The 72089-nt window shown below is 37.5% G+C and overlaps 2 protein-coding genes, 1 long non-coding RNA gene and 1 pseudogene across 4 annotated transcripts; 2 read left to right on the top strand and 2 right to left on the bottom strand.

The window, feature by feature from the left end:
• Positions 1 to 414: 414 nt before the first annotated feature.
• LOC135744898 (uncharacterized) lies at positions 415 to 2426 on the bottom strand. 2 transcript variants are annotated; one of them, XR_012336460.1, is made up of 3 exons: positions 1072 to 2426; positions 789 to 1026; positions 415 to 743 (listed from the first exon to the last, which is right to left on the bottom strand). It is a non-coding gene; the product is annotated as an uncharacterized lncRNA (long non-coding RNA). The 2 variants fall into 2 exon arrangements; XR_012336461.1 differs by having other exon boundaries at positions 415 to 884; positions 930 to 1026.
• Positions 2427 to 20289: 17863 nt separating this feature from the next.
• LOC135774873 (uncharacterized) lies at positions 20290 to 23991 on the top strand (annotated as a pseudogene).
• Positions 23992 to 25878: 1887 nt separating this feature from the next.
• tbcd (tubulin folding cofactor D) lies at positions 25879 to 67020 on the top strand. The gene is made up of 39 exons (XM_065242490.2): positions 25879 to 26393; positions 26505 to 26555; positions 26674 to 26771; positions 26848 to 26949; positions 27808 to 27954; positions 29644 to 29699; positions 30611 to 30743; positions 31972 to 32017; positions 32099 to 32231; positions 32415 to 32557; positions 34221 to 34281; positions 34438 to 34512; positions 34596 to 34690; positions 39373 to 39529; positions 49922 to 49979; positions 50210 to 50239; positions 50331 to 50416; positions 50972 to 51052; positions 53098 to 53171; positions 53257 to 53374; positions 53479 to 53539; positions 53623 to 53645; positions 53732 to 53763; positions 53989 to 54051; positions 54160 to 54236; positions 54339 to 54420; positions 54516 to 54634; positions 56208 to 56299; positions 56472 to 56612; positions 56995 to 57078; positions 57163 to 57321; positions 59684 to 59822; positions 64991 to 65112; positions 65515 to 65592; positions 65781 to 65870; positions 65990 to 66077; positions 66173 to 66285; positions 66365 to 66449; positions 66857 to 67020. The coding sequence occupies exons 1-39, from the start codon at positions 26234 to 26236 to the stop codon at positions 66869 to 66871; spliced, it is 3567 nt and encodes a 1188-aa protein (XP_065098562.2). The 5' UTR covers positions 25879 to 26233; the 3' UTR covers positions 66872 to 67020.
• On the bottom strand, positions 35272 to 39294 carry znf750 (zinc finger protein 750). Its single transcript, XM_065263113.2, has 3 exons — positions 38609 to 39294; positions 36301 to 37579; positions 35272 to 36177 (listed from the first exon to the last, which is right to left on the bottom strand). The coding sequence occupies exons 2-3, from the start codon at positions 37533 to 37535 to the stop codon at positions 35580 to 35582; spliced, it is 1833 nt and encodes a 610-aa protein (XP_065119185.1). The 5' UTR covers positions 37536 to 37579; positions 38609 to 39294; the 3' UTR covers positions 35272 to 35579.
• Positions 67021 to 72089: the final 5069 nt, after the last annotated feature.

The raw sequence follows: 72089 nt of genomic DNA, 5'->3' as shown, positions 1-72089 counted from the left end.
TCTAGGGAATTCAACACAAACTGGAGCCGCTGGGCGGCGCTAAGGCCCTGTTAGTCGGCCAAGTATTCCAACTGGGCCTTCCATTCAGCCAGTCGTACCTCCGACTCTGCTCCTCCATATTTCTGGATCCATGGGCTTCCCATGATGATGGACGTGGCACGGGGTGGGGCTGCAGGCCCCGCGTTGTCAGTCATTGGGTGACCTTGGTTACTCAACTCGAGGTGGGGCCCTGCCGACTACGCCAAAATCTGTCACCCCCAGGGGCTGGCTATGTTTGACTAGAAGCCACGCCCCTTCTCAACTCCCACCTCGAGGAGGTCCCCAAAGCCAACCCAATGACCAGACAAACACGGGAACAGATAAGTAAAATTTAAAACAAGCTTTATTTGATTTAAATATTTAAAAGAACTGGGGAAATGGGGAAGGGGAAATTAAAACTAATGGGCTTCTTCTCCTCCCTCCAGGGAGACTGCAGCCACGGGCAGAAAGGGCAAGGGCAACAGGGGTGCAACCCACTGTAAGCCGGGGGAAAGGGGAAACGTCAGGCTCCGGCCTGGACCCTGCTAACCGTGGCGCCCTCCTTCTTCCTTCCTGGAGGCAGAACAAATTCAGGGTGACTGGTAAGGAGATTTTCCGCTGTCTGCGTACCTTTCCTCTGTTCGGCAGGGGGTCCTCGCCCCGCGTGCCTTCACGTTCCCCGTCGTACGTTCACCCTCGTTCTCCTTGCTTCCCACAGGTGGTCACTGCGACACCAAAGCAATGTCAACTTGGACTTGAGTATTCCTCACCGGCTCTGCTGTTTACAGCTCTCTGGGTAGGTATCACGTTACACAGTCTGTCTCCAATTATTCACTCTCGTTCTCCTTTCTCTCCACAGGCGGCCACTAGGACACAAAGACACTGTTACTTGGACTTCGAGTGTTTCTCACCGGCTCTGCTGTTTACAGCTCTCTGGGTAGGTATCACGGTACACAGTCTGTTCTCCAATTATTCACTCTCGTTCTCCTTTCTCTCCACAGGCGGCCACTAGGACACAAAGACACTGTTACTTGGACTTCGAGTATTTCTCACCGGCTCTGCTGTTTACAGCTCTCTGGGTAGGTATCACGTTACACAGTCTGTTCTCCAATTATTCACTCTCGTTCTCCTTTCTCTCCACAGGTGGCCACTAGGACACAAAGACACTGTTACTTGGACTTCGAGTATTTCTCACCGGCTCTGCTGTTTACAGCTCTCTGGGTAGGTATCACGTTACACAGTCTGTTCCCCAATTATTCACTCTCGTTCTCCTTTCTCTCCACAGGTGGCCACTAGGACACAAAGACACTGTTACTTGGACTTCGAGTATTGCTCACTGGCTCCGCTGTTTACAGCTCTCTGATAAGTATGGTTTCCTCCGTAGGTCAGCAGAGGGGCGAAGGTCACACACCACCTCCCCGGGTCGAGCGCTGCCCTATCTCCACTGCCCGTAGGGCGATCGAGTCCTGGACAGGGGCGCCCCTTTGTAGAGACCGCGGGGGCGGCGGACCCTTTCGCCTCAGATTCTGCGACAAGGACAGAACAGGTAAGTTTGCACCACGAATATTTCCAATATTGTACTCACAGTCACTGACAGCTCGTGATCTGCGTCCCTTCACACTCCAAAACAGCACACTGCGTATGGTAGCGGTAAATTCTGAGGTCGTTAGCCTCTCCGTCCTCTGCCCAGTAGAAGAAATGGATGATGCGGGGCTTCGTCTGACAAGACACACAGCAACCCACAGCAAATACACAGCACCACTCCAACGTGAAAAGCTTATTAATTGCAAAGTCTCACTCACCACACTATAAGTGTACACAACAAAGGAAACGCCCGGTGTCCTCCACTTCACTTGGGCTGAGATAAGGGCGATGGAAATACGACCAGAATAGAGTTTCGTTGCTGTGGCTGCTTGGATTTACGCTTCTAACGGCTCGCCCACCACGCTATTTTAGGGGTAGGGCCGCCCTCCTTCTCCTGGAGGTTTCCAACGATTACACAGGTTAATTTCTGCAAGTTACTCCACACCAAAAAGGTATACTCACAGCGGATAGCCTTTGTTTACGTTGTACAACAAGGGCAATTTTCTTCCTGCTTTACTCCTTCAAAAGTGCTGGTTAGACCAAAGTTCCTTTTTACCCATAGGATTTTCCTTTCACTCCAGCAGGTCCACCGCAGACTACAACGAGAGAGGGAGAGAGAGAGAAATACAGACAGCCACCACGTCTAGCAATGAGCACAGCTCCGTTCCTCAGCACACACTACGACCCTCAACTGTGATTTAACTGTGCTTTTTATACTCCTCCATGTACTCCAGTTGTCCAATTGCCCGGCGATCTCTTTAACTATGCACAGCTGTGCTCAATCGGCTGATTACAGCCTTCGCGAAGCTGCCGGATGTCCGGTGTTTCTGTTCTCCGGTCTGGACGGAAACATCCGGGCGGAACCAAACTTCCTCAACTTTTGGTTCCGCCCTGAAAAGATCGTCACCTTGTGACACATGCACGGCATAAACATTCTCAGTTTAATAAATGTTTTTGGGTGCCAGTCGTGGCATTAAGCCACACCCCGTCCCACTACCATTCCTTTCTAAACGGCATGGGGAACTTACTAATCTTGAAAGGTACCGTTCGGTTCAAAATAGGGTTGTGGGTTTGATCGCCCTTACCTGCCTCGTGCCTCGTACCTACGTGCCTGCGCATGGCTGCCATTTGGCGGGATCCACCAAATCTCCCTTCCGAAGCCTGTCAGTTTTACAGCACCCGTGCCGATTGCTCGCATGGCTATGGGTTAAGCTGCCTCCACCCTGCACGCCATGGTCATCCTGCACTAGACCAAGGCGTTTAAACATCTGCACGAGGGTAGGTCAGACTCAGAGATGTTGCAGGAAATTCGCACTGTCATTGACCCTACCATTTGGTGATGAACATGACCGCGTGCCCTCGGAGTCCAGCGATGTCCCCTCCTGCTTTGGAGACAGCAAAGACTTGGGTATCTGCGGGCCACACACATCCCGGGCGACCTCAGTTGAGCAGCCGTCATGCTCTCACGACAAGTTACAAATCACAGAGAGTGGAGACTCAACCCCAACGTTGTCAGGGGAATTTGGGAGTTGTTTGGTGAAGCCCAGGTAGACCTGTTTGCTTCACCGGACAAGATAGTACGGCATAGATATCTTAGCTCACACGTCATCTCAGAAAGTACAGCTTTCCCCAAGTAAGCCCCATAGCTCAGGTTCTGACAAGACACGGCATCAGGTTCCTGATTGCACCTCTGTGGCCCAATCAGACCTGGTACTCAGAGCTGTCTCAGGGGCAGGGCACAATCTGGCACCCAAGGCCGGAACTGTAGAATATCTATGTGAACGGGACAAAGGTATCTTCTGCCAACTGTGGCTGAAACCATTGCTCAGGCTGTAGCCCTCTTTACCAGGCGGCTCTAAGCTTTTAAGTGGCATCTTTTGTTGTCCTGGTGTTCGAGAAAACACCTCTGTGGACCCAGGATTAGATTAGACAAACAACTCTTTCTCTGTCTACCCTCAAGGTGTATGTGGTGGCTATTGCAGCCCATCACCTTCATGTTGAGGGTAGATCGTTGGACATATCTTCTCTTTTCTCAGTTGCTTTAAACATATTAATGTCTAATATTACACAACACTGTATTCAGCACAAACTAGGCTAATGTAAGTATAATATAAGGCATTTATATAGGTAAATGATGTTTATGCGTGGTTACCAAAAAATAAAAAATGTATGAATTTAAAACCAAATGAATTTCCAAAGTCTTTATCCAAGCAATGCTAAGAAACTGAAACTTTTGAGCGATACACAACAGAGCTTTGCTATGAGCTGTTACATAAACTTCATGTGGCTCATGTTACCATATAACTTTAAAGGGGCCATGACATGAAAATCTGACTTTTTCCATGTTTAAGTGCTATGATTGGGTCCCTAGTGATGCTATCAACCTAGAAAATTTGAAAAAGATCAACCCAGTAACTTAGTTTTAGTAAACCATTCTCTACAAGCACATGAAAAAATAGGTCGTTGAAATTTGGCTGTCCTTATGATGTCATAAGGAGCTCTTATTATAATAATCCAACCCCTTAATCCAACCACAGCACTGCCATTTAGTGCAGAGAGAAAATAATTCACAGAACAATTCAGTTTCAATTTCAACAAACCACCATCATTGTGATCAGTGTTTGCACTTGATCTGCACATGTGCATTTTAGAGGACACACCCAAAACGGCACATTTTTGCACACACCCACAAAGTGGCAATTTTAACATGCTATAATAAATTATTTATATGGTATTTTGAGCTAAAACTTCACACATGTGCTCTGGGGACACCAAAGATGTATTTGACATCTTAAAAAAGTCCTGTGACATGGGCCCTTTAAGTCCAAAAAGTGTGAATATGTCTTTACCCTTCATGGTTTTGTACTGATGAGAGTGATGTAGAACCTGTAAGAAAGTTATAAACAGCTGTTAGCATATATTGTCCACAGAACTACCACATAAGCTTGCATACATAACTGATGGGTAAATATCACTGTTAGCACTAAATACAGATAAACTATCATGTACATAAACTAAATTCAGAACATCTCGGATAAACATTTGCAGTGATTAGTTTTACAAAAAAAATGTTTCCAGATGACTGTTTTTTTCAGATGCCCATCGATCGTCTAGCTTCTGTGTATAACACGTTTCTGTAAAAGCATATGAACTTTAAAAACACATCGCATATGGCGATGATGTGCTCATAAAAAATGGTGTCGCGTGTAAAGCGCAATGTATGGAATTGCGTTGCATGTAAACAATATATGGAATCATATTACAGCACACACTTAAAAGATCCTGCGGTGCAGCCTTACTGAAAGTTGCCATGAAGGATACGAAAGTGAATTACTGTGTCTAACAATGTACGGCATGTAACAGTTATCCGCCATTACGTGACTTCACGCGTCCAAGTTTGTAAACAATGTGCAAGTTTTTCAATCGAAGCGTGCAGTCTGCTGAGGTCGCTTATAGGCTGAAGTGCACAAAGCCATAAGCATATTATATGATAGCAAATATGAATGAGGGTAATTGACTTACTTCAGGAATATTATCCTCATCCAGTCGGTCTTTCATTGTTCTTCTTAGGTAACGTTAAAGAAGACTGCTACTTTACTCTTCCTCATTGTCCAGAACTAACTGAAGATCTTCCTCATTTGTGGGTATAATGTTTATCATCCAAACACGCAATAAAATCTTTAAATCTAATAAAAATGTATGCTTTGTTTGGTTGTGTTGATGACATTTAAAGTGGTCGCCTTCATTTCTAAATGAACAGCGGGATTCATTTCTGAATGCGCACCCTGTTTATTTTCTTTATTTGAAAAAAAAAAAACAATATTGTAAATGTACACAAATTAAAGAAGACTCTCCACAGTTTGAAATGATGTCCAACATATGTATGATTATGTTATGATGGAGTATTTTAAGTTGTTTCCTTGGCGCTGTGTTTTTGGCAGTGGGGAACCTTCAGGGCCTTCTACGCCTTCAGAGAAGGCCTAAAAAAATTAATAAAAAGATTTTTTATAATAATAATACAAATAAATAAAATAGTATTCAATAAAAATATGTTTTTACATTTTAACATTTCTATTTAATTCAATTTAATACAATACATGTAATATATTTTCTCTCATCTGTTCTAACGTTAAGCTTACTGTCAGGTTCATGTCATGAAAACATCTAATCCAATCAGAATCGTCTGTCTCTATTAAGGCCCGGTTATCTGGCTCATTCATTGGTTAGGACTTCATGAATCCCAGGGAAGGCCAAGCTATGTGTTTTGGTGTGGAGAGTGACGGGCGAATCGACCAATCACGTTTTGATTTCAAGGGGGCGGGTAAAAAACAAAACATTGTAAGCCTTCATGAAGTCCTAAGCATGCAACAAACTGGATGCGAGCAGCCGTTGAACACCAAAGACAAAGATCATAGACCGTTAATATTAATACAGTCTAGTGCCCCGAATCTCTGCGGTGAGAGTGGTTGAGGTAAATGGCGGAAAACGTGATTGACGTTGTGGTTAGCTTGATAGGGCTGAGGTAAAAACGAAATAACTTAAGCGCGTACTCGTGAAGAGCACAGCCGGGAGAAGCGCGTGCAAAGGAGACTGTGCATATGACGCGAACACGAGTAAAATAAAGGGTTTAATTATACTTTTACTTCCTGACAGTTTCACTTGTTACGTGAGGATAGTAATGACTGACAGACAACGCCGAATTACATACAATATAATTTCCTAACTAAATCTGAGAGAATGCGAAAACATTCAAATATTTTTTCCCCGCTATACTCGATGGGCAGGGCGGAGATACATTTTGGTAGCCCTCGGGGCTCGGGCTAGAGATTTTGCGAGCCCTGGATATCTTATAACAACAGTTATAAGCCACAAGGAGGTGCACTGAGAACGCAGGGTGCTATATTTCCCCTTATGAAAAAGGCTAACAAGGTATCCTACAGCTAAATATATATTTTCAAAAAATAAATTAAAGAACATAATTTAAGCTTGTTAAATGCAAATTTACAGAGCCCCTGACTGTCATTACAGAGCAGCAGAGTCTGTATTTGTGTTTATCAGTTAGATTAAAGTAATTTTAAACTTTAAAACTGCATTTAAAGGCAGACAATGCCCATTCTGTAATTTAACTTTGCGTGCTCAGAATTTTTACACGTTCACTGTATGATTTAACGAAATACGAATAGCCTAGTATTATGGATGGAGAGGCATTTGCACTTCATTGCATATTTTGAAGGCCCAGCTGAAGTACCCACGGTTCGCCACTGGTTTTTGGATCCCAGGTAGTTAAGAAGGTGGGGGACCAGCGGGCGCTCGCCATCTCTTCTGAGTGCCTGGAGCCTCATTTATCAACAGTGCATAGAAAATGTTCTATATTTTGACCTACGAATAAAATTTAGTATGTGCATAAGTACAAAAAAATCGGGATTTATCAAACGTGCGCACGGGGTTCGTACGCACATCAGTAAGTAATCCTTGATGATAAATCCCACTTCTTCTTAAGCACCATGCTCGTGCACGTTCATGGTCATTTGCATTCCGAAATGCCTCCAATGAACCATATGGTGACAACAGCTCCCGTTATAAGTCACGTGGTTGTGCTTTTTCCCTCATCGCAATAATGGCAAAGAGAGCGAAAAAGAGGAACTTTACAGACACAGAAATCAAGTTACTGATGGATGAGGTTAAATCCTAATAACACATACTATTTGGTTCACTTAGTGCGGGAGAAATGACTAACAAAAGAAAACAAATCCGCATGGGAACATGTTACCAGTGAGTTTAGTTCCGTTGGGTATGAGAACACTTAGAAATAAAAAAGTGGTATGACATTAAATTATCAGCCAAAAAAAAAAAACGCGTCACAGCACACCGACGTGAACTTTCCTTGGACGGCCGCATAATAACCAGCATCATCGGCACAATCTTTGAAAACGCGCTCCCGGCGGAATGTAAAATTTGTCAAGTCTTCCAATAATGCAAGATAAGCCATTTCACTGTGTCAATATAGGGTTAGACACTTTTTTCATTAATTAACTTCAACACTATTTGCAGTTATTTTATTAACAGTAATAATTTTTAACACCTGGGGGTGGATAATAAATAGACAAAGTGTTCTTTTAACGCTGGGGATGGACGGTCCTGTGTATTATCGCTATTCTACCACTAGATGCTCTGCGTACGCATGCCCCGAGGTGTGCGTATGTTTACACACATTTCTACATATAAGTGCAATGTGATAAATTCCACACTTTGCGTAAAACTGTTCCTAGGCACACTTTACGCACACTTCTGTGCGTACGCACGCTTGATAAATGAGGCCCCTGGAGTAACCAACATATCCTTACCAACGTTCCCTTCTCAGATGAGTGGGTTGGTACCTCTTCCATCATTGGCTTTCCGAGGGAAACTTGGCAAAGCAGTTTTCCTTGGTCAGAGTTTTCATCTGTACTATGCCATGTTTTGTGACGAATGTCCAGTCTTTTTCTCCACTCTCCCAGTTTGGACAGTGTTTCCCCAGCTGTATGCCCGCTACAGTGTTTTTTCTTCCAACTGTGTGACTTAAACACATTTTTTGACATGTTTTTCTCCCCAGATGATCTCCATACAATCTTTCCCAGTGGGTGAGGTATGGTCTCCGTAGTTTAATATTTTCTGGCACTTCCCAGTATGCTTGTGTTACTGGTAAGGGGTTTTTCGTTCTCCTAGGATGAGGACCCACTTACATATTACTGGATAGTCGTGATGTCATTTAGCAGTCAGCATGGCACATATTACCTGCCTGTGACTGCTTTATACACGTCAAGACAGGAAGCAGTGATGTGGCGTTTCTTAAGAAAGCGACTGATCCCATAGACTGTCATTATAAAATACCCAGATGGATATCTTTGCAGCACAGTTTCATAGTAACTTCATTTGTGTCTTGCTTTCTGTGTCTGTTTCCATAGTAGTTCATCCGTTCAAAGAGTTTCTTCTTGTTATCTTGTTTATTTAAACCCTAGTGTTCCCCTTGTACTTTATCTAGTATGCAATCTAATGAATGCAAAGGTGGTTCCTTGTTCCTTATTGAATTCCAAAATAGAATTGAAAATGTCCGTCTCAGATGTTGTCTGTGAACCAAGGACGAGACCAGCGTTCAGTCTTTTCCTTGGCACTTCCACTTACATTTCTAACAATCTTCTGAGTACCCCTGTTTTCATGTGTAAACAGAAACAAGGTGATCTCAGCGTAGAGGCAGCTCCCATGTAATGTTAAAGGCATACAGTATAATAGATGTGTGTGTTTGCTCAATTTGAAAAATTGACAGTTTAAAAGCTGTTGAAACCCTCATTTTAGTGACGAGTTGATGATATTGAGGACCGGTTCAGACACTGCAGTGAAAACCCTTTTAGTAGTTTTGTGGGGACAGAATCTTATATACACAATGACCATTTGGGTTGCACTTTACAAATGTGTAATAACTGGGTAATGTTATGGTGATATTAATTTTATACCACATAGTAGAATTACTGTTCATTATCCAGATAATAACAATGTAAATTGCGTTGATTTAAAGGTATTATTAAATGGTAATATTGCAGTAAATATGTACTTATTGAAATGATAAATGTTCAGGATGTACTTATTGTGAAGTAAAATTTCTGTAATTACACCAGCCTGATGGTGTTAAGAAGCAGTAAAATGTTGGTAAGTACATTGTTACTTTTGAATGTTATGGTATAACTAGTGATCAAAGATTTTTTTTAACCGATACAGATCAAAATTTTTAACTGCTTATGTGCCCGATAACCGATATGCTAAACTGATTTTTATTTACTGTTATACTTCTGTTTTTGACACAAGTATTACAATACTTAACTGAACAAACCCTTATAATAATAAATCGGAAAACTGATTGTCTAATAATAACACAGTAATCAAAGATACTAAATAAATCATTATAGTAATTAGATGGAAAAATGTTATGTGTTATAATCTCAAAGAAATGAAGTAATTTTACAGAAACTACATGGTATCAGGGCTGTAAAATACAGTAATGCCTGTTCCTACTTAAAGCTACACTGTGTAGTTTTTTGAGTTTATTCTTAGCAAAAACCCATGTGTTCTTTCAAAAATATGTGCTTATTCATGTGTAATTGCTTCCACCTACCAATCAAAGTTTTCTTGTAAATATAGAATCTGCTATTTAGAATACATACGGGTAAGCCTGTTAAAGACCTATCCCCAGGGACATTAACCTCTCGACGCGCACTAGCTCGCGGACGGAAAGACGTCAGTTTTTTTAATGCTGCTAACAATATATATATAGCCTACTGTGTACAAACAACAATAATAATAACACTACTATACATCGTTTAAAAGGTCTAAGGGTTTAGCATCAGTGTATGGTGTCCGTTTTGAGATTAAATTGCTCTAGTATCATAAATATAGTATTTTATTACAGAAGTCCAGATAACAACATGCATAATATAAACTGACTCCTTACCTTTGTGCTGGTATAAGGAACGCGAATCGAATCCAGTCTGTTTCAGATGTGTGAATAACCCATAAAAACTCTCCAACAAAGTACATCCAATGACCATTTTTGTCCACAAATGCGTATAATCCGTGAAATATGGATATATTTTCCATTGTTTACATCAGATTTCAGATGCACGTCTTGTAATAGATTATAATATACAATCTGAGGACTATTAACATCGTAACACTTGTATATGAGATCACACTCGCGTTCAAAACCAGCGCTCAAACTTGATTGTACAAGTAGGCGGGAGTATAATACATAATATCCAAACAGCGCTGTCAAATATCATGACGTCATCTGACTCGCGCGTTCCTCCAATGACTTCATGGAAAATATTGATAGACAGAACGTGTAGCCAATTAGAACACGAATTCAACGATCTTTGTGTGAAGCTTTATTTCCTGGTGTGGATACGGCATTTTATACGCTTATATAAGGATAAACAATTAAAAGAACGAACGTGTATGCATGTAAACAAAAGACTTTTATTTTGTGGCTGACTGGCACTTAGAAAAGGCACTAGTCTTACAAAAACTCTTGCAAGAACCTCATTTTTGGGTCTATTGACTTCAAACGTGAAATATAACTTCTTTAGACTTGTGGCTTTGGCCTCATTGCATTTCTAGGTTTCACACATATATTTATCATTAAGATTTTTTGTGTTAAAAAAGATGTTATGCAAAATTTTTTTTTACTACAATGTACTTCAGCCTCTCTAACTTTTTAAATTTTTATCTTAAAATAATTTTGAAACATGGAAAACGAAGCTCAAAGTGTCTTCTATCTAATGATACCACAGTTATGCTTATACTATAAATGGTTTAGTAAAAACAGCCCTTTTAGTGAAAGTAGGTATTTTCATGGTTTCGGGCCAGAATGGGGGTGCTTTTCAAGAGGTTAAAACTAGTCGGCAAAGAAGCAAAAAATAGATTTAAAACGACAACGCGGCAGGACAAACAACAAGACCAAAGTCAACATTGGAGTAGTTTTCCAAGATAGAACAAGCTCATGAGGCTCAAGAGATGCAGAAGTTGCCTGCTTTCTATCTTCTCTACAGGTAATTCAGCATATTCGTTTTAAATCTATACAGTCTATGCTGTTAACTCGAAGTTTTATAGTTGCTGAACTATATAGTGGCTAACTATAGCATGGTTGTGCATAACACTACTGGATACTTTTCCTCGCGTCGATGAAAAAGGAGTGTGTAAGCTAACGTTATATTTATGGTTGATTTTGTATGTGGTTTAAAGTGGACATATGAAATGAAAATCTGACTTTTTCCATGTTTAACATAAATCTTTGTGCTATGACGGATCACAGGTAAAGCACACTGTAAATTGTAGTTATTGTTCATTGCTTTTACTTTGTACTGGAAGCCATGTTAACCTTGACATGAAACGGCCACCGTAGGAGTTAAATCACGCTCTGAATGGGGGGGGGCTACAAAGTAATATTCAGTTGATTGTCATATAGAATTTCACCACTAGATGGGAGTAGATCCTACACAGTGTAGCTTTAATTTTTCAGCTGTGTTGATATACCCATAAAGTATCCTTTTAGTAATGCTCAGTGTTGTGTTTTTGTAAATGTCTTGAAATAAAATGGGTAGTTTTAAGAAAACTGGGCTACACAGTATCAGGGCTGTAAAAAGCTGAATTATTAATAAATAGTTATTACCATCTGCTATGTAAAATAGACTACCATAATTATGCTGAAATTGTTCAATTCAACAGACAAATACCTGGACTGCAGAACTTCTCTGACATTCCCCACTTTACTCACTATCCTATAGCGGACCAGGTACTCTTTTCCAGACTCCAATCCTGTCAGAGTAAAAAAGTTTTCATCAGTTGTGTTTTTGACAAGTCACTCTTTCTTCTCTTCTGGTTTTACCTCCTTGTACTCCACTCTGTACTGCATTTTTTCTGAAAACTTTGGTTACTTTGGGTGCGGGCAGTTTGCGCACTAAAGGCTGAAACTGTTTGTCTGTCAGTTTGCCTTGTTTATACAAATAGATGGAGGAGCCTGGACGGAAGGAATCAGAGATGGCAGAAATAATGAAGCACATTCTCTTATCATCTTTATTGGCCTCTGAGAAGCTGCTGAAGAGAGATAAGTTCCCTCTCATCTTTGCGATGGCATCTGGATTTTTTAACCACTTTTTGGCAAAATCCAAAGGTTTAAACTGCAGAGTTATTTTTCCATCAAGCTCCTCAAACTGCTTAGATTTAAGGAAGTCATTCAGGTTTGTAAGATATGGGTCTTCATACGTCAGAGATGTAAAGTTAAAACACACCACTACATCAATATCAAGATAAAGCAGGATGGTTATCATTTGAAGCTTCAGTTCTGATCCACTTCAGAGATTTGGTGCAGAAATTGGTGCAGGAATTATAGTAAACATGACTGCTAAGTCAAGCTCTGGACCGCTATCTCTGTTTAATAGCATTTTTAATAGCATTTTTGTATTGCTCTTTTCTGTGAATGAGTATGCTTGTCTACATTAATTTTAATTCAGAACTTTGATTGAGCAGTTTAAAAAAACAAACAAACTGAAAAGTAATGCACATTACGTGTAACACAATATCAGGGTTGGGGAGTAACGGAATACATGTAACGGCGTTATGCAATCAGGATACAAAAATCCAGCAATTGTAATTTGTTACAGTTATGTCAAAAAATGTAGTAATCAGATATACAGATACGCATCTATATGGAACGCCCAGGTGGACGAGCACGCACATGACGTCACATTTTGAATTTCGCGCCAATTCAAACCCGACTTCTCCACAGAGAAAAGAGCCTACATGCTGATAGAGACAACCTGTCAGGACTCTGCCTTGAAGTCTTGTTAAATTTGTATTTTGTCATGGTGGCAGAGTTCTGGCAGTCCCTGGCCTTGTGTGGAGGTTCATGCCTTGTTTTTGTGTTTGGCATGTACCTCCGGTGTCTTGTCATTTGTCCCCGCTCCCTCGTCCTCCTGCTTATTGTTAATTATCACTTATTCCCATCACCTGTTCCCGCTCGTTATCTTGTTTGCTTTCTTCTATTTAATGTCAGTGTATCTTTAGTTCTGTGCAGGTTCATTGTGTTCTGTTGCTGTGTTTCATGTTCCAGTTTAGTCTGGCTATCTAGTGCAAGTTAAGTGTTTAATGTGTTCATGTCGTGTACCCCCTCGTGGGTTTTGTTTTTGTGTAAAAATAAAGTGTTTTCTGTTTATCCCTGACATCGTTGCGTTTGGGTGCATCTGTCTAGCGACCCCTCACAGAATGAACCTGCCAACACTGAACCCAGCGACGGTGTCGGGGTCCGTCGCAGCGCCTCCAGTCACGGTGCTGCTGCCCATTGCTGTGCGTCCAGCCCCTTGCTGGTTGACAGAGGGGGAACGCACAGCACTCTTCAGTGCGCTCTTGAAAGCCGTCGCCAGGCCGGAGCCCGCGCAGTCCGCGCAGCCAGAGCCGGAGCCCGCGCAGTCCGCGCAGCCAGAGCCGGAGCCCGCGCAGTCCGCGCAGCCGGAGCCCGCGCAGTCCGCGCAGCCAGAGCCGGAGCCCGCGCAGTCCGCGCAGCCAGAGCCGGAGCCCGCGCAGTCCGCGCAGCCAGAGCCGGAGCCCGCGCAGTCCGCGCAGCCCGTGCCACCGACCCGTTCAGCGCGGTCGACCCAGCCGCGTCCTTGTCGCGCACCTCCCTGGACTGTCTTGTCCTGAGTTTTTTGTGGACTTTAGTGTGTTTGATTAGTTTTGTTTTTTATCCTGTTTTTGGCACCTTTTGTTATGTCTTATTCTGATATGTTCTTAGTCTAGTCTTGTATATTATCTGTCATGTGTTCTTGTCTTGTGTGTTCCCTTTTTGGACGCCTGGTGGCGTCCTTTGAGGGAGGGCTACTGTCAGGACTCTGCCTTGAAGTCTTGTTAAATTTGTATTTTGTCATGGTGGCAGAGTTCTGGCAGTCCCTGGCCTTGTGTGGAGGTTCATGCCTTGTTTTTGTGTTTGGGCATGTACCTCCGGTGTCTTGTCATTTGTCCCCGCTCCCTCGTCCTCCTGCTTATTGTTAATTATCACTTATTCCCATCACCTGTTCCCGCTCGTTATCTTGTTTGCTTTCTTCTATTTAATGTCAGTGTATCTTTAGTTCTGTGCAGGTTCATTGTGTTCTGTTGCTGTGTTTCATGTTCCAGTTTAGTCTGGCTATCTAGTGCAAGTTAAGTGTTTAATGTGTTCATGTCGTGTACCCCCTCGTGGGTTTTGTTTTTGTGTAAAAATAAAGTGTTTTCTGTTTATCCCTGACATCGTTGCGTTTGGGTGCATCTGTCTAGCAACCCCTCACACATCCGTGGAGGACACTCAAGGTGTCATTCTTTCTATTACATTATGGTTGCCTCATAAATATACAAATGAAAACTCTATCTTAAAGATTTTTTTAAGTAATAACTTACATTCAGCCCCTTTAAGCGTTGCTTGATTAATGACTCACAACAGGAGTCACGTGTGCCACCTGCTGGTGCACGCACAAATTATAGCAGCTCTCTACAACATTCTCCTCAGACACAGATCATTTCTCAATGTTCTGGTTCTTGTCTGTACTTAGGTGTTTCTCAATGTCAAGGAAGGATCCTCAGAAGCCAGAATTTCGAGGATGCTATGTCATCGACATCCGTCGAAGGACTGTTCCAATGTTGAGGATCTTCGGAATTTTAACCAAGGACTGAGTCCTTCGTTTGAAAAATATCCCATATACAAGAAAGGATGCATATGTGTATCCTTTGCGCTCTTCATCCCCACAATCCTATGCGCGCAGCGCCAAAAGCACAACTTTTTACTGATGTAATGACGCAATGACATGCACTTGCTAGTTCCATTTACGTGTTCTCTAAATGCTAAAGAGAAGCCTCGCCTATCTTGGAAGGAAGTGACTTGGAAAGACCAGTCCTGCCAAGGAAGTATCCTTGACATTGAGAAACACCTCTTGTGTTCTTGTGGACTTAAAACGTCATCAGTCGCGGCTCAAGTACTGTTCCAAATCAAAGTTTGCATCAAGCCAAGTTCATTTCGCGTCAACGGCAATGAAGCTTAAAACTTGCACAATACTGGAAATATTAATCTTCCTGTGTCATAAAATGTAGTTTTAAGAGCGGTTTAGTCGAGAATATAGATGAATAAACTTCAAATATGTGGTCAGTTGAGATAGCGCCTATATTAAACAGTCTAAGGCGACTAAAGCAGTTGGCAGAGAAACTGTAAAAATAAAAGTGTTATGTTTAGAAAAGAGCAACAAACATGACACAGCAGCCACTATTACGATCAGTTTTTCCTTTACTCTTTTTTCTCCCTTTTTACAGGCATCACATATCATATGCTTCTCTACATCGCCACCCTGCAGCAGGAGTAATGCATCAATAAGGTAAGTACAGAACACAACATCTTTTCCCTTTTTTTTTTTTTAAAGAATACATCCTAATAAGAACAACAACAACATGGATTAAGAATTACCATGTACTATGAATCAAGCATTATGCATTTAAACACCCACATAGTTAACTCAATAACTCTATATTCTCTACATATGTAACACATAGTCCTTTGTCCAAACAAAAGTGTCATGTTCAACCTCAGCAGGAGTAACATTGTCACTTAAGTTCGGCAGTTCAGCCAAGCGTGAGGCATTCCATACCCTACCATCATCAAGTAAGTAGGAATCTGCGCCTTTCTTTTGTACAACAGACTTTGGCCTTGTGAACTTTTGATCGCCTTTCTTCACCATCCATGGCTTCTTAACTCGAACAAGATCACCTGGTTGGAATCTGGAGATTTTAGCATGTCGTCTGTTATCCGTGTACTTCTTCACCTTGTCTTGTATTCTTTTCACACGTTCACGTACCATTCTGTTGTCGGTTTTCTTCATCTCAAAGTCCATAACTTGTAACTTAGTTCTCATCCATCTACCATGAAGCAATTCAGATGGCGTTACACCTGTTGTAGCATGAGGCGTACTCCGATAATCCATCAAGAATGCTTGAGTGAAAACTTTCCATGGTTTTCCTTGGATTGATGCAGTTTGTAAGCAATCCTTCAACACTCGGTTAAATCTTTCAACTTCTCCATTCGCGCGAGGGTAATAAACAGCAGATTTGCAGTGCCGTATGTTCCTTTCTGACAAGAATTGAGCAAACTCAGCGGAGATAAATTGCGGTCCGTTATCTGAAATCAAGTCTTTAGGATTTCCCTCTCGTGCAAACACTGTAGACAAGAACTGTATAACAGCAGATGTATCAACTTTGGAAGCAAAAGCAATTTCCGGCCATTTGCTAAAGTAATCCACGAGAGTTATTGCATACCTACAGTCTGGAGGTGCAGTGTCGAATGGACCGACAATATCAATGGAGACTTTATCCCAGGCAGCAGAAGGTAATTCAACTGGGTTAAGTGGTGCATCATGAGTAACAGCTGACTTGTCATTTTGGATGCAGGTATGACATGTACGTATGAAAGTTTCTGTTTGGCTATCCATCTTTGGCCACCAATATAGTTGTCTCAATCTTTGCTTTGTACGAACTATTCCTTGGTGCGATTCATGAGCAAGATCAATGAGTTTTTTCTGTAATGACTCGGGTACTACGAGACGGTGTGTTCCTCTGACAAGGCATCCATCAACAACTGAAAGCTCATGTCGAATAGAAAAGTACACTTGCATGTCTGAGTCAACATCCTTCTTGTGTTTTGGCCATCGCGTTTCCAGGTATGTACGTAGTTTAGTAAGTACAGGGCATTCATTGCAGGCAGACTGGAACTCATCTTTGGAGATTGCATTGTGTGAAAATGAAATCATAGCAACAGACTCAAGAGTTTCCGTGAAATCCTGCTCAGTATTTTCCAAAGGCAGTCTTGATAGGCAGTCAGCCACACTGTTCAGTGAACCCGGTCTGTATTGAACATCGTAGTCAAACTCCAGTAAGCGAGCAGACCATCTGGCAATGCGTAATCCAGCACGATTATTCCCTTTACTTGTCAAGAGCGTTGTAAGCGCTTGATGATCAGTGCGTAACAGGAATCTTCTTCCCCACAGCCACGTACGCCATTTCTCTGCAGCCCAAACACATGACAGTGCTTCTTTTTCGACAATGGAGTATTTTCTTTCAGCATCAGATAAGGAGCGTGAAGCGAAAGCGATACTTCTTTCTGTTCCTGTGTCATCTAGCTGGGTTAAGACAGCACCTACTCCATAGTCTGAAGCGTCACAGGAAAGTATTGTGCGGTGGTTGGGGTTGAATAAGGAAAGGGCAGGACTTTCCACGATTGCCTGTTTGACTCGATCAAAACTCTCTTGAGTTGCAGTAGTCCATTTGAATTCACAATCTTTACGAAGTAAAGCTCTCATTGGCTCAACCAGAGTAGCGTAAGCAGGAACAAACTTGCTGTACCAGGCACTGAGACCCAAAAATTATCTTAACGTAGCTGCATCAGTAGGAGGGGGTGCATTCGTAATTGCATTGGTATGGGCGTCATCTGGATGTAAGCCGTCAACTGAAAGTTTGTACCCAAGAAAGCTTAGTGTCGTCAAGTTGAACTTACACTTGTCTGCATTCAGTTGTAGACCAGCTTCATTAATCCTTTTCAGAACAGCTTTGAGGTTTGCATTATGGTTGGCTTCAGACACACCATGAACAATCACATCATCCAAGTAACATTGAACACCATCAAGTCCTTTCAAAATCATTGTCATCATTCGTTGAAAAGCAGACGGAGCTGAACAAAGTCCATATGGTACCCTACAGAAATGGTAAAGGCCTTCATGTGTGATAAAAGCAGTTAGTCCTCTGCTCTCCTCATGTAGTGGAACTTGGTAATATGCATTTTTGAGGTCAAGCGAGGAAAACATCACAGATCCATGTAGCTCAGCCAGTAAATCTTCGATCAGCGGTAACGGATGACTATCTTGTACGACAGCTTTGTTTGGTTCACGTAGGTCGACGCACATACGAATGGTGTTGTTCTTTCGTTTGGTAACCACAATGGGAGAAACCCACTCAGATGAATCAATTTTCTCAATTATGCCATTCTCTTCTAGCACTTTAAGTTCGTCTGATACTGCTGCTCGCACAGACAGAGGTAAATGTCTGAGTTTTTGCTGTACCGGCTTAACTTCAGGACGAATTTTCACTCTGTGTATGAAGTTTTTTGCGCACCCATATCCAACAACGGTAGGTATGGAAACAGAACTGGTAGCTGAAGTATGTGTAGTGTCTGATGGTTGCAGCAATGCACAGTGTGTAGCAGGTTCAATTAAACGTCCACCTTTAATTTCAATGTCCAGTGCTTTGCATAAGTCACGTCCAATGAGAGGTGTTCCAGATTGTACAATGTTAAACTCACCATCTGCCGTCTTTCCATAGTATGTCACCTTCAGTTTCACATATCCATACAAGGGTATGTTTTCCTTTGAATAGGTCAGCAGTTTCACTTTTGGTGCATACAGATTACATGAACTGAATTATTCTTTGAATATATACTCCGGCAGGATCGATGCTCCAGACCCCGTGTCTACCATCATCTTAACAGTGCAGGTCTGTATAGGAGATGTGGACGTAGCAATAGTAAAAGTACCGACTGGAGCTCCATCATCAGTATGGCAGTCATTCACGCAGAGTACTGTTACTTCAGGTAAGGATACTTCGTTTACTGACTTTGTTGCAGTCTTGCACACTTTTGAGAAATGTCCGACTTTCCCGCATGTTCTACATTTGTAGTCTTTAGCAGGGCAGGATTTATCATTGGCCAGGTGGTTAGCAGATCCACAACGGTAACAATGCTGATGTCCTTTCACACGTTTATCCTCTTTTGGTTTGAACCTTGGTTTATTGTTGTGCATCCGTGTCTTTTCATACTTTTGAATTACTGCTATTTGCTTTGAATCTCCTTCAGCAATTACTTTAGCGTCTGCAACTGCAGCTTCAATTTGTCTAGCAATAGTCAGCGTCTTTTCAAGGGTTAAATCCGGCTCTAATAGCAGTCTTTCGCGAATTCTGGGCATGCACGTTTTTTCCACAATCTGATCTCGAATCATTTCATGCTCAATATTTCCAAATGCACATGTTTTCACTAACTCACGGAGTGATGCGACGTAATGATCAGTGGACTCGCCCACGGCTTGAGCACGTTGTCTGAAGCGATATCTCTCGGAGACAACATTCAGCTTCGGAGAAAAGAATTGTTTCAGCGCTTGTAGGGACCCGTCGTAAGTATCAGCGGTAAGAGGCAGTGTATTGTAGATTCGTTGTCCTTCTGTTCCTAAACAATGTATTAGCAGCGCTCTTTTCCGCTCGGTCGAAAACTCTTCGCCACCGATAGCAAGCAAGTAATTAGCAAACAACTTTTCCCATGCATCAAAGGAAAGTTTCGGTTCACCTGGGCACTCCAGGAACGCTGTAGGAGGTTGTAGGGAAAGTAAAGCCATCCTAACATCCTCGTCGCCACTTGTTATGTTTAGAAAAGAGCAACAAACATGACACAGCAGCCACTATGACGATCAGTTTTTCCTTTACTCTTTTTTCTCCCTTTTTACAGGCATCACATATCATATGCTTCTCTACATCGCCACCCTGCGGCAGGAGTAATGCATCAATAAGGTAAGTACAGAACACAACAAAAAGCTAATGTTACATTTACAGGTTCTGCAGACACGAGGAGAGATACAACAGTACATCTTAAGACAGATATGTCGTTGACTTTTTGATCGACTATTGTGTACTAGAGGTGGTGACGTCACTGCCTGCGAGAAAACTGATAATTCTTCAAGTCCCATGTAAACGCAGTTGTCTGCATAGCCGGCTTACTGATTTGCGTGTAAACGCATGTAAACAGTTTTCTGTAATAAGCAGATTTTTGATAGTTATCCGCTTATTCTGTGCATGTAAACATACTCAGTGTAAACAGTTATGCAACGCTAACGTGATGCTAACATGTTGGTAACTGGGTGCTTACATGTTGTTTTGTAACGTTAAAGTCTTTGGGAGGCCACACGTTTTAACATAATATCTTATAAAACAACCAGCCAATCAGAAGAGTGGCTTATGAATATTACTTATTACAGGCCAAAAAGACCTGTTTTTAGCAGAGCTCCTGAAAGAGGAGCGGTAAAATATATAGATCTTGAGCAGAACCCCACCACATACATGGAGGCCCTGCAGGTGTACAAGCAGCTCCCCACCTTGCTGAAGAAGAATAACGAGAGTGGGGTTCCAATAAAAGTCTGGCTCTATCCTCTATCTCTGTTAGACACAACAGCAGCTCGGCTGGTGAGAGAAATCAGCACAAGTCTGGTGGCCTACATTGAAGCTGTAATGGAGAAGCTGGGAGAAGCAGAGAGGAGATGCAATGACCTGATCAGAAAAGCACAGATAAATGTTTTCAGTGACATTAACCCATTTAAGCCCACCGGCAACTATAGTTGCCACAGTGCATAGTTGTCATTTTCCTTTTTTTAAGAATTTCTTTGATGTTATCCATGTTTTATTTCTCAATGACATGCAAGCTAACAACCAAATAAAGGATTTAAAAAGAAAATAAAACTTATTTATCTCCTTCTTGTCACATGAGGCTGTCAACTTCTTACCTCTTCTTCCAAGAAACATGGGGAAGGCAAATCCTCCCAAAGAAAGTAATTTTCATTTTACTAACAAAAATTATTGGTTGACATTTATGTATCTACATAATCATGATGGTCTCTAGAGTCATCCAAACAAAACAAATCTTACAAGAGATCTATAGTTTTTTATATACTTAGTCAAAAGTCCAAGCGGCAACTATAGTTGCCGGTGGGCAAATGCCTTGTAAGTACATATATCATGGGGAAATGGTGTATACTGTGTCAATAGGTTAATAATCAAGGTTATTGGTCTTTTTTAGTGCTTTTTTCTTTCATAATATCATATCTAACCCTTTAACTAACATCTCTACTGTCCATTAGACCTTAATTTGATAGGGAATAAAATCCATTCATACAGGTCATTTAAAGAGGGAGACAGAGATCTCCTCTCCTTCCAAAAACTGGTTGCCCATTTTATTGATTGATTTTCATATTATTTTGATTAAAGGACAACTCCGGTGAAAAATGAATCTAGGGGTAATTAACACATGGTAACAGAGTAGATCGTTCTCTGGGATGCGTTTTCATGAGAATCGAATGTAAAGAGTTTTTTATCAATAAAAACAGATTAGCGTATAGCGCTATATATGGGGCAAAGAGTAAGTACAAGTAAATCGCTAGTTAATACCAATAACAAGGCTCAAAATAGCCTCACACTACCACAGTAGCATAATGAGGGTCCTTACATGCAAACCGTAGCATTGAGAACTTTGTAATTGTACAAACAGTTTAATAAGAAGCTATAAGACAGCACATTACGCGTATTCAGACAGCAGACATCTTGAAAAACAGACTCGACAAGTCGAGCCACGAACGATGTGCAAAGTGATATAAACTAAGTGATATGAACTGATTTGGAGCTGACATATGGTCCGTTGTTTCTGGAAGAAAGCACTGAATGCAACAGAGAAAATAAATAAATAAAAATAATAATAAAAAACCTGAACAAGTCACAGTTTATATCACTTAGCACGCGTTCGTAAATCTAAACTTAAGACATTCTTCTTTAGCAAAGCATTCACATAAAATGTCCAGTAATTGTACTTGTCCCGCAATAGTTATTTTGTCTAGAACATCCTCCTTAATCCTGACATTGATGTAGTGGTGTCTTTGAACTTTACATCTCTAAAGTATGAAGACCCATATCTCTCAAACCTGGAAAGATTCCTGAAATCTGATGCGTTTCACAAGTTAGATGGGAAACTACATTCTTGCGGTCTGTATCTATCACAAAGTGGCTTGAAGATCCAGATTCCATTGCAAAGATGAGAGAGAACTTATCTCTTTTCAGAAGCTTCTCAGAGGCCAATAAACATGATAAGAGAATGTGCTTCATTATTTCTGCCATCTATGATTCCTCCAGTCCAGGCTCATCCATCTACCTGTATAAACAAGGCAAACGGACTGACAAACAATTTCAGCCTTTAGTGTCCAAGCCACCCCTAATTCATAGTGAATGTCCAGGGAAACACAGTGTCCATTACTCTGCAGAAAATCCCATTAGGAGAAAGAGTGCAGTTCAGAGTAGAATACAAGGTGGTTAAACCAGAAGAGACGGAATAGTGGGTTGTCAAAAACACAACTGATGAAAACTTTACTCTGACTGGATTGGAGTCTGGAAAGCAGTACTTATTCCGTTACAGGACAGTGAGTAAAGTGGGAGTGAGTGAAGCCAGTAATACTGTCCATCTTTCTCTAGGTAAATATGATCTGTACATTTGTTGCAAATGTACTATTAAAAAAATTCTTCAAACATTATTTTTATTTGTGATACTGTCTGTTAAGTTGCATAATCTAATCGGGACATTTTATCCATCAAAGTTTATTTTAATCTTTGACATGACCTTACTTAAACAATATTAAATATTTTAGGGTATATATTTTACAGAATGTTATTTACATTAATTAGAGTGCACTAATGTAGAGAACATACTGCCAACACTGTTGCCATCTAGTTACTGTAAAAACAGAAGGCATGGTTCCCACGGGTCCTTGATATCCTTGAAAGTTTGTGAATCTGGGGGGAAAATTCAAGGCACTGGGAAGTTTTTGAAAATATACAAGCATAGATATAGGTCACAGAAAGTGCTTCAATCTATTTTATGCAAGAAGTTTTCTGGAAAAAATCCATATTATTCCCTGTGTAGTGTAGGATAATATCATAAAAATTCTAAACTTTTTAAGCACACATGCTAAACTGTTTGCTTTAAATGCTTATATCTTCTGTATGCCAATGTTGATTCATACCAGAATGCTTTTTTGCATAGTTTTTGACAAATGAAAACGTCTCTGGTTACATATGTAACTGTTGTTCGCTGCGAAGGGAACGAGACGCTGTGTCTCCCTTGCCATACTTCCTGCTTCCCTGTTGGCAATATTTCAGATACTTCCTTGTCACCCTGTCTTTGTTGTTAAGCCTCACCATTGGTTGAATTTGATGTATACACTCAGATGCACACACCCCAGGAGGGGTGCCCAAAGTGTCACTGCAGTGACGCAGCGCTTGTTCCCTCCAAAGGGAACTGCAACAATCTATCTTAAAAGGTAACTCACATTGCTGTCACTTGAAATGTGTTCCCACATTTATTCCTTGAATTTGAGGGTATTGGATCTGGAAAGTCCTTGAAAGGTCCTTGAATTTGAAGTTAACCAAGGTGTGGGAACCCTGAGAAAGCTATAACAACGGCGGTCAGGTTTATTACACTGCTCAGTCTCTATATGAGTGCAGTGACATTGAAACAGTGTTGATGAAGTTGTGTTAATAAGATAATAAACCTGACAGATGTTGTTGTACTGTAGCTTGATGTTTTTAAAGTAACTACCTGGCATCAGTGTTGGCAGTGTGTTACTGTAAAAAGCCTGGTAAATTAATCAGTAAATAAAAAATATATAAAACTTTAGCTGGGTTTTAACAGACTGGGTCACATGTTTGATCTTTTTTTATTTTCTCATTGTGTATTTTTGTTTGCTTTTTCAGATTCGCCTGTGATTGTTGGTGGGTCTGGGGGTGATCCATTCTCCTTTATTAATAGTTATGAAAACACTGTTCAGAAGATCAACATTTCTTATGGCAAGGTCTGTAAATTAAATTAAATTAAATTAAATTAAAACTAACATTTCATACATTTTCTGTGATCCTCAGGATAAGCCATTGTGCACAATGCAGTTGATGTTCCATGATGGAAAGATGATTGCCTTTGGTACAAAGAAAGGAAATATAGAAAAATAAATTATCTTTGAAGAAGATGATAAAATCCTCAATGCAACGGTGTGGCCAAATGCTGAGAACAACAGAGTCGCTGGTTTGGTATTTGAAGTTGCAAAACGTTATGGTCAAAATGCAACCTACTCAGTAATGTGTGAGCAGATAGGACAGCCTGTGAAACTTGATGTGAAGTCAGGAAGATTTTATGGCATTACAGGGAGAAGTGGAGAGCAAATTAATGCTCTGGGTTTCTACTTTATTTACATTTTCTAACTATAGTAACAGTATCCAGATTACAAAAATAGTTTATTCTGCAAAAGTGTATCCAGTAATTGTAATGAAAATGTAAGATTACAATGTTTATAGAAAAATCAATATATCAGCTTTGAAACAATTTGGGACAATAATACACAAATACCCTGTGGTGGTTCTTAAGAAAATTGCAAGCCACTGTTGGTGATGATAGTCTTAAATATTCACTTTTTGTCAAAAATGTAAGTTTTTAAAAGTGCTCACAAACACAATAGAGGGTAAACCCTGATGTCAGGAAAAATGCTGCTAAACAAACCCTGGGTCCCACATGTTCTCTCCATGGTCTCCCAGCCCAAACTGTGGGAGGAATAGAAATTCACACAATTTTAACACATTATTTCACATATAACAAAAAAATGAATAAAGACAAAACACTGCAAAAAGGAAAAAAAACTTTCTTATTATTTTTGTCTTATTTTCAGTAGAAATATAAAAAAAAGATGTATTTTCTTGATGAGCAAAATGACCTAAGAAAACAAGTTTAGTTTTTAGACAAAAAATATACAATTTAAGTGAATTTGTGCAAGCAAAAATATTTGCCAATGAGGTGACATTCTTTTTCTTGAATTAAATTGTTTGATAAAAAAGTTAACTTATTCTCAAGTTCAAGTTTTTTGTCCAAAAACTATTTTTAGGTCATTTTTTCTCATCAAGAAATGTATTCTTGATTCATGGATTTTTGAATATTTATACTGAAAACAAGACAAAGATGGTAAGTAAGAAAGACAGTTTTTGAAGTGAATATATTTACATTCTAGATATAAAAATAAACAAGTCTTTATCTTTACAGAATAAAACTACAGAAACAGCCTCGTGCAAAACATTCTGGGAAACAAAATCTGAAGGAAAAAACAGAAAAAGGTTGATGAGGATTTCTGGTTTCCAAAATGCTTTGCATGAGGCTGTTATTTTATATTTTTATTCTGTAAAGACAATGTTTAATGTTTATTTAACTTTGAACAAACGGTTGCCAGTAAATAACATAGATTTATATCGACAGTAAGTTACTGGCAAACAGCTGCATAACTACAGCTAATTTATACAGTGTATTATTAAGGCAACCTGAAAATGTGCACATACTGTATCACTCACCACCAAACCCATAAGATGGCTTGAATCTAAGAAATACACTGTAAAAAGTAAAAAAAAAAACTATCTATTATGATATGTAGCTTTTACCTAAAAACATACAAAATGTTTAACATTACTTAAAATGCATTGTAATTATTAAAAGTATGCATAAAGTAAATAGAAAAATTGGAGCTGTTTCAACAGCATTATACGTTAAGTGAACTGTTTTCTAAGTAAAGAATGATGAGTAAATGGAAATATTTGTGTAAATATCAAGTTAATTTAGTTATTTTTACTTAAAAGTTTCCCCATTTTCAAGAATTTCATTTTCAAGAATGTATCTTTGGGCATATCTATGATTCTGTCTGTGTATCTATGGTTTTGTCAAGTTGAAATTTTCACCCCAAAATTGCGGCCGCGCCACCTAGTGACTGTTTCAAGAAAAGCACCAGAGTTTCGCATTTGCAGTCTCGTTTCCTTTTTTATTATCATTTTGACCCTTATGGCTTTCCGTCAGACGTCATCAGCATTGCGCCGTTCAATGGACATCACAACACAACACTGAACTGCGTCATGTGCATTAGTTTATGAGCTTTTGTTTCTGCTGTAGTTATCCAGTTTTGAGGAACAGACACACAGTGAATTGTAGCGTTTATTTGACAGTAATGTGTAGAAGTCTAAAGAAAGTACTCGTATAATTCGGTGTAACCATATCTATGGGTGTAACAGCATCGTAAGGTTGAATTAGTCGTATCTTTTACTCGTGACGCTAAAAACAAACCTTTCAACGTACCGTTACCGCTTGTTAATCCATCTGTAAGATCCATATAATACCGCAGACATTACATTTATACGTCCCGTGTTTATAGATCAGATTTAAGAGATGGAAGGTGTTTGTAATGGCGAGGATTCAGATGTGATGGCTCAGACCTGTGTGCTGTCTGAGTTCGGTGAGAGCGCTGAAGTGCGAGCTCTCATCAGCAGTCTGCCTGACATTTATCACGACACGGTCACCAGAGAGATCACCGTCGAGAAATTCATTGGTATAAGTCTCTTATACACACACACCATACAACACACACATACAATTAACTTGTTATAGGAAATAGCTGTCTGTTTTTAAAGCACGCGTGCTTGTGTCGTAATTTGTGCAGTTATGATGGACCGCTACCAGGAGCAGCCACATCTTTTGGACCGTCACTTAGGTAAGAGGATTTTTAGTCATTAAAACTAGATGTCATGTATCATGTATGATGTGATGGACATCATGGATGATCTCTGTGATTGCACACTGATGACAGCATTGTATTTATTGTCGTGCAGAGTGGATGCTGAGCATGCTTTTGGAGATGATCCGCAGTGAGAAGTCGCCACCTCTTCTGGTCCATATCTGTTTCAAATTTATCTATGTCATCTCTAAGGCAAGACCACGCACAGTTCTCCAAGTGTCTTATATTTGAATTAAGAGTTTGTGACTGAATGCCGGTGCTCTTGTAGGTCAGAGGCTACAAGGTCTTCATGCAGTTTTTCCCTCATGAGGTGTCAGATGTTCAACCAGTGCTGGACCTCTTATGCAGACAGGACCCAAAGGACACTGAAGTGAGTTAGCTACACATGCTTACCATAACTGCTTATAGGCTTTTCAATGAACTTGATTCATTTGTAGTTCTTAAAATCATATCATACATTTGTACATTTTGGTTAAAGACATTATGGGCCAGTTTCCTGGACATGGTTTACAAACAAACCTTTCAAAAAACAATCCTGATGTGCATCTTGGCATTGATGCATGTTAAGATATGTCAGTGCAAGGTGTTTTTAAATTAAGGCAGCTAAAACATGCATTTTAATCTGGGACTATGGTAAGCCCTGTCTGGGAAACCACTCCTACATGTTATATATTTTGTTCAGATGTGTACATTAACATGTACAAGTGTTTTCAACAGTGTTTGAATCTAGAAAATTAGCAGTTTAACAAGCACACCCTCCCTGTTCATAGGGTTGTCTTTCAAATAGTGTCATGTTCGCATTATCCTTGGTTTCTGCTTTTATTGCAGTGGAAATCATAGATGTGTTTGACTTCATGCAGCAATGTGCAGACCGGTCATCGTGTGACATTAAAAGCAGTATTTTATCAAGTAGCTCTCATGAGGTGTCATACGGTGATTGATCTGGGCAGCTTCGATTGCTGAAGTAGAATCGTAGCATCTAGCATGCCATCAGATAAAAAATATTTAATTACATCATCCATGAACATGATTTGTGGATCCCGCCAGACTGATTTCCAGTCGGCTCCCATAATTCCACGCTTTTTCATTGTGTCATCAAACTGCAACTTTGTTTTGTATGGTGATGTCTAGCAGTGACATATTGTGGCTTAAATTTCAGAGATACATAACTCTGATCTTAAAGACGAAATGTTGTGTCATCTAATCAGTTATTGCATGTTTTTATTAGACCTGGGAAACCCGCTACATACTCCTCCTGTGGCTCTCCATGACATGCCTCATTCCCTTTGACCTGTCCCGTCTGGATGGCCACTTGTCGACTGACCCCGGGATCAACAGAGAGTCTGTCATGGATCGTATCATGTCTGTTGCTAAGGTAACACATAGACACAGACCACACATTAACTTTAGGGGTGCGTCTCAATCAACTCTCATGATCAGTAGTTAGGGTGCTGATCAGGCAGGCGTCCATTTTAAAGGGTGTCTGATTTACAAAATTCTTCCAGTGCACTGGAATGTTCATTCCCTAAGAATGTCCTGAGTGAAAGCATGCAAAAAAGATGCAAAAACATACAGGGCTACAAGTTGAATTTATTATTTAAAATCAAGACACCCTGAACAAGACACAGAGTACAAGAAAGACAACACAGCAATTATAAGCCTAGGTACTTGCACAAGCACAGACAGCAAGGATTTCTTTAGGACTGTATCTCATAATAGATTAAAAGAGGATTAAATAAAGGAAAAATGTTAATAAGAAAAGTTTTTGGTTAGACAGCAGTGTTGTTAAGTGCTTTTTCCTCATGGTCATGGTCCTGTCAATCATCATGCCATCTCACTGGGCACTGCAGCTTGTCTGTCTCTGATAATAGTGGGAATAGAAGATTAATTGTTAAATAATGTAAAATAAACTTCTAGTATAAAGCACATTCTCAAAATGTAACTTATGCAATGATGAAAAATATTGGGGAAATGAAAAAAACGCAACATAAAATTATGATGTATTATGATATTATCGCTGTTATAGGGTTGCAGATTTCCTGTTTGCTGCTTTTATTAAGTGACAGTGTTTCTCACTGAGGTGATACTGTCTCCTGAGATTAGCAAGTGTCAAAGTGAAAGTAGAGTATAAAAATGTATTATTTAAAGGCGGGGTGCATGATCTCTGAAAACAAATGTTGATATTTGAAATTACCTAAACAAACTCGCCCCTACCCCAATAGAGTCTGGACCTTCTTTTGATAGACCCGCCCCACACATACGCAACCGAGGCAATGATGTCAGTTAGTAGACACGCCCCTTACTGCTGATTGGCTACAAGTGTTTTTTGGTACTTGGCCCGACTCCCTTTTTCAAAGTGTTTTTCAAAAATCATGCACCCTGCCTTTAAGGTCAAATATACTTTGTCACCCAGCAAGTCATGCAATTTTACAATGTCAACACATGGTGGCAGCACTAGATTTTAGACAGTAGTGTTTTGTATTATTAACTTAGTAAAGTGATAAACTGTAGTAATTACTGTAGTACTTTAATATTTATAATGGATAGGTCTGTTTAATCTGTTTGTACAACACTTGGTTTGAGTTTTTATCTATATATTCATATTTGTTACATTACCATTAAAATGTCTGTTGAGTTTGTTTGATGCATGTTTCTATAACTAACTGCAATTTTTTTTTTTAATATTTGCTAATTTGACAGTCTTTTACTGCATTTAACTTAGAAATAAGATTTGAAGTGATATTCAATACACCTGAATTCTTTATTTGACTATTTGAAGTCACAAAAATCTGCAGTACATTGTATAAAAAAAGTATAAATCATACTTATAATTAATAACTTATAAACATAATAATTAATTCATTTAAAAAGATCACATACGAATGGTCATTTGTGGTGATTCTTGTCACTGTATTGATTATATTATTGACAAAACACCATGCTAATGCTAAATAGTATTAACACGAACAAAAATACAATAAGATTTGGTAACAAGACAAAGGCTGGTCACCTCACGCAGGTGAACTTTTGTTATGATTGTCTAAATTTTGAATGTTATTTGCAGTCATTTCTCAAAGTCAGTGACAAATCTCGAGATGCTGCAGCTGTACTCGTGGCAAAGTAAGTTGTTGTTTTTTTGTTGCTATTTGTGTTATATACTGGGTGATACATTGAATATTTGTATTATCAAATCAAGCAACATTGTGTGATTATGGGATGATTAATTGTTTTTAAAGTTTGCCTTTTAAGTTTCCTTAAACCGATCAAAAATAATTTTTTATAAAAATATAATTATTTAGTGTATCTATTTTGTTAGAGAGGACAAACATGGCATTATTTTCAGTATTTGATTTACAGTATTTTTCTTGCTATAAACATTTGAATATATTTTGCTGCAATGGCTATTTGGTTGACATGACAGAAGTTGTCCTTTTAAACCAAATTACAGTAAAATAAAAGCATAAATATTAACCTATATGCCACATTTAAATCTTTAAAGCAAAATCTGGTAAATTTTTAATATTCTGTTTACACCGTATTAGTCCTAAAACTAATAGTAGTGTTTGTAATGTCAGTTTCACTTTCTGAGCAGTAGAGGGCGCTGTGTTAACACTTGTAGGTTACTTTAAAGCAGGGGTGGGGAACCCTGGTCCTGGAGGGCCATTGTCCTGCAGAGTTTAGTTCCAACCCTAATTAAACACACCTGAAAAATTGAATTAAAGTCTTTAGGATTACTTGGAAATGAAATGCAGGTGTGTTTGATTAGGGTTGGACCCAGGGTTCCCCACTCCTGCTTTAAAGGGATAGTTCACCCAAATATAAAAAATTCTGTCATAATTTTCTCATTCTTGTGTTGTTACATGTATACATTTTTGAAGATATTCTAAGGAATGTTCATAGTCAAACAGTTTTTTTTTCTACTATGGAAGTGAATGGGGCTCACAAACTTGCTTGATTTTCTGTTTTGTTTTTGATTAAACAGTTTTCATTTTTGGGTGAACTATCCCTTTAAATCTGCATTGTTGCAATAGGTTTGTGACCCGTCCAGATGTGAAGCAGAAGCATTTGGGGAATTTTCTGGACCACTGTCTGACCACTATCTCACAGGCCAGTGAGCTGACCATGGAGGGAACCGTGGCTCTCGATGGAGCTTTACAGTCACTAGTAAGCGCCAAATCCTCTTTCATTTTCTGTCACGTTTCACAAAATAATTTGCCTCAGACTGTTGACACAAAACCCATAGTCAAATACAACATGCATGGTGTTGCATACTTTTATCACACAGCTTGGCCATTGTACGGAAGTTATGCTGCCTAAAAAAACAGGCGTGATACCATCAAAGTGTATTTGTATTGCCTCAGGAAGAGTTTGTTGTTGTGTTGGGTTTGATAGGTGTTTGTCTTTCTCTCTGTGATCCTTTTTGGTATACTTTTTAAATGCTTTTTTAGGGCTGCAACCACTCAATACTCATCAATAATTAAATAAGTTGTCAACCAAGTTGGTCTGTGACGTCATATGTTCCCACACCGCCGTCTTATAATTAAAGTCAGGCGCTCATACAACACGAGCTGCACATTTATCAGACGCCTTTTCTCACTGTGTGACCAGCTTGTTAAAAACTGCACAAACTTTTTTATTTAAAGCTTAAAATATCAAATAAATAAAGATTATATTAGTAAAACTAATATAGTGGCTTTAAAAGCACTTCTACACATAGTGCCTTATTTAGCTATAATGAGAGAATCTAATTGAGTAAACGTTTTTATCCAATTAGTCAATTAATCGAAAGAATAATTGTTAGTTGCAACCCTACTTTTTATTTATATAGTATATGCGTTTGTTTAAAATTGCATTTCGTGTTTTCTTTGTAATGATTGATTCATTAGCGCGTTGTTTCTGTCATAGTAAGTTTGTTCATTTGAACAAACATAAATAAATGTTTAGAAACTGTTCTAGTTGAACTACAGTTTATCTGTACTCATGCATGTAAAAACATATATTTGCATTTGTTGTAATTTAATAAAAACAACCCGAGATTGTATGAAACACTCTTGTTGTTTTTAAACTTTTGTAAAGCTCGTCTTTGTTCCCCGAGGCCCTTAAAACTGGCTCTGTGTGCTTGAAGTGCCTAAAGTGCTAAACCTGCCATAAAGGAGGCTAATTTGCATATTGTGTGTACACTTTATGTGCCACAAGGCAGTATGCAGGAACCTGTTAGGTGCACATTCAAACTTACTCATTACAAGAGGCTTCTGCTGACATTAACCGAAGCCAGCTTTTAGAAAAGACAGATTGCAAAGTGGTTAACGTTGATATTTTTTTATGGCGCATAGGTAAAGCAGTTTTGAGGAATCATATTATCATTCTAATCAAATCACCTTTTTATTATCAGGCCCAGCTCTTCAAGCATGGGAAACGTGATGACTTCCTGCAGTATGGTGTGTATAAGTCAAAGAAAAAATATTCACAGGTCTGAATGTCTCCAATTTTAACCTGTCCCCTAATTCTTCTCTCTGCAGCCCCCTCTGTGTTTCACTGCTTGAACACGAAGAAAATAGTTGAGAGTAACCAGGCCACATTACGCAAACTGGGAGTAAAAGTTATCCAGAGACTGGGCCTGACATTTCAAAAACCACGTTTAGCCAAATGGAGGTAATGTGCTCAACAATGAGACAGACTGCATTGTTTATACTTTTTGTATATTTGTCATAAAGAGATTGTCAAATGTCCTTTTCTTTTTTGAGGATGATTTGATGAAACCGGTTGAAATTGAAGAAAATCATAAATAAATTGTCATCCAAATTAAAAATTGTAAGCATTTACTTTGGCATTCAGATACCAGAGAGGATGTCGGTCACTTGCAGTGAACCTGGCCCAGTCTGCTGTAACAGAGAGTGTAGAGGCGACAAAACCTAATCTGGCATCTGTCAGTCATGATGAAGACGATGATGTACCTGAGGAGGTTGAGAATGTCATTGGTAAGAATCAAAGTACACATTTTATGTGCCTTTATTGTTTTCATAAGTAAGGGATAATCTATAGGCAGCCGTTTGTTATCGCAACTTCGCATCGAGGCCTGAACTGCAAAAAACAACTTTCTTACACTGCAAAAAATAATTTTCATGAAAACAAAATCCTAAATTAAGATGCTTTTTCTTAGCAAACTGAACTCTTGGCTAAAAAAAGGCTAGTTTTAGACCAAAAATATTACATTTAAGTGATTTTTTGCATTAAACAAACAAACAAAATCTGCCAATGGGGTAAGCAAAAAATCTTGAAAAATTTTCTCAAACACTAAATTCAAGAAAAAAATCAAGAAAGAAATTTGCTTACCCCATTGGCAGATTTTTTTTTGCTTGTTTTAAACTCAAAATCATTTAAATTTAATATTTTTTGTCTAAAAGCTACTTTCGTTTGCTCATCAAGAAAAAGCATCTTAATTTAAGAATTTTTAGATATTTCTACTGAAAACAAGACATAAATACAAATAATTTTTTTCTTGAAAATCATTTTTTAAAGTAGTATTTTTGTCTTGTTCTTGTATTTTCTTGATGTGCAAAATGAGCTAGGAAAATAAGTCTAGTTTTTAGACCAAAAATATAAAAAATTTAGTGATTTTGTGCATAAAACAAGCAAAAAATCTGCCAACGGGGTAAGCAAAAAATCTTGAAAATTTTTCTTAAACACTAAATTCAAGAAAAATGTGCTTACTCCATTGCCAGATTTTTTTGCTTGTTTTGTTCACAAAATCACTTAAATTTGATATTTTTTGTCTAAAACTAGACTTATTTTCTTGGGTCGTTTTGTTAATCAAGAAAAAGCATCTTAATTTAATAATTTTTAGATATTTTTACTGAAAACAAGACAAAAATACTAAGAATTATTTTTTCTTGAAAATTATTTTTTGCAGTGTAGTATTTTTGTCTTGTTCTTGTATTTTCTTGATGTGCAAAATGACCTAGGAAAATAAGTAGTTTTTAGACAAAAAATATCAAATTTAAGTGAATTTGTGCTTAAAAGAAGCAAAAAACTTTTTTTTTGCTCTTTTTAAGCAGTAATTTACTTAAAGTTTATATTTTTTGTCTAAAAAAATTACTTTTTTAAGTTCATTTTGATCATCAAGAAAAGTTATCTTAATTTAAGAATTTTTAGATTTTTTTGAAAACAAGAAAAAAAATACCAAGTAAGAGTCATTTTTTTGCAGTGTGATCACACTGTCTGGACTTATTTTGCGATAACAGCCAGCTGGCTGAACATTATCCCACTTATTACACGCCTATTTCCTCATAAGTAAGCTAAGGAACATTTATATGGTCATTGTTAACACATGCAGACCTTTTGTGAGGAAACCCATCTATTTTCAGGTTTTAGACAAACGACAATACGTTCAAATGTCACGAACACTCTATTTGGTTTAATCATTTGTCAAATATAATGTCATGTTATTTAAAAACATTTATATTAAATTTTTGTGCTATATTAAGCTGTTCCTGTCAAAATTATTTGCATTTTGTTTTGAGTAGCTGTTATCTGGGAATAACAAACCTGCAAATGTCGCGACTGGCCAATCAGAATCAAGCATTCCAATGAGCTGTGTAATAAATATATTAATAAATGCTCTCATATACTGCTATTTTGCAGAGCAACTGTTGATGGGACTGAAAGACAAAGAGACAATAGTGCGGTGGTCTTCTGCCAAGGGGTGAGGAAAAAGTTTTTGTATCTGGGCCAGTTTAGATAATTTACTGTATAAACTATAACTGTATAAATAGCAAATAGTATAAAAGCCAACACATCATCACCTTGATGAAAGTACAAAATGTATATTATTCTTGCCTTTTTTTCCCAACACCTGCAGGATTGGAAGAGTGACCGGTAGGCTTCCTAAAGAGCTTGCAGATGAAGTGGTTGAATCTGTGTTGGAGTGCTTCAGGTATGTTACGCTATATCGATCTGACTCAAGTTAGCTTAATGGTGTTTCTTCCATGGCATTGTGTTTATAATTACATGGTACAGTTTCCAGGAAACAGATAATGCCTGGCATGGTGGCTGCCTGGCTCTTGCAGAGCTGGGCCGGAGAGGACTGCTGCTTCCTTCACGTCTGTCTAATGGTTGGTTTGCATGCTCTCTTTAACCATTTAAGTGCACCCAAATTTTTTTATATATTTTAATTTCCCTCTTTGGTGCTTCAACATTGTACGACTTTCCTTTCTGCGGAAGTCAAAAAAATATATTTTTAGCTTGTCTATTGTTATTATCAATACAAAGAAAAGAAAAGATTCCAATACTCAATGCATACAGAGCCCAAATCAAACATGCCCACATGTCAAACAATTGGTTCCTGCTCATTTCTTGGCTCAGTGTCATTACAATGTTTTCAACCTCTATTAGTATTCCATTTTATGGACTGAAAGATATCGTAAAAAGTGTATTTTGTTGTTAGGCATGTGAAGCAAATTCATATGAGTTTGAACACCAAACTGAACTTTTTTGTAAATGTACACAGATAATCGCAAATGTGTTGATTTGTCTTAATCTCAGACATATTTTGGCATCCTTTAACTACTGACATTAATATTACCTACCAGTTATAATATAGTATAACGTTTCACAAATTCCTGTTATACCATGCACAGTTTCAAACACACATAAGCAAACATCAGATACACTTTATGCAAACACTATTCAAATACCTGGTTTGACAAGCTTCTTTATTTAAAATGCCACCACCAAGTTCCTTTAAATGCTCAGTTGCATGATTTTCGAAGTCTGTCAAAGCGAACAAAGTGTATAATCTGTAAAGTCAAGTCAGTGCAGAATACTTATAATAGAAAATATTTACATTAAACACTCAATAAGTTGTACAGATAAAAATACTGTACAGTAGTAATTGATGTATACAGTGTAGTTCATCTCATCATCCTGTAAAGTCTCTACTATCGGTCTTTCATTCAAAGCTCTTTGTCAGCTTTATGAATCGGAGGTGTTCACACTTTAAAATTAACAGTTTTGCGACCTTTTTCTTTGAGTCCTGACTGGTTCTGTTACCCTTGCTCTCTTGGTAGTGTGTCTCAGAGGTCTGCTTTTTGCTCGTTTTTGTCCCAGTGCTCGAGTGCTTTCTTTGGCCGTGTCTGGAGTGTCCTTGGCTGGATGGTTGTCTGGGGAAGGAGTGCATCGGCTGTTCTCGTCCTTAGTCGTTTCTTGTTGGCCAACAGGGGATTCTTTGATAATGTCCCTTGAGCTTGCAAGTTGGCACAGAGCAAAGGCTGCTGAGTGCCTCTGGTCACAAGAGTCTAGATCTTGTTCTATGGATACTTCAGAATTTGGGATGGTTTCTTTTCTTGGAGTTTCAAGGCCTGTGGTATTGCGAAGGTTCTTGGTCGGTACCCTTAGGCATAGGTTGAGTGGTGCCTCCTCTTGTCCACTTTCTGAATCCGAGTGGAGATTTTGGTCAGGATAATGGTTTAGGATGTTTCTGGATGGGGGCTGGTCTTTCTTTGACAAGTTAAGGGGTCCTGGCTCATCCTCCTCCATTTCGTCGTCCTCCTTGTCTGATGAATTGTAACTGCTTGCTGAAATTGTGGTTTGCAATTCATTTCTGAAAAAAAGAAGACAATGTTCCAATGTTATTTTATAATAATTTAGAAATCTAACCACATTTTGTCCTGCTATGCTTTTTTAAGTGTTTGGCATTGTGTTGTTTTGCATAAGCTTTACTTACCTCTCAGTAGTTGGTAGTGTATTCTCTTGAGGTTGTCCACATTGTTTCTGGGGTAAGTTGTTGGTTGCTGTGGTTGGTGCTGGTCCTTGCATAACATGCTGTGATTGCCCGATTGAAATTGTCTGCCCATTGGAAGCGTTCCGGAGTGTAACAGGGACACGCTGGGTGACACCTGCAGCACTGGGCCTGTCTGGAGACCCAGATGCAGCACAGCCTGCTAAAGGACTTTGGCGAGTACCCTTGTCTCCACTGTGCTCCTGGATAACTCTGTCATCAATCCTACTGTAAGAGTCAGAATGTGATGGAGGGGCCAGGTGCCCTCCATACTCTCTGGGATAAAACCTGTGGCTATACACATCCAAAGGAAAATACCTGGACCTCTGTAGGGACATGGGTAGTTCAGGGTGTTGATAGAGGCTGAGGGGTAGCGGTGGGCCGGGAGTAATAGGATGCCCATATCTGTAGTGATATGGGTGGAGAAGGGATGCACTGGGTGGGACCAGAGGTGATGGAACCAGGGGTCTTTGGGTCTCTCGAGATGTAAGTTGGTAAGCTGTAGTGCTTGGTTGGTTTAGGGAGTAGGGTGCATAGAGGGAATGCAGGGGGCGCTCTGTTACCATATAGGGAGAATAGTCCGGCATTAAAGAAAGAAGGGGTGTTGTGGAAGTGGGTTGAACCCAGGGTGCCATTTGGTGGTAGAACTGAGAAATAGATGATGCTGATTGATCATCCTTTTGCAGAGGCAGTGGTGGAGCTTCGCTTTCACACAATCGCGTAACCGGTGAGAAAGCTGAAGATAGTTTGTTCTGTTGAATGTCCACAGCTGAACTTTTGTCTCTGGTCTCACTAACTGGTTCAAGAACAGTCTTAGTGACTTCTTTGGTAGGACTTTCAGGCTTGTCTTTTGTTTCTTTACCCATTTCTGCTTGATCATTGTTGTCGGCATTGGTCTTCTCCAGATATTTGTCGGTTTCATCCTCTAGTGGCCGTTCTTTAGTGTTTTGATTGAATGGAAGGTTACGCTGGGAAGCTCTAGGCGTTTTTCCTGTCTGCTCCATACGTTGAGACACCAATGAGATGGAGTTCTTGCACAGGTTGTATTTCATGTGGTTGAAGAGATGAGATTTGATGTTGCAGGTGAACGGACATTGGAAGCACTGATACTTGAAAGGTTTGCCGGGTGGTCGAGGAATGTAATGGGGTTTCTTTGGTTTTCTCCCCTGGAGAGTGTCCATCCTGGCGCCGTTTTCTGATGCCAGTTTAGCGTTGTTTGTCAGCCCTGTTTGAAAGCAGAAAAGGCAATGAATAATTCTGTCACACCCTAGAGCACTGCTTCTATTTATTCGCTCACTAATAACACATGATGGTAATGAAAAGTATGCACAGGCACATTCTTCAACTGGCATTTTTTGTGTTGCTTCTTGGCATGTGTGTTAGCATAATGTGCTGCACGTCTGAAGGCAGCATAAGCCTGTAGAAACATGCTCCCCCTTATCAAAACCTGATGGCGTGGGAAACCACATACACCTGTTTCCCATGACCTCACCTGCAGGATACAAACTTTAGACTAGACATAGTTGATCTTACTTGCACTGCAAACTAAAGAAGCTACTAAAGTTATTCAAATACAGCTTATCTGTATTATAACATTAGAAGCCAATTGGATTTATTGCATCAGAGTTGGAAGGAATTTGTTACATTTCAGGGCTTCATGCTATAATTTCTCACTTCAATGCTGATCCATGATGGTCCGGTAAGTTTGCAAAGATTTTGAGGCCTGAAGGTTTGTATTAGGCAGCAGATCTGAGAAATAGTTTGCCAAGCAAGTTCTGCTGAAAGTGACTCCACCTTAAGGAACCTGCTTGTCACGTGCTGTCGCAAGAAGTGGTGGCTCAGGTTTTGCTTCGCATGTTTCATATGAAACCACTCCCTCCCCAAGGCACAAAATAAAAGGAAATTTTTGTATTGTGCAATCTCTTTTTCTACATTTTTAAGCATTTCTTAATTTTCGTCTTTTTAAACATCTTTCTTTAGATTACTAAGTATTTTAAAATATTAACATACTATGAAACTTTCAATTATGGATTTTAATTGTATTTTTTTTAAACATAATTAGTAAAACGACATCTGGTGAAATATATAAAAATAGTGTATTCTACCAGATGTACCATAACAGGTGCATCTGTAGACAGTTCTTCAGTTCTTCATCATAAACACATGTTAAATACAGAAGCAGTTACAGGTGCTAAAGCATGTCAGTAAGCTGTAGGTATATCATTAATGCTATTAAGCTTTGGCGCGGGATTACCTGTCGTCCGATTCGACGTTCTGGATGCTGGATGTTCGTCGTTTGATGTATGTCCACAGGTGACCTCCTTGAAAGTATGGCTGTCCCTGAGTGGGACAGTCTGGCCGATGTGGTTTTCTCTGAACGCGGGCGTCCGCCTGGTTAGGTGTTCTGTCTGACTGGTTTCTGATAAGTCTGATGAGTCTATCTCTTTTTGTCTGAGGTGGTGACTCTCTCTGGGGTGGAGTCTATGCCCAAGCAGTAGAGCCCTGAGGCAGCATCAATGCGCCTGATATTAGGGAAGCCCCGAGCCACGATACGTTGCTAGTTTGCCTCCCGTCTCACCTGCTAAAGAAAAGCCACATGGACTAGAAGCAGACAGTTCTGTTTATGCCTTTTTTTGTTTGCTAAATGGTTGAATTAGCCCAGGAGTGGTATAGTTAGGTGTAAAGCAGGTTTGAGGAGGTTTGTCAGAGGGGTGTGGAGATACTGAAGACAAACCAGGGAGATTTGCATGAAGCCAAATGTGTGCTACAGCTACACTTGATGTAAAACGGCAAAACACAGATATGCACATGACAACAAATACAGTTATGTACACTAATCTTAGTGTTAGGGTTTGAATACATGTATAGCATGAATCATAAACTAAATAAAATCCAAGCTTGTTCTGTGTCATTATAGCGTTCCTAAAGTATCATCACACTTAGTGTTATAGCATGCAAATGTGTATTTAAATGAATGATTTTTGGTTGCCTGATATTTAATTTGTTTTACTCCAACAGTGGTGCCACTGATTGTAAAGGCTCTAACATTTGATGAGAAAAGGGGAGCCTGCAGTCTGGGCTCAAACGTCCGTGATGCAGCCTGCTATGTATGCTGGGCTTTTGCTCGTGCCTACGAACCAAGTGAACTTGAGCCTTATGTTAACCAGATTGCAAGGTAAGATCGCAAAACTTATTCACCAACTACACTTTACATAATACATTTCATTTATGCTATCCGTTAAACCAGTGGTCTCCAACATGGTGCCTGCACAGGGTCTTTGAGGTGCCCGTTAAAGCACATTTTATTAATACAAATTAAATTGTAATATGTAATTTTGTGCATAAAACAAGCAAAAAAATCTGCCAATGGGGTAAGCACACTTTTCTTGATTTTTTTTCTTGAATTTAGTGTTTAAGAAAAACTTTCAAGATTTTTTTTGCTTATACCATTGGCAGATTTTTTTGCTTGTTTTATGCACAAAATCCCTTAAATTTGATATTTTTGGTCTTAAAACTAGACTTATTTTCTTGGGTCGTTTTGTTCATCAAGAAAAAACATCTTATTTAAGAATTTTTAGATATTTTAACTGAAAACAAGACAAAAATACTAAGAAAATGTAAATAGTTTTTCCTGGTAGATGGATAAAGTTGCAAAACTAGATTTGTACACTGCAAAAAATGACTTTCTTACTTAGTATTTTTGTCTTGTTTTCAATAGAAATATGTAAAAAAAAAATTTTTTTTAAAGTTTTTTCTTGATGAGCAAAATGACCTAAGTAAATAAGTCTAGTTTTAAGACAAATGATATACAATTTAAGTGAAATTATCCTTAAAACAAGCAAAATTATCTGCCAATGGGGTGAGAAAAAAAATTGTGAAATAAGATTTCTTTTTTCTTAAACACTTAATTCAAGTAAAATTTTCTCACCCCATTGGCAGATATTTTTGCTTGTTTTAAGCACAAATTCACTTAAATTGTATATTTGTTGTTTAAAATCTTGTATTATTTTCTAAGGTCATTTTGCTCATCAAGTAAATACATCTTGATTTAAGAATTTTTAGATGTTTCTACTGAAAACAAGACAAAAATACTAAGTAAGAAAGTCATTTTTTGCAGTGTAGACCGCAGTGTTTTAGAGACTCAGCATAGCCACTATTGACTTGGGCCAGTGTGCAGCCAGCTAGCAACCACCCACAACACCCCAGCACCATTTTTACAGTAAAAAAAACACAAACGTAGTCTTATTTATTGTTTTAAATACTCCAACTCAATGCATTTCTTATGAAGCAGGCTTATACATCAAGCTTAGATGGCGAAATAAATTATGATTATAGAAAAATGTATTCTTTCCCAACCAGGGATAATAATGACTCCTGTATGCCTCTGTTTATATAAAAGTTTGATGTGAACTTTGGAAGCTTTCCAGCAGAAAAAAAGCTCTTTCCACCAAACTACAGTTAGAGCTGATCTCAAGTCAGTGACTGGTGAAAAATACAGCTCAACTTGGGTGGCTCTGTTGACCTTACGGTTACACTTTCTCTCTCCAATGAAAATACAGTTGAAGTGAGGTTAGACTGGGGGATTTGATTAGCGACACTGGCAGCCCACATACTGTGAATGGGTTTCGTTTTAAGTCATCACTTATTCGTGTGCTATATGTGCCAAAATCCGAAGACCTTTATTCACTGTCTCAAAGTGCATCCTTGCTAAAAGCGTGAACATTTCATCACAATGAGCTGCACCATGTTCTTTTATGCACTCTATGGGGACATATTTTTCTTGTTTATCAAAACCTCGAGTACTGTATAAAGGAGGGAGGTTAATTCTTGTATTATAAATCTCTTAAAACGTTCTTCATAACAGCCTCTTCTCATACCTGTTCACCCGGCTAGAGTTATTTACTGCCTTAAAACCAGTTTATACACCTCTCCCTCCTCACAACCTATCCCTGCCGAAAAGTGCACGGTAGTCTGTTAATCTACACATGTGTTGTACATTACAGCTGTTGGTGTGGTATAAGGAGCAGTAACCAGAAACTGGCCTTTGTACTGTACAATTAGATTGCAAACCCATTGTAAATACTGTATGATGAAAGATAAAGAATTATGTTTTTAGGCCTAAATGTAATGGTAAGGAAGGTGCTTTCTTTACAACATGACTAAACGGTTAGTAATTTGAAAGGTAAATTGGTTTCAATTGCAGCTAGAACCGGTTAAGACATGGTGAAAACGGAAGCAGATTTGAATAAATTCCAGATGTATGCCAGTTATATTAATACAGTTATGTATACAGACAAATCCACAGTGTTTATAAGACCCATGTATTTTATTTCAGAGGATAGTCAGTTGGGGGGTAACGGTACACAAAAATCACGGTTCAGTGCGTACCTCGGTTTTGAAGCCACGGTTCGGGTTCATTTTCGGTACAGTAAGGGAAAAAATGCAAACATTAAACTTCAGGTTGTTTATTACTATAAACTTTTTTTTAACAATTTGTTTACACTTTTTTTAAAAACTTTTTATTAAAATATAATAAAATATATATAAAATGAAAAAAGAATAATAAATAAAATACTGCTGCAAACTTCTCCACTAAATAACATACTTTTTTACATGATTTTATAACAGTATGTAAATCCTTTCTTAAACCTTTTCTACTAAAACCTTGCACTAAAAAACTAACAAATTCAATTCCTGAATACATTTATGACCTATTAGCCTAAATTTTTGGTTATGTACCATCTTTGTATAAAAATAATATTACTGCTCTATGTGTAACTGCATAGCAAGCAACATGATGATATACTTATACACTCATATTGAAATGAGTGAGTTGCATACATAGCCATCTTTTATATTTTGCACGTTTCTCCTAATCTTTGCTTGTGTCGCCAATGTAAGCTGTGACTTGAACCAACAAACCCCTCCGCAGCTGAGTAACAGCTTTAGCCCGGGTTACAGCTCTTCTCCGTCCCGACTAGATGAACTGATCACATTGTGACAATGATATGATTGACGTGAGGATTCAGATGAAAAATCTGATCACGCATTCCGTTATTCTCGCTGTCACAGAAAGCGCGGCTCATGATTGCGTAGCAACAGAAGACGCGCAACCTCTCACGCACTTTTGAAAGAACAAAACAGCGCGTTGACACATTTTGAACACGCGCTTTTACACGCAACACGTAAGGGGCCCCGTAAACGTTTACATCAATAATCAAACAAATATACAACTAAGTAAATAAAAATCAGAAAACTTGCGCTGAACGTGGAGACTTCCGCCACTTAATATGTTCGTGTGGAAACCCGAAATTGACCTATGTTATGCGCACAAAAGATTGCATTTGGCCATTCGGTGTGCATGTGCACCGTGCCGAAATCCCTGTACCGAAACGGTCAGGTACGAATACACGTATACACGTACGGCTTGAAAGATTTTTATTTTGTGTACAGTAAATATTCATATTGAATCATTTTTATTTACATGTACGAATAGAAATATAGATGGTAACAAATGATGCACCAATACAAAATTACCAGTATTCGATTACATCTACCGATACCGATAGTTTTGCGTTTTACTCCTTGTTTCTAAGTATTATGTCATGAAATCCTAGAGGTACAGGGTGTACAAACTGCAATTCTGTTGTCATTGTTACCCAATTCAAAATAATCACACAGTAATGCATTTATATGCCTCTTTTGTTTGCCAAAATGCAATCTGCCCTGATCATCGGCTGTTTTTAAACCATCAGCCAATGTCTGATAGTGTGAAATATATATTAAACAGTAATATGCAAAAGTCTTAGGCCACCATGCCGAATTAGATTTGTTGTTTTTGCAATGTTATAGTGATCATATATAATTATTTTCTTAGTTTCTTTAATAGAATACATCCAGAAAATACAGGAAATGTGTATATTGTATTAAAAACTGTATAAAAATATGAACTGATGTGTCTAGTTTTTAGGGAAAACCCCCCTTCATCTTGAGCAATAGCAGGAAACTGCAGGATCTCTTAAACCTAAATAAAATTAAATCCTCATTTTAAAGAAATTAGTCTTTTTACTTCACTTTGCTCAAAAACGCTCAAAATGTGTTTAGTGTAAAGAGAGGTCACACTAAACGCAGACGATGCCTAAAGAAAAACATTTAGTCCTGAAATTCTTTTGTTTTACATATTTCCTGTATTTTCTGTTTGTATCTTAATGAAATAGATTGAAAAATAAATATGGATTGACATTAAAACTTCTAAAGCAACATGTCTGGTGTTGGTGGCCTAAAGGGGGTCGCACACCGGATGCTCAGCTCTAAGTCCACGCTATTTAATGTGCACTTCCGGCGTACGATACCTCCGAGTTGTCCTAGACGCAACGCGGCGCTGCGTTTCTCGTCCGGTGTGCGAACCCCTTAAGACTTTTGCACAGTACTGTATAGACTGACAGACAGATAGATCGTTTGTGTATTGCTATTACGGTTTTGTGTGGTGTTGCTTGCTAGAAAAGTGTGATGAATAGACAGTTTCATCGGACGCACATGCGGTGCGATGACGCGTCTGGTCGGAACTTTACTTCCGGTTTCTGTTTGTTTAATGGTCTGACTATTTCCTAAACTGAACTCTCGAACATACCTCGTTGGAAATAATAAATGTTTTGGTTTCCGAGGAAATCTACATGTTGTTCATTTTGCTTGTTATATAAGTAAACTACTTTAAAAGGACTTTGTTGTTATTTATTATTTGCAGAGTTTACCGTAAGTTACGTGTGTTCCACTAAAGCCACTTTTTTTATGTTGTTACTGCTAAAACTGTCTATAGTAACTCGCACACACCTGGAGCAATGGGCAGCTATTACTGCAGTGCCCGGGCAGCATTTGGGGACAGGTGCCTTGCTCATTTGCAACCTGCCAGCCGTGAGACTCAAACCGGCAACTCTCAGGTTGTAAGCCCAACTTTCTACCATAAGGGCACGACTGCCCCAGACAATATCAGTATTATTGTTATTGCTCATACTTAGAGGTAGGGATGCACCAATAAATCGCCCTTTACTTTACAATAAGGTTGTATTTGTTAACAATTAGTTTTGCATTGTTTAACCTGAACAATCAATGAACAATAGTTCTACAGTATTTATTAATCTTAATTCATGCTGATTTCATCATTTACTAATGCATTTATAAAATCAAGCATTGTAATTGTTAAATTTAGTTAATGCACCATGAACTAACATGAATAATTGTATTGCAACATTATTGTCCATTAATAATAATATTGTAATAATTGTAACACAAGTTTATGAATGAAACATTAAGAAATGTGTAAAAACTATATTGTTCATTGTTTGTTGTTGTTAGTTAATGCATTTACTAACGTGTTACCATAAAATCAAATGAAAGCATCCAATAGATTTGCACAAAAGGTGGGAATCGAGCAATATCTGTAAACTGGACTTGTGGTTGTCTATTGGATTAAATCATCAAACTAGCCAACCATCAAAATAAAATTTAGTGTGATTAGGCATAATTTCTATTTTTTTTCATTTTTTGGTTGGAATAATGCAAGAATCTGCAGGATTCACCTCTATCAAAACTCAAAATATGTCGATTCAGATTTTTGTTTCGGCTGTGTTTAGTGATGTAGTGGTGAATCAGCTCGAGGAAGTATAGTTTCATCAGCAGAAAGTGTTTTTTTACCTCCCATGTTTAACAGTAAGTCCTTCAGTCATTATACAAACGTAATGATATTACGAGAATGACAGCTGAAAGATGTTGCACTTGTCTCCCCCCTCCCTGTTTAGGACAAGTGTAGGCCTGCATGTAACTGACGGTGCACTTTGCTTTGCGCCTTGACTTTGTCCGCCCTCCCCGCAACTTCCCTCCTCCTCCCTAACCCCAAACTGCTGCCAGGTTTCGCCTGTTGTCGTGGGTTTCGGTCGCCATTTGGCACACAGGCTTTAGGCCTGTCGAGTCCTGTTTTAATTTCATCACCAGTCAAGGGTTCCTTCTGTTTGCATATTGACGCTGTCAGAAACTGTGTCATTGCTTGAAACTACAGTATTGTTTTTTTTACTCCATTCTGGAAAGTCTTTGTACATACATTTTAAAATTATATACAATATTATGAAAAATAAAGGACGTACACAAAGCTGTTTTATGACCACTTTTATCACAATTTTATGCTTTTGTGTCCATTATGAAACCTGAAAGTCGCATTCCCCTTTTGCTGTAACTGGAATAAAAAAATTCATTGTACAATATTCAAAATTTGCCTTTTCAAGTTTGACGAAGGAAACAAGTAGATTCAAGATGATATAAAGAGGCAGATTACAAAACATTCATTTTGGGGTTTCAGTGCACACACCGAAGATTTAAATGATTGGCTGATTCATTGCTTGATGTATAGAAGAACATTTTTATTATTATTAACTATGTTGTAATTTGTTATGTTATTATAAACAGATAACTGTAGCACTGCAAGCTTTGCATGCACGTTCAAGTCTCTGTCCGTTTTACGTTGCTCGAGGCCACTATCAGTTGTTTATCGAAACTAGTGCGGCAGTGTTAAGCCCGTAGGGTTGTGTGTGTGTATGTTTGTGTACTTTATTCTCCCAGGCTGTGAGTGATGATGGGAATACCTCGCGGGCACGTTCACACAGAAATAAAAAGAGGGAAATCAGAATGAAACGGGCTGATGGGGGTGCTGAAATAATAGATGAGCAGGACGCACTTGTTCTTAAGAATATGTGTCATAATGAGGGATGGAGGGGGCTTGTATACAGGTATAGGTAATGTGTGTCACCTGAGGCTGTAAAACGAATGAAATCAATGTAAGTGATATGTCAGGACATGCAAGATAATCTGATATGGCTGCATGATATTGAAGAAAAATGCGTTAACTGGCTAAATAATGTGATATGCGATATACGGTATGCAATACAGCAGCACTAAGTTTATTAAACCTCCCCTGTTCGTATTTTTTTCATAAAATAGGCGTTTTTCCAGTTATTACTCATACAACATTTACTTTAAGCCTAAATAAAGTTATGAATTTTTTATTTAATAAACATATTTTTGTATTAATAGAGACTATTACTTTTATAACTCAACAGCACTGAAGAAACATATTGTAAGCATATTCATTTAAAACAAATAAAACTCCTTCTGACTGTGGTGACAATAATCTGACGGTGGTGACATTGGCCTCATTATTCCAAAATGTATACCACTCAAGTCAATGGCTTCTTGCTTAAACTTTATGTAAATATTTGGTCCAAAAAATAACAATCCTGAGCACTGTGATGAAGAAATATCAAATCATAACTTCCTAAAATACATAAAACCCGACAGAAAAGACAGAAAACCTGACGGTGGTGACATCTGACGGTGGTGACAAAAACCTAATATAGATAAAAAAAAATCGATGAGTTGTTCACATTAGCCATCTTGATTCCCCTCTGTTGCTAGCTACTTCAGACCTCTTCTTAAAAATGATACATTTATTTCATAATCTAATCTAATATTTATTTTACAAAGATGACGCTGTTGACGTTATGGTTGTCACAGTAGCAGTGTCCAAAAATATGAAGAAGTTTAAGAGAAAATATCAAACATACAGGAGCTTGAGTGATCTTGAAGCATGCAGTAGAGCTGAAGGTTTGAAAATGGGGTCCTCAGGAATGCAGTTGACCCTGTAGTTGTCGAATTTTATTGCTTTTTATAAATATCTGACGGTGGTGACGAATATGTGGGACACATTTTGAGCAATCACAAAATAATAGTAAAAAATTGTTCAAAACTCACTGTTTGTAGTTTTTAATACATATTACAATGTACTCTTTCATGTGGTAAATATATTATTCAATTCAATTATTACTTTTGGCTTTTTTAATCAAGTTGAAATGGTTATCTCTTAACCGAGGACAGCTGATTTTGTAGGCAATGGGCCAGCATATAATCATTAAATTAATAAAAAATAAACCTATAAAAGAACCTTACATATGTGCAAAGGACCCCCTGATTATAACATTGATTCTTTTTCTTCATGAAAATGTTATTAATTTCCAACAGAATTAACACTTTTCTTAGTGGGACATGTTTATGCCAAAGTTTCAAGAATCAGTGTTGTATTAAAACGTATATTAAATATTTTTGGATTTATATTAAGTTCAAATTCATGTTCATGTTCTCTAGTGCTCGTTCCCATCCCTAGTATATATATGGTAGATAGCTAGATCATGGTTAATGGATAACACTTTTACAAAAAATATTTTAAATGGATAGACAGAAAGAAATAGATATATAAATATAATATCTAAACATTCTTAAATTAAGATGCTTTTTCTTGATGAGCAAAACGACCCAAGAAAATAAGTCGAGTTTTTGGACCAAAAATATACATTTTAAGTGATTTTGTGAAACAAGCAAAAAATCTGCCAATGGGGTAAGCAAAAAAATCTTGAGCATTTTCTTAAACACTAAATTCAAGAAAAATTAGCTTAACCCATTTTTGTTGCTTGTTTTATGCACAAAATCATTTAAATTTGATATTTTTTGTCTAAAAACTACACTGTAAAAAAAAATCCGTAGAAATTGCAGCTGGGTTGCCGGTCATTTACCGTAGATTTAAATTTATGTTATTTACTGGCAACATTTTGTTCAAAGTTAAATGAATATTTAACATTTACAAGTCTTTGTCTTTACAGAGTAAAAAAACTAAAAAAAAAACAGCATCAAGCAAAACATTCTGGGAAACAAAATTGGAAGCAAAAAAACAGAAAAAGGTTGATGATGATTTCTGGATCCCAGAATGCTTTGCGTGAGGCTGTTATTGTATAGTTTTATTCTGTAAAGATAAAGACTTGTTAATATTTACAATTTATTTAACTTTGAACAAACACTTGCCAGTAAATAACATAAATTTAAATATACGGTAAATTACCGGCAACCCAGCTGCAATAACATTGTAATTTCTACGGATTTTTTTTACAGTGTACACTTATTTTCTTGGGTCATTTGCTCCTCAAGAAAAAGCATCTTAATTTAAGACAGATTTTTAGGGAGGGAAAGATGGATGAATAGACAGACAGTAATTGATATAGACAGATAGACAGATGTAGATAGATGGATAGACAGATAGATAGATAAAGAAATAGATAGATGGATAGACGGACAGAAATGGATACAGACAGACAGATGTGGATAGATGGATATATTTACAAATATATAGGTGAATAGACAGACAGACAGATAGATAGATAGATAGATAGATGGATAGACATACAGAAATAGATAAAGACAGACAGACAGAAATAGATATAGACAGTCAGACAGATGTGGATAGATGGATAGATAAATGGATAGATTTACAAATAGATAGATAGATACACAGACAGACAGGTAGATGGATAGACAGACAGACAGACAGACAGATGTAGATGGATAGACGTATAGATAGATGGATAGATGTACAAATAGATAGATGGATAGACAAACAGACAGGTAGATGGATATACAGACAGAAATAAATATAGAAAGACAGACAGATGTAGATAGATGGATATATGGATAGATAGATGGATAGATGTACAAATAGATAGATTGATAGACAGACAGACAGATGGATAGACAGACAGAAATAGATATAGACAGACTGATGTGGATAGATAGATGTACAAATAGATAGATGGATAGACAGACAGGCAGGTAGATGGATAGACCGACAGAAATAGATATAGACAGACAGACAGACAGACAGATGCAGGTAGATGGATAGACGGATAGATAGATGTACAAATAGATAGATTGATAGACAGAAACACAGATGGATTGACAGACAGAAATAGATATAGATAGATAGACAGACAGACAGACAGATGTAGATGGATGGATAGATGTACAAATAGATAGATGGATAGACAGACAGAAATATATATAGACAGTCAGACAGATGTGGATAGATGGATAGATAAATGGATAGATGGATAGATTTACAAATAAATAGATGGATACAGAGACAGACAGGTAGATGGATAGACAGACAGACAGACAGACAGATGTGGATAAACGTATAGATAGATGGATTGTTTTACAAATAGATAGATTGATAGACAGACAGAAATAGATATAGACATACAGACAGACAGATGTAGATAGATGGATGGACGGATAGATAAATGGATCGATTTATAAATACATAGATGGATAGACAGACAGACAGGTAGATGGATGGACAAACAGATGTGGATAGATGGATTGACGGATAGATAGATGGATAGGTGTACAAATAGATAGATTGATTGACAGACAGACAGATGGATAGACAAACAGAAATATATATAGACAGACAGACAGATGTAGATAGATGGATAGACGGATAGATTTACAAATAAATATATGGATAGACTGACAAACAGATGGATTTACAGACAGAAATAGATATAGACAGACAGACATATGGATAGATAATTGGATAGATGTACAGATGGATGGATGGATAGATGTCCTTGACCTCAGTATGTTGGCTTATATTTCCTCATCTTTATTTCTGATGGCCTCTACTTTACCTCCACAGTGCGCTGGTCATCACAACTCTATTTGATAGGAACGTCACCTGTAGAAAAGCTGCTTCTGTGAGTTGATCCCATAATACTTTCTTTAAATGTTTTGATTGTGTTTACACATTTAGGGGAAGTCTAACCCCTATTAATGCAGTGGTGGTTTGGGCATATACTTTTGGGATAGGACGAGTACTTTAACATTGAGTAAATGACACACTTAAGCTTTAATTTCACCTTCTGTAAGTGCATACAATAAGACATTTTGGGAAATATAATATCTGTTTTGCGTTCTCTGTTTTTAGGCTGCTTTCCAAGAGAATGTGGGCAGACAGGTAAAAAGAAATTCAATACACAAAGTCCAATGAAAACACCTGCACTTATTGCAATGGTTGTCTAATGCTCAGAGATGTGTTGTCTCCACAGGGCACGTTCCCCCATGGCATTGATATTCTCACAGCGGCTGACTACTTCACGGTTGGTAACCTGAATAACTGCTACCTGACTATCAGGTGAGAAACAAAGAGGAGCTATAATGTGTGACTGACAACTGTTTTGGCATACTTAATTGTTCCCCATTATGCCTTTGAGTACACCATGTATACTTTACAGGGTCAGGTGGATCAATCGTACTGTACAGCCCGATTCTGCGAACAGTTTTTTGAATGCTTTGAATGCTTTAAATGCTTTGGTGAATGAAGCAGCGGTAACACTGCAGCAGCTTTAGGAAGGGCCCACCCTTCAGAAAAATGTCACCATTTCACTGTGACATCCCGACTTAAAGAAAGAGCAATGTGAAAAATTCTAGCCTTAGGGAGCAAAGAGCCATACTTGAAACTAACTTTCAGCCTGAAAGCAATTTAACGAACTTGAAATAGATGATATTGACGTAAGCTTTGTTTACAATGCATATAGTTTTTACTTTTGAAAAGGTCAGGCAGTTTGAGTTCATTTACATATGTGTCCTAAAGGTACATTAGCAAACAAAGCCTGCATATTCCTAATAGTCCTTTCTATTGCTCATAGAACGTATGTATTAACTAAACTAAAACCAAACTGTTTTTCAGTGTCTACATTGCTAGTTTTGAAGAATACACCAAACCATTAATTGATCACTTGGTGGCTATGAAAGTCAATCACTGGGATGGGTAAGAATTTTTATTTTTATACACTTGTCATACACTTTAAACCAAAGTAGGGCTGCAGCAACTAAACGATAATAATCAATTAATTGGTTGACAATAAATTTCATTATTGATTATTTGGTTTGTGGCGTTTTGCTCATCCACGTCTGCTTCATAAAGCACCAGCTGAGCACTTATAATTAAAGTCAGGCGCTGTTTCTTCATAAAACGCGAGCTACACGTTTATCAATACGTTCTTCATCTCACCGCGCGACTAGACAATGATGGAAGCAAAAGCGCAAAAGAACGCTGGTTAATAAAGGTTTAATTTCGTCCTTTAAATATAAGTGAGTTTGCATTTGTTTAATTGTTGTTGGGTTTTTAATAAAATAGTAATAAACCACAAACTAAGCATCTGTTCTAAAGTACGGTGCAAATCAAGGTTTTTGTTACTGTAAAAACGCAGTAACACTTTAGGATATATTACTGTCATATCATATGCCTTCTTTATTTTGCTAATAATGAATAATTTTAATACTCATACATGGGGCAGTTTCCCGGAGAGGGATTCGACTAGTCCTAGACTAAAATAAATGTAAGAGCTGTCCAAACTGAAAACAACTTGCACTAACATATCTTAAAATACATTGATGCCCTTTGTTTTGCCTCAAAATGCACGCCAGTAATATTTTTAGTAAGACATGTTTGTTAAAACTAGTTATATTTCCTAATTAAACTGAGGCCTAGTCCTGGCTTAAGCTAATCCCTGTCCAGGAAACCACCCCATTAAGGTCTAAAGTTGAAGATTAAAATAAGTTTATTATTTTGTGGCTAAATTTATTCACCAGCACTCAGTCTATCCCTGTATACTCAATATGTTTTGTTTATTATTATTTGTTTATTATTATTATTTTGACATTTAAAGATGTCGTTTTACTTCTCAAAAGCCAAGTTTACTTCAATATATTTCATGTAAATGTTAATCTATCACAACAAACTATATATTGTTGGAAAGGTCTAAGAATGTAGTTTTCATATTTCAAAACCTTTTAACAGTAATAATAATAATGCAGTAACTGTAACTGTAATTTATTAATTTATGACAAGAGTACTCCGCAAACCTCAGTTTGTTGATAATTTTTTGGATTAAAAATAATACTATATTGCATTTTTATTTATTTATTACAAATGAATGTAAACTGCTATAAATATATATATATATTTGTTCACCTCCAGACAAGTCCAAAAAAATGTCAAAGTGTTTTCTTTAAAACAAGACCAAATTTAAGCTTCTAAACCAAAGAAATTTATTTGTAGGTGTACATAACCCTTTTCACCACCCCTCACTCAAAAAGGGCTGCGCCAATTAAAGGGTTAAGGCTTAAAATAGCAAAAGATTATATTAGTAAAACTCTGTAAGTAGTGTGTGGCTTTTTTACTTTGAAAATTACACATCTACACATGAATACCCTATTTTAGTGCCTTATTTATCTGTAATAAAATGAGTAAATATTTAGGTTTTATATCCGATTAGTCGACTAACCGAAAAATAATCGGACAATTAATCGATTGCGAAAATTATCGTTAGTTGCAGCCCTTAACCAAAGCGACAGAGTTTTACAAGGTACACACATTTTTAAAGGAACAGTATGTAGGATTGTGGCCAAAACTGGTATTGCAATCGCAAAACTTGTGGCTAAAACTGGTATTGCAATCACACAACTGGTGGCCAATACACAAAATGACAACATAAACATCAGTTGAGGGCTGCAACTCCACTTTTTAAATGACAATATCCTGGCCAGACCACTGTTGTGAGTGATATAAGTATTTGAAATGAAAATGATTTCTTAATGTTTAGTGACATATCAGTGTAATTTTATGATTAATTGATATAAATTTCTTACATACTGTTCCTTTAATCAATATGTGTGTTTCCTGAGATCGAACCCAAGATGTTTTGCGATGCTAACAAAATGCTCTACCAGAACATTGACATTTGTGTGTTGTTTTTTTATTAGATTTTTACATTCGTGGCATTTACCTGATGCTTTATTTTAATTTATCAGGGTGATCAGAGAGCTAGCCGCCAAAGCATTGCACAATTTAACAGTCTGTGCCCCTGAATACATGGCCAGCAGCGGTAAGTACTTCTTCACGAGTCTAAGCATATGAACAATCTCACGTAATTCTGCTCTATGACCTATCGTGCTTTTTTCGTGTTTCAGTTTTACCCAAGCTGTTGCCCATGGCGACAGGAATGGACCTACAAGCCCGTCACGGCTCGATACTGGCCTGCGCTGAGATTACTCATGCCCTCTTTGAACTTGCCATCCAGAACAATAGGTCACACCCAGTCACCTTTTTTGGTTACCCTGTCAGACCTGAATTCAAATCATGGTGTGACCTAAAAATGTTACTTGCTCTAAAACATTTGATTGTTTTTATAGGTCGGTGACTGACTTCCTATCCTCAGAAACTATTGAAGGCCTTAAGGGCATTCATCAAAAGGTCTCTCGTGTTTGTCTTAGTTTCAAATATAAAACAAAGTCAGTTTATTGACACTAACCTGTCGTATGTACATTCACTTGCAGCTCGCTGACAGAAAGCAGTACAGGTAGGCACTTGCCTCATAAACTGCCAAGTAATTCACATCAAAGCTTTTCATGGGCGCTAATTTGTCTATACTTCTTTTTACCCTAGGGGATTTGGTGGAGAGCTCATGAGACCAGCAGGTGAATAAAATTATGATTTATAGTTATTTTGTAGCACTGATGACGCTTTTATGCTGGAGTAATAAGCTAAATTTGTTTTAACGATTGAGAGATCCTGTGGGAATGAGTATTATTGTAATGTACTTTAGTATAATACACACTCTTCTGACTTCTTCTGACTCTAAAGTAAAATGTCAAACGATTTAGCTTTAAAAACATTATTTTACACCATTTGTTTCTTTGCAGTCTGTGTCCTCATTGAAAAGCTCTCTCTCTCTAAGATGCCTTTTAAAGGTGATCCAGTCATAAGTAAGTCACCCACATTATCACATATGTCTCCAGGGCATATAGGTTGATGGGTTTTGGATGTTAATTGATTTTCGACATGATTAATGTGTATTGTGATTCGTTTTGAAGCTGGTTGGCAGTGGTTGATAGACGACAGCTTAAAGCACCTTCATCTGTTCTCCAGTGGGGCCAGAGAGGGTATACAGGTACCTCATTTCTATTTGAATCTTACCTTGAATTTACCGGTTGTGGTTAATTTGGAAATTTATCAGTAGCTTATATTGCATGTGTGTGTGTGTTTTCTGAAGGATGCCGCAGTTTCAGCATTGGCAGCGTTGTGTCTGCAATATTATCAGGTTGAGACAGGGGTAGCTGATCAGATAATGCAAGGTACGTGAGAAATTAGTTGCAAATGAGCTCTGGTTGAGTTGACAATGTCATATTTTAACTTTTTGGTGTATGTATGTGCATTTTTCGCCATACAGAACAGCTGATTGGACAATACCTATTAGCACTAGAGAGTCCTGAGGTTCTGACCCGCTGCGGCTGCGCTCTCGCCCTGGGCTCACTGCCTCCGTTCATGATACACGGCAAACTGCAGCAGGTAGGGTCTCTCAACACTCTCTGGCTTACACTAGCTCGTGTTTGTGTATATATATTATAGAAAGTATTCAGAGCTTTTGAAAATTATGCGATGTGCTTTTGATGATGTGCACTTATTTTTTTGTCAGACTATCGAAACTTCTCTAATTTCGTATGAGTCTCCCACATGCTTTTTGGCAAAATGTAGCTGAGATGTCTCATTCCCTTTTCCATTAAGCTGTGACTGATGAGGCATGTAGGAACAGCTGTTGTTGACACAGTCTCAGCCACTACAGCTTGTTACCTTAAGGCTGAAGTGTGATCCATTTGGTCAGCGTACTGGGTTTAAGACGCCATTTCCTTCATTCGAGTGTGCGCACAGCATAGGTCACGCAGGTCACATACGAATCAAATAAACTATACTTTGCATTCAACAGTTTGCGTACTTTTGTGTGTGTGAAAAAACTTTAGATTTGGTTTCTTGGTTTAACCATAAGGCCAAAGTCTGGTCCATTTCTTTGGTGTACTCAATTTTCGTCATAAGTAGATGGCAAGCATATGCAAACCGTCAGATTTTTGAAACCCGCATACATTGTAGTTCGCACATGCATGTACAGAAGAATGTAGGATGTAGCCCAGGAGACGCATGGCATTTTGTTACAATGTGCATGCGTCAAACGTGTGTACATGTACGAGTCAAATAAATAATATTTTTTTCAAGGCTCTACGTTCGACCATTCTCATACTCGTGGCTTTAAAGTTGGTTTCTTGGGTTAACCTTAAAACCGAAGTATAGTCAATTTTTTGTGTACTCAGGGGCTCCACGTACAGAGCAAATGACTCTATTATATTTCTTAGAAAAGTGCATGCATGCTGTACACAGACGCTGGATTTTTGAAACCTGTGTACATTGAAGGTCGCACATGCATGTACAGAAGAATGTAGTATGTAGCCCAGGAGATGCATTGCATTTTGTTACAATGTGCATGAGCGAACATCTGTGTACATGTACGAGTCAAATAAACAATATTTTTGCCAGGCTCTACGTTCAACCATTCGCATTATCGGTGCTTTAAAGTTGGTTTCTTGGTTTAACCTTAAAACCGAAAGTATAATTTATTTCTGTGTACTTAGGGGTCCACGTACAGAGCGAGTGACTCTATTTATTAAATTTATTTATTAAAATCGCCTACAGGACAATGTAGTATGTAGTAGCCCAGGAGGCGATGCAATGCATTTTGTCTCAATGCGCATGCATCAAGTAATAAGTCAAATAAGCAATATTTTGCAAGGCTCTGCATTCGACCGTTCGCATACTTTTTTGGGCTTTAGGCTACAATGTTTACAGTAGGCTTACAGTACGTTTCTGGCTGTATTTACAGTATATAAAAATCAATTGAAACCCCTTGATCCTATTCGCTGTGCTATTAAAAGATTTGTGATATTTAAATACTTAATTATTTGCCATATTTAAGGAGTAAGACTACTTTTAAAATCAGTCATATTTAATTTTATAAGTTAAAAGACACTACAAACTGGATAACTGTAAATGCATTAGACTTGTTAGTCACAGTGTGCATGTGCATACTCCCTAGATATTACCTGGGCTTCAGGCAGCCTGTAGAGTGGCACAGAAACAGGAGAGTCTTACAGAAGCCAGGAGGGACGCTGCCACAGCCATGTCTCAGTAAGTAACACCTTATGTCTTGAATAACCAGTCTGCCACAGCTTAGTGTGAGCCTACACGGTCGACGCCTGCTCCTTCCTGCATCACCTGAAATTCATGAATGTCTCACGCCACTGCTCTGTCCCATCTTGTATTGCATGTCCATGTGTCCTGTGCTTTCTCGCCCTCGCAGGGTGTGCGTGTCAGTAGGAGTGCGCGCACAAGGCAGCCCGGACCACGTGTTGTGTGAGGACAACATTAGGGCCGTGTATGAAGCCTTGCTGGGTTGTATGAACGACTACAGCATGGACAGCCGAGGCGATGTTGGGGCCTGGTGAGTGCGCGTGTATTTTTTGAAAATTGTTGGACGGTGCTAGTGCAAAACAAATCAAATATTTTGGTACTTTGTAAAGTAACATAACAACCCTTGCGCCGTCTGTATGTGAAATGTATCTATGTATTTATTTCTCACACTATCCCTGGGGCCAAGTTTACCTAAGCTCACCCTGAGGAATGCCACCATGCCTGCCAGTGCCCTTTAGCAAATCTCTTGTTGCCCCACAAGAGATGCATTCTTCACCATAGTAGCCCTAAAGGCACCTCCAGACATCGCACACCTTCCAGCAATACCTACAACGCATATATGCAATTGTCACAATGCTTTCCTAATTAACAAAACATGAATGATGAATCACCTTTTGTTCATTTTGTTTCAGGGTGAGGGCAGCAGCAATGAGCGGTCTCATGAACGTCACCTTGACGGTCGTGGCGTCTGCACCAGAGCTTCTTTCCCCTGACATGTGAGACGCTCTCAGTCTTTTATAAATCCAGGCTTGTTTTCCTACACAACACAGGTTAACTGGTATTTTTCTCTTTCCCTGTAGTGTACAGCATATGATGTGTTGCCTTGCCCAGCAGGCTGCAGAGAAAATAGACCGCTACAGAGCTCATGCTGGCACGGTTTTCCTGCGACTTCTCCACGGCACGGAGCCCGCAGTACCTCACATTCCTCATCGGGAGGAGCTGCTGAGCATCTTTCCTCTGTGAGTGCCCCAGGGGTCACACCATCCACAGGATACGCTCAAGTTCACTGTTTTTCAAACTAACTTGCTGCTTCAAATTACTTTGGCTTTATGAAGTAGTATAATTACATATTGTAAGCTAGCATGAAATTATGCATAAAACTGATGTAATACGTTGTTTCTGCTTGGTGCGTCTCTTTGAGGGAAGTGAGGAGTGTCAAACTGAATATTTTTATACCCAAATTTTAATCAAATTTAAATGATCTCAGAAGTCAGAAATAAATCACTTTTGACGTTTAACCATTAAAACTTATGTTTCTATTGAGAACTGCAAGTAAATAATTGTAATATGCATCTGAATAAACATAAAATAATTATGTATTTTTTAATTTCTATTTTTTTTTGCCCTTTTTATAAAATAGAGAATTCAAAAGATTGTACACTGCAAAAATTAATGTTTTACTTAGTATTTTTGTCTTGTTTCTAATATAAATATCTGAAAGTTCTTCAATTGAAATATAATTACTTCGTACACTGCAAAAAAAAAATATTTTCAAGAAAAAAAATATTTTCAAGAAAAAAAATCTTTGTATTTTTGTCATAATTTTTTTTATAAAAATATCTAAAAAAATCTTAAATTAAGATGTATTTTCTTGATGAGCCAAGAAAAAAAGTCTAGTTTTTAGACCAAAAATATCAAATTTAAGGGATTTTGTGCATAAAACAAGCAAAAAATCTGCCAATGGGGGTAAGCAAAAAAATCTTGAACATTTATCTTAAATGCCAAATTCAAGAAAAATGTGCTTAAAGAATTTTTTTTTCTTAAATCATTTTTGTCTTAAATCATTTTTTTGCAGTGTAAGCAAGTGGCTTAAGATATTAAATCTTGTTTATTAAAATATATGATGAAAATCAAGAGGGCTTTTTACTTAAAACAAGTCAAAATATCTGCCAGTGCAGCAAGAAAAATAAACTTAATTCCAGTTTCAACTTAATTCAATAAACCTAATTTAAGTTTATTTTTCTTACTGCACTGGGCAGATTGTTTTAACTAAAAAAAAAAAAAACAACTCTTGATTTTCATCATTTATTTCATTAAACAAGACTTAATATCTTAAGTAACTTTCTTACCAAGTAAATGTATCTCAATTTAAGAAATTTCAGATATTTATCTTAGAAAAAATACAAAAATACTAAGTACACTGCAAAAAATTATTTTCAAGAAAAAAAATCTTAGTATTTTTGTCTTGTTTTCCGAAAAAATATGTAACATTTCTTAAATGAAGATGCTTTTTCTTGATAAACAAAACGGCCCAAGAAAATAAGTTTAGTTTGTAGACCAAAAATATTAAATTTAAGGGATTTTGTGCATAAAACAAGCAAAAAATCTGCCAATGGGTTAAGCCAGTGGTTCTCAAACTGGGGTCCGTGGCCCCCTGGGGGGCCCTGAGATGGTGCCAGGGGGGCCCCGGTTTTATGACATTTTATAAAATAAATCAATTTATTAAAAATTCTGTGTAATTAAATCTCAAAATAAGGTTACTTACCAACAGCACTACATTTTAAAATGTAATATGCTTGACTTCATTCAAAAATTGTGTTTTGAAATGTTTTATGTCATACATTTTCTTTGGGGGGGGCACATAGGGATGCACTGTATACAAGGGGGGGCGCACGCCGAAAAAGTTTGAGAACCACTGGGTAAGCAAATTGAATTTTTCTTGAATGTGAATGTGTTTAAGAAAAATTTTCAAGATTTTTTGCTTACCCCATTGGCAGATTTTTTGCTTGTTTTAAACACAAAATCACTTACATTTGATATTTTTGGTCTAAAAACTAGACTTAGTTTCTTGGGTCGGTTTGCTCATCGAGAAAAAGCATCTTAATTTAAGAATTTTTAGATATTTTTACTGAAAACAAGACAAAAATACTAAGAATTTATTTCTTGAAAATAATTTTTTGCAGTGTAAGAGTAAAACAATATTTTTTTGCCGTGTAGATACACTTGAAAAAAAAAGACTTTCTTTCGTATTTTTGTTTTGTTTTTAGTACAAATTCACTTGAATTAAAAAAAAATTGACTAAAAACTATTTTTTTTTTAGGTCATTTGCTTAATTCTTTGCTTAAAGAAAATGCATATTAAAGCCTTATGCATCATGTCGCCTTTAAGTGTGCGTACCATCTGCTCCAGGTTGAATGCATCAAGCATATTAAATGAGCTTAAATTATCTTTTAGTCATTATTTCAGGGAGGTTCATAAAAGGTTTAGAAAGCACATATTTTTGCAATCGCTCACCATTGTAGCTGTAGTTGACCAACAATCTCACCCCAGCTGCTTGATCTTTGCTCATCTCTGACCCTGGGTTTCTTTATGTATCATCAGAGAGACAGGACACTCCCTAAACTGGAGCGCAGCATCACAGGCTTTCCCTCACATCACACAGCTGCTGCGGCTGCATCAGTACCAGTACCACACACTGCTGGGCCTAACCGTGTCTGTGGGTGGACTCACCGAATCCACAGTAAGTTCATTCACATTATAAACATATAAACACCTGTTTTTCCTTTAAAGGCTCAGATGGGAACTTGCTAAACTAGGAGATAAGTCTTTTTTTCTATGCTTAAAAACTTTTTTTCGATATATATTACAGAATACATATATTATTGAAACATCCAAAATAACATTGGTTATTTTTAATGCAATAACAAATTGTATGTCCTTTGGCCCCAGTGTAAAGCTAAATTTTCTTTAGAATAATGTTCAGGAATTAGGGTGGTTGATTTATTTGGAAATAAATAAAATAAAGTGCAATGCAATAAAAATGCATGATGTAATGCAGGGTCCTGTTACATATGTGACCAGTGTCTGTGTAATAAGTGGAATAATGTAGTCAACTGGTTGTTATTGCAAAATAAATCAACCCTTTAGGGTGATACAAGACAAGCTGGAGACAAGCTCATTTCATAATGTGAGGTTAGAAATAGATGATTTGGTACTGTGAGAAACAACAGAATGTACGCACATCAGTGACCAGCGGGAGGCGCTGTCGACACTTTGTTCTATAGAGAGTTTGTATCCAAATGTTTTAGGGACATTGATATGATTAGACAATGCATTTTTCCCAAGTGTTGCAACACAAAAGTGGTCCATTATTTTGGTGCCCCGAGTGTTGAAACGCACCGCAGTTTCTTGAAAATATCTTGCATGTGTTAAAACAAATAGACGTTTTGCCACAAATGCAAGTCTATGCCCATGCTGGCCCCAGAGTGCACAGGGTTTGTGTAAATGGCTTCGAGGCACAACCACAGCTTCTCCAGTGGGCCAGGGTTCATTCAAAACACATTGAGCTGGAAACGGAGCGAGTAGGATTGGCACTTATAGATTCAAGCTTCTGTGTTTTAGTGGTGACAGGCGGCTCCTGAGGGAAATCTTCATCTTATCAGCACATACTCTGATCTAGGGATGCTCATTTCAGTTCATTTTCCTGACCGACAACTGCAGCTTGTTAACCGAACGTTAACCGTTAACTGACAATACACTTGACGGTTGTCTGTGACCCAGTTAAAACACTACAAACATTTAATTTAATTTGAATATGTAAACAGCAGCAACAGATCAACAACAGAACCAGGAATCATACATTAAATGGGACACATTTTAAAAAGTTTTGGGGTCTTTTTTGCTTTTTGTGCAAAAGAGAGATGTTTATGGTCAGAGTCTAAGACACAGGCACACGCGTGCATCTCCGTGCCGCTTTCAAACCATACTCAAGCACACAACATATGCAGTACAAATGATTTCTCATACAAATGATTACTTTACCAGACCGTCAGGGTACCAATAATTTGTGTCATTTACAGGACATTCACAAATTAAGGATAGAAAAAGTGACGAAATGTCTGTAGGCACGTGTCAACACTCACTGTGCGTTAAATATTTTTTTCTTTTAACTGATAATATTAATTGGATATAAATTCTTACCTCCGGTTAACTGGTCAAAATGATCTGTTTTTCTGTACTTCATACTATGTTTTATTTTTTGCTTTTGTTGATGTTTTTTTCTTACAATTTCGTTTGACTTATGATTTTTGGGTGTTGTTTAATGTTTGCTCCTGATTTCTCATGAGTGGTTTATTACTGTACAGTAGGTATTCTGATTTGAACACATTTGTAACACCATATAATAAAATTAAAGGGACACTCCACTTTTTTTGAAAATATGCTCATTTTCCAGCTCTCCTAGAGTTACACATTTGTTTTTGACCGTTTTGGAATCCATTCAGCTGATCTCCGGGTCTGGCGGTACCACTTTTAGCATAGCTTAGCACAATCCATTGAATCTGATTAGACCATTAGCATTGTGCTCAAAAATAACTAAAGAGTTTCAATATTTTTCCTATTTAAAACTTGACTCTTCTGTAGTTACATCGTGTACTAAGACCGACTGAAAATTAAAAGTTGTGATTTTCTAGGCAGATATGGTTAGGAACTATACTCTCATTCTGGTTTAATAATCAAGGACTTTGCTGCCGTAACGTAACCTGCAGCCATGTTACGGCAGCAAAGTCCTTGATTATTATGCTTCCTAGCCATATTGGCCTAGAAAATGGCAACTTTTAATTTTATGTCGGTCTTAGTACACGATGTAACTACAGAAGGGTCAAGTTTTAAATAGAAAATATCAAAACTCTTTGGTTATTTTTGAGCACGATGCTAATGGTCTAATCAGATTCAATGAATTGTGCTAAGCTATGCTAAAAGTGGTACAGCCAGACCCAGAGATCAGCTGAATGGATTTCAAAATGGTAAAAATCAAATGTTTAACTCTAGGAGAACTGGAAAATGAGCATATTTTCAAAAAAAGTGGAGTGTCCCTTTAACAGTGTTATTCCTGCAACACTGATTGTGCAAACTAAAACAAATCTGAATGAAACTAAAATGAAGTCATGTTTACCTTAAGTCTTGTTGAGTAGAGAGCAATATGACTTAAAGCAAAAAATTGGGGGAAATATCTGTAGACTTTCACAGTATCCGTAGTTTTTTTTTTGCAAGTGTTACTTTCATATTTTTTTCTTTCTTCTCTTATTTTTTTCACATTTATTGTCATTCATTACATTTTTCCTGTATATATTTATTTTTCTTTAAACCCCTAGACTCAGAGCCTCTGATACGGTGGCTGATGGGAGCGATCATTTGCCTTATTTATAGCTATTAGTGTTTGTTGATGATGAAAAATAAGTTAAAGGGCTTTTTATAGGAGCTCTGAGTGTAATAACCGTCAACTCATCTGTCAACTAGACCTATAAAGAACTTCCCATTAGACCATGCAGTCTCTCTCGCTCTCTCTCATATCTTTTTTTATTATCTTTCTCTTCTTTGACTGGACCCACAGTAAAGGTTATGCTTTTACCTTCAAGCCAAAACTAGAGGATAAGTGTGTGTGGTTCTTACAGAGTACATGATGAATGATGGGGAGCGCTACACAGGACTTCTCTATGAAGCTCAGCTCCCCCTGTACAGCACAGGAAAACTTTAGGTTGAATTCACACTTAATCTTACTCTGCTACTGTGTTTGTGTATGCGAGGGGTCAGACAGAGTCCTACATGAGAGAGGTTTGCATTGTGTGTAATAGGGTTCATGATGTGGGGTGAAAGTGCTGCTTTCTCTACTAAAGGTTTCCTGTTTTCACCCTGAAACTACAGGAAGAGGAACCTGCACTCTCATAATTTATGTTTTTAAACACCATTACCTCACTGACTCATACTGAATCTAAATGCATTGATACGATAAAAATATATAAGAACTGAAATGGTTCCTTGGCCAGAAAACAACTTTTATATAGACCAAATAAACAGAACTTTTGTCAAAAAGATACAGACATAATCATTTTCTCTGCTGAGATTTGTAGATTATTTAAAGTTGCTCCTATTAATGTAATATATTTTAATGTCAGTTTTTTTGTTCTGTATCCGTTACCTCTAAATCTTTAATTCTGAATCTGTTTCTCTAAATCTTTAACTCTCTGAATCTTGACCTTTAATATGTATCTCTGAATCTTTAATTATGAATCTTTAACTCTGAGTTACAGTAGCTCTGAATCGATATCTCTGTATCTGTGACTCTTAAACTGTAAATCTTTAACTCTGAATCTTTAACTTGAATCTTCAACTGTGAATCTGTATCCCTGAATCTTTAACTCTGAATCTTTAACTGAGAATCTTTAACTCTGAATCTTTAACTGTGAATCTGTATCTCTGAATTTTTTACTTTGAGTCTGTATCTCTGAATCTTTAACTCTGAATCTTTAACTGAGAATCTTGAACTCTGAATCTTTAACTGAGAATCTTTAACTCTGAATCTTTAACTGTGAATCTTTAACTCTGAATCTTTAACTTGAATCTTCAACTGTGAATCTGTATCTCTGAATCTTTAACTTGAATCTTCAACTGTGAATCTGTATATCTGAAGTTGCTGAGGTGACGTCACAATCGTGTTGCATTGTGGTATATGAAGCTGCCTGAAGTATACATATGAAGTAGACTCGCTCCCAGTCAAAATCGAGGGAGTGAGGGTCTGTCCATATAAACTTCCCTTGTTCACTTGACTAAGTGGAACGCACTTCAAAATAGTGACAGGGATTCCCCCGAGGGGAAGTGTTTAGGGAATTTTAGAGTGCGTGTTTAAAACTGGAGTGGAACGCAGCCCTGGTCTATATCTCTGAATCTTTAACTTTAAATCTGTATCTCTGAATCTGTAACTCTAAATCTTTAACTGTGACTCTGTATCTCTAAATGTTTAACTTTGAATCTGTATCTCTGAATCTTTAACTTTGAATCTGTATCTCTGAATCTTTAACTTTGAATCTGTATCTCTTGGTCTATATCTCTAAATCTTTAACTTTGAATCTGTATCTCTTGGTCTATATCTCTAAATCTTTAACTTTGAATCTGTATCTCTGAATCTGTAACTGTGACTCTGTATCTCTGAATCTTTAACTTTGAATATTTATTTCTGAATCTTTAACTTTGAATCTGTATTTCTGAATCTTTAACTTTGAATCTGTATCTCTTGGTCTATATCTCTAAATCTTTAACTTTGAATCTGTATCTCTTGGTCTATATCTCTAAATCTTTAACTTTGAATCTGTATCTCTGAATCTTTAACTTTGAATCTGTATCTCTTGGTCTATATCTCTTAATCTTTAACTTTGAATCTGTATCTCTGAATCTGTAACAAAGAATCTAACTGTAAATCTTTAACTGTGACTCTTTAACTCTGAATCTGTATCTCTAAATCTTTAACTTAGAATCTGTATCTCTGAATCTTTAACTTTGAATTTGTATCTCTGGGTCTGTATCTCTGAATCTGCATCTCTGAATCTGTATCTCTGAATCATCAACTTTGAATCTGTGTCTTTGGGTCTGTATCTCTGAATCTTTAACTTTGAATCTGTATCCCTGAATCTTTAACTGTGAATCTGTGAATATGTATCTTTAAAATCTTTATCTCTGAATCTTTAACTCTGAATCTTTAACTGTGAATCTGTGAATATGTATCTTTGAATCTGTATCTCTGAATCTTTATCTCTGAATCTTTAATTCTGGATCTGTATATCTGAATCTTTAATTCTAAATCGATAGCGCTGAATCTGTATCGCTGAATCAGTATCTCTGAATCTGTGTCCACAGGTGCGTTTCTCATCTCAGTCATTATTTGAGTATTTGAAGTCCATTCAGCAGGATGCAGCAGCACTACAGCAGTTTGGAGACACTGTGTTAAGAATCTTCAGAGATCATCTGCGCAAAGACAGGTACACAACACACCTGCTCTTAAATATGCATTGACGTTACATATAGATACATTTTCTTTATTGTCATTAACTTAAAGAATTGTTGACCTAAGCGAGTAGCGTGTATTTTTGCAGCATACGCACTGGCTTATTCGCAATATTTGCATTGCCCGGCATGACTAAGAACCAAAAGGATGAAAAATATTTAGCGTAAATATTTTTGTCTTCTTGAAAATAAATGAATATCGTATGTATATGTTTATTGGCAGTACTAAAAATAATAATCTTTACATTTTAATAAAACTCTGGAGGGGTTTATAATCATAAAGAACAAACCGGGTATGCAAATGTATGCAGTCAGTTTTAGATATTAATGAAGCTTATGGTTGTTAACTTGAGTGTTTTACCTAAATCTGCCCTCAGGGTCTCCATTCCTTTACTGAAGATGGTGGATCAGCTCCTGGCTAACGGCTGCTTTGACATCTTCACCACTCAGGAGAGGTGAGCGTGGAAATACCTAGAGACCATTACAGATACACAAACCACCCAGAGGTCAACAGGAGACAGATTTAGACTCGCACAGTAAATGTTTAGGAGAACCGAGGATAAACCGTGCTAAATCATTTGTTGAAGTTGAAAGATAGACGATCAGTGTCTTGTTTAATCTGATGTCATGTTTCTGCCTTCAGTCATCCATTTTGTGTAGAACTGCTGTCACTCTGTAAAGAGGAAATCAAGAAGTCCAGAGAAGTCCAGAAGTTGTTGTCATGTATAGCCGTGTAAGTGCCATTGCGTAAGAAAGCTTTGGTGTGAAGGAATTGATGTTTACTGTCATCACCTCTCTCAAGATTGGCCATTGTTACTTAGCTCTCTGATTGGCTCTCTCTCCTGCCCTCAGGTTCTGTGGAATGGTCCAGTTTCAGGGTGACGTGAGGAAGAAGATCTTGGTGCAGTTGCTGATATTGCTCTGTCACCCCTTTCCTGTGGTGAGCGTCTTAACATTTACAGATCAGTCAATTAAATATTAATTCCACCGTTGGCTCATTTCTGCACACGTTTCTCTCTTCTCTTCCATCTGAAGATCAGAAAGACGACAGCCAGTCAAGTATATGAGATGCTCTTGACCTACGATGATGTCATAGACGATGAGCAAGTGCTGACTGATGTCATGGCTGTGCTCAGTGACACTAATTGGTGAGTGTTGACGCTTGCCCTGTTGCAGAATCAGGTGTTCATCACATCTACAATTGAAATTTTTTGTTTCTTCTCCTAGGGAAAATGACATCGCCACAGTTCGAACTCAAAGGAATCAGCTTTGTGATTGGCTGGGAGTGCCAAGGCCAATACCAGTGGCCAAGGTAATACATTAATTTAAGCCATTAAATACATTATTATGAAGTGTAGGATGTGATTGGCTTTCTATTTTAGCAATTATTTCTAAATAAACGTGCCAGGACTGGTTGTAAGGTCTTTCCTTGTCTCACAACTTATACGTTAAGTAATGACACATATATTTATATAGCACCTCTGAATTTAAAGTCTGTGTCCAATATTAAATGTGATTCAGTTTGTCACGTGTTATTAACCACCCAGCCACATTTGAATGATGAAAAAACAGCAAGTAAATAAATTAAGTTATTCAAATTTAAGCAAAAAACAGACAGGATTCTCTGCCCTTTTATTTGGCATAGTGTAAATGGGTCTTTATATTAGTTTTAATGTGTTTGTCACCTTATCTACATGTTCTGTCATTTGTCTGTTTCAGAGTTCACCCCAATAGCTCCTTTCGTTTCAGCCGAACAGAAGCACTACCAGTTTGTCTCTGTACTCTGTTTTGTTGTGGACATCAATCAAAGTCTGAGATGTTTTCCATGTAATACCATGTGACCAATACATTCCTAAAAACAATAAACTTCCTTGTGCTCTAAACTTCATTTGCACATTGTACGCCCCAGGAACAAGACTGGGGATATATCTGGAAATTTAGCGTTAAAGGGGACATGAAAATCTGACTTTTTCTGTGTTTAAGTGCTATAATTGGCTCCCCAGTGCTTGTATAAACCTAGAAAATGTGAAAAACATCAACCATGTAACTTAGTTTTGGTAAAGCATTCTCTGCAAGCATGTGAAAAAATAGGCAATTGAAATTTGGACTTGCTGTAATAAGACAGGTGCAGCGATGCGACTTTCTTAAAAAGAATAAGCAAATTGGTAAAAAGTCGTTTTTAGATATAAATGGGTATATTTTCACATTTTATATAAAAAATTCTTCAAAATGATTTGTTAGGATCTGACAAAAAATTACAATAGCAGTTTAAAGTAGATAGAGTCTGCAAAGTCAATTTTGAGATAAATCTATTTAAAGGAACAGTATATAGGATTGTGGCCAAAACTGGTACTGCAATCACAAAACTTGTGGCTAAAACTGGTACTGCAATCACACAACTGGTGGCCAATACACAACATGACAACATAAACATCAGTTGAGGGCTGCAACTCCACTTTTTAAATGACAATATCCTGGCCGGACCACTGTTGTGAGTGATATAAGTATTTGAAATGAAAATGATTTCTTAATGTCTAGTGACATATAAGTGTAATTTTATGATTAATTGATATACATTTCTTACATACTGTTCCTTTAAAGTTAAGTAAGATAATTGTACTTATCGCTCTAAATAACTATTAAAACATGAACCAGGTCCTGCGCTTTATCTCTTTCAATAACTCTCTCAACACTAAGCAAGTCCTGCACTTTGTTTTTTAATTTCTGCAAGTTTTAAAACCAAAAAAGGTGCACAAGTGCTTTTAGATTAGATTATTTATTTGTCAATTTCTTCACATGTTTAGAACATAAAAAAGCAATCGAAATTACGTTTCTCCCTATCCCATGATTTTGTTCCAGTGGACACACATCTTTTGTATTAGGAAATATTTTGAAAGGTACAGCTTTCGATTAACATACGAATAAAGATAATTTTATTTTTCATGTAGTTTAATTGTTATTTCGAGCATTAGGATCACTAGAGAGGGACGAATTTTTTTATATATAAAAACCTCAAATTCAACCAAAAACAATTACTTGCGTATATTTTCTAAATTAGCAAGGGTCACATTTAATCTGCTATACTTATTTTTTTATAAATACGCAGTATCAGATCTTTTTTTTTTTTAGATAAATTTTATATGCTTTTATTGACATTTAAGATAATTGGTGAACTTTTGTATTGGCACCTTTAAAGTGATAGTAGGTTTTGAGGAAATCTAAGCAGACAGGGAACAACTAGTTCCCTTACTTTTTCCTTTCTATCACAGCCAGCACAACAGCTTTTCAGACGAGCAGCTTTGCAGTGAAACTCAATCTAATCCGCTTCATTATACTCCAGGGAAAGTATTAACATTTACCAAAGAGGAAGCCCTGGCAGTGGACAGGCATAGCTTGGTACGGTCATTTCAGCTCAGGCTTCCTCTGGCGACGTGTATCCGTGTGTCTGGCTGGTGGGGCGAGAGGATGCCTGTCGCTCTCTCAAACTCAACCTGACCCAGATTGATTCACACCAGGCATGAGCTTCACTGAAATCCACGTGGTCTCAAAATACACAACAACACTCCCAGCTGAAACAAAGGGTCGATTGTTGAGTTGTAGGATGTGGTAGATAATGAAGTTTAGACTTCTGCACCTTTGGGCGTTTAGGATTAAGACTCGATTACATCCTCAGGTTCATCTTATATATAGCATTGGTTAGACAATCTAATGGCAGACCTTGTATAACGTTCCTTATAACACCTTGGTTGTATTAATATTAAACAAAAAGAACTTTTGCAAGCATTTACCAGTTCATAAAAAGGATGTGAGTTAGGAGTTAGGTTTTAATTAACTTTTATAACCGGTTTTAAGCATTGACCTAAATATGACAATCACAGACTGCCTTTGTTGGGGAGAGGAATGCATTAAGCTTGCTGGCATTTTAATAAAAATGAACTAAAATGCTCTGCACACTGAAAACTTGCAGAGAGACCAAAAAGGTCTATCAAAAATATTACTTTAATTTAACAAATGCAAAGTGAAAAAAGTGCAGTGAAAAAAAGCATGAGCTGAAACATCTACTCCTGTGTATGTTTTTAAGACACTGCACTTTTTCACTTTGTTTATCTTGCATATGTAAAAAAAAGTAATATTTCTGATAGACCTTTTTTGGTTTCTTTGTATGTATTCAGTGTGTGGACAATTTTGACTACTTAGTAGACATAACCATTTGTGACCCTGGACCACAAAACTAGTCATTGTAGTATTTTTTTTATTATTTATACATCATCAGTTGAATAAATAAGCTTTCCAGTGATGTATTGTTTGTTGATGGATAGGAAAATATTTGACAGGGATACAACTATTTGAAAATCATCTTTAAAGTTGTCCAAAGGAAGTCTCTAACTGCATCCACTCACAAAAAGAAAGTTATTTATGGTAGAAAATTTACAAATGGTAACACTTTACTTGAAGGGGTGTTTATGACAACTGTCATTAAGTGTCATTTGTTCAGTTATGTCATTTTTAATGCAAAGATGACATTGTTTGAGATGTCTTTGTTATGACAACTTGACATAAATCTGTCATAAACAAGACATAGCCAAACAATGATGGGTTAACATTACATTAAACTGTAATTTAAATGTCATAAATTGTCAATACTGTTAATACTAATAAACCGTCATATAGTTTTATAACAGCATCATGCATATTTTTCTTGACCTTTACAGTGGAACAAATTGAACTTGTGTTAATACTATTTCAAATCATTTTAAATACCTTAACAAAATGCAACAGACACGTCAAAAGATGATACTCAACTTTATGTACAGTATGTGCACATAAAAAACGACAACTAACAGAACTTTTACAGAAATATTCTTACATAGAAGAAAAAACTTACATAGAATTAAATTAATACATTTCATGTAATAAAGTTTTTGCAGCGATATGGACCCAACACTGCATGGCTTAACCCATTATTATATTGGTTTTATTTAATTTTAGGTTAATCAGTATCCAAATGCAATAAAATATAATTTTAAATTTTTTTATTATTATTGGATGATTAATTTTATTTCTCTAACAATTGGAGGAAACTTAAAAAAAACACTTAAAGATATTTTAATGACAAATTTAATTTGTATCACTGGTAAAAAGTGGATAGTTATGTTGTCTTGGTAAAGTTGTCATGACAAGTTATGATGTATTGGTTTATGTCAAGTTGTCATAACAAAGACATCTCAAACAATGTTATCTTTGCATTAAAAATGACATAATTGAACAAATAACACTTAATGACAGTTGTCATAAACGTGCATAGAATCTCCTTCATGTTAACAAAACGTGTCATGTCATGATTATAAAGGTGTCATGTCAGCCTTATGAACACCCATTCAAGTAAAGTGTTACCTTACAGAATATCTTAATGCAAAATTATCTTTACTTAATATCCTAATGATTTTAGTCATAAAAGAAAAATCGATCATTTTGTCCTATACAGTGTATTTTTGTCTATTGCTACAAATATACCCATGCAACTTGAAAAAAAAAGTTTTTTGTGGTCCAGCTGGAAATCGAGTGGCGGTTCTTCTTTTTTGAGTGCATACTATTGCTTCTTGATGAATGACATCTTAATAAAGCAATATATTATAAACTAGAGGAGTAATACCTACATAGCTGTTGTAAATAGTCGGGATCCAGTCAAATACACCTGACATCTTGGCAAGGTCGTCTAAAGTTAACCCATAAAAGTAAAATCGCTCTTTAATGGCATTATAAATGCAATTAAGCAGATTATGTGTTTTAAATGTTTCCTTTTACATTTATGCATTGCCAGTGCTTTTCAAGATATACAATTCTTATTAGTGTGTTTCTGGGATCAAACCCGTGACCTTTTGCACTGCTAACATGATGCTTTACCACTGAACTATACAGTAGCAACCAGGAGATGTCCAGGTGATTAAAATAAAAAGTTAAACTTTATCCCTTCTTGCTTTATTTCAACTCACCTGCTTTTAATTTTGTATTGGTGCTACTATTTTTATCAAATGCTGCTTTCATTAAAAGGTTCGGCGCGAAAAAAGCACATGCAGTCTCCATATACCTTACACAAGCCCTGGATTTTTGTTTAGTATGAGATTTCAGGTCGTCTTCTCCTCTAACCTTGCGTAATTCGAATTTAATTAATTCTGGATGAAGAGATGGAAAGTTCTGTTAGTAATTCTTGTGTTTTTATCTGGGTGGATTACTTGAATACCGAGGGGCTCTGCTACAGTGCCGAGAGTCAAGAAGAATGCTAATAATTCTTAAAGGCTTACAGTCGGCCGACAGTAGCCATGGCAATGGGTCCCGTACAATGGAGGCCTTTTAAACAGACCGGCGATCTCATCCACTCAGCTGTGCTGTGATATTGCAAAAGGGCATTTTCCACTTTCCCCTGAGCTGTTTGTTATGGGATTATGTGCCGCCCATAGCGATCTACACCATTCTGAGATTATAGCCTCTCTTTTAATGGCACTTTAATAAAGTACAAACTTTAAACCCTGAAGTCTTTACAAGAGGGGAACTTTACCAGCTTAGGCTAAGGTGGGGTTTAAATGTCTCAAGAAGGTCTGTTTCCTCACCGAAGTGCTGTTTGGTTTTGTGTTCGGCTAGACAGGAGAAACTAAATGTGCAGGTGTGTGTAGGTTGTTCTCTTAAAAAAAAAAATCTAATTTCTCATATCTGTAGTGTATAATTATGTCTTTTAACACACCCTTTTAGGTCAGTATGAGTAAAATGTCATATAATCAAAATGTTGCATTATGTAATTTTAGTCATGCAAAATTTTATCTATTTATTTGTGTCCATAGCACAAAATTCAGCTTTTTTCATGCCGTGACCACGAATGTCTTTTCCGTGACAAGCGCAAAAATTTCTATTAATAATTTTTCGTTTTATTTTATGTTATGTTTTCTCATTGTTTTTT

Source organism: Paramisgurnus dabryanus, chromosome 3, assembly GCF_030506205.2.
Source record: "Paramisgurnus dabryanus chromosome 3, PD_genome_1.1, whole genome shotgun sequence".
NCBI classification, from domain to species: Eukaryota; Metazoa; Chordata; class Actinopteri; order Cypriniformes; family Cobitidae; genus Paramisgurnus; species Paramisgurnus dabryanus.
The sequence above is the reverse complement of the archived record's forward strand: the minus strand, read 5'-3'. Positions and strand labels throughout refer to the sequence as shown.

Excerpts from the sequence above, each read along its gene's own strand:
- tbcd (XM_065242490.2), top strand. The coding sequence starts at position 26,234 with ATGGAAGGTGTTTGTAATGGCGAGGATTCAGATGTGATGGCTCAGACC. Across the intron at positions 26,772-26,847 it reads TTATCTATGTCATCTCTAAG|GTCAGAGGCTACAAGGTCTT; the intron begins GCAAGACCACGC and ends GTGCTCTTGTAG. Across the intron at positions 32,018-32,098 it reads TGATGACTTCCTGCAGTATG|CCCCCTCTGTGTTTCACTGC; the intron begins GTGTGTATAAGT and ends TTCTCTCTGCAG.
- znf750 (XM_065263113.2), bottom strand. The coding sequence starts at position 37,535 with ATGGACACTCTCCAGGGGAGAAAACCAAAGAAACCCCATTACATTCCT. Across the intron at positions 36,178-36,300 it reads ACACTACCAACTACTGAGAG|AAATGAATTGCAAACCACAA; the intron begins GTAAGTAAAGCT and ends TCTTTTTTTCAG.